The sequence below is a fragment of the Rutidosis leptorrhynchoides genome, chromosome 1 (genome assembly GCF_046630445.1).
Source record: "Rutidosis leptorrhynchoides isolate AG116_Rl617_1_P2 chromosome 1, CSIRO_AGI_Rlap_v1, whole genome shotgun sequence".
NCBI lineage: Eukaryota > Viridiplantae > Streptophyta > Magnoliopsida > Asterales > Asteraceae > Rutidosis > Rutidosis leptorrhynchoides.
Window position 1 is genome coordinate 14,788,344 of NC_092333.1, and position 72,089 is coordinate 14,860,432.

Genomic DNA, 72,089 nt, shown 5'->3' on the forward strand with positions numbered 1-72,089 from the left:
GAATGAGTAAAAAAAAAAAAAATCGATTAGCAAAAACTGTTTTGTCAAAAGGAGATCATGTCAGGTGGTGTATCTTTAATTGTTTGTCTAATTGTGTAACCACAGCCTGTACGCGTGCCTAAGTCTGTGTATCCCCATATTTCAGGTATGTACATGAAGAATACACCTCTTGTGGTTACATTTTTGAATCTTGTGCTTATTTACATACATGCATACATATAATAGTGTACACATAAATGCAAACACTTACACATGCAACAATGTGCACATATGTAACCTAGTGTGTGTGTGTGTGGTAGATATGACTCGAAAAACTGTATAATATGATGTGACCACTCTGTAAACAGATGGTCTCTTCAAGTATAACCATAAACGACAGTTACTCTTTGATAATTTAAGTTACTGTTCTTTGAATCCTCACTTTGTTGATGTTTTAATGCATTTAAAAAAACGACTGACCATTTTGGGGTTTTATTGAATTGGTCACCATCGGCGTTTAAAATGTCACGATGCTTAACAACCAGGTATGTGTATTGTTACTGAAGCATACTCAATATTTTTTAGGGCCTAATACACCAGTTTTTAGATATTAATGTACTAATGTGGGGTACATGTGTTTTTCAGGTATAGGGAGTTAGTAGGTGGTTATATGCTCTGCTTTGGTTCACTAACTCAACATCCATGAGATCAACGAGGTTATCATATAATTTACTAATATTATTATATAATTTCTGCTAATTCTGGTATTTCCATGTGCTCTGCTTCAGGAAAAGTATTATAGTTATTATATAGAAGTAATTTTTAGTATTAACTTGCTCTGTATTTCCAATATGCACGCAAAAGCTTGCCTTTTGGCAATACATCTTCAACGAGTTCCTTCGAGCTGATTCTCATCAATGTACATGTATAAATTTTGTGCCATTTTAATCTCTTTGTTGTTAATATTCTCATATATAGTACATTATTTAATTAATTTAATTTATAATTTATTAGTCCACTAATATGAGAATTCTGTGTTTTCAATACTTCACCAAATGGTCCATACAATTAATATTGAATACTAATGATATGTTTGTATCAGAAGGCATGGGATCTATGTCATCCAAATGCCGAGAACGTGTTCAAGGCTCTAAAAGAAGCTGGTTTAAAACTTGCAATTGTCTCAAATTTTGACACACGCTTAACACCTCTGTTGCGTGCTTTAAAATGTGATCATTGGTTTGATGCTTTGGATGTTTCATCTGAAGTAAGTGATTTGTTTACTTGATTTTTTTTAGACTTTTATATGAATATGAATGCAAGCTATTAGGTGTAGAACCTGAGGGTGCGGTTCATGTAGGTGATGATCGTAGAAACGATATATGGGGGATCCGAGATGCAGGTTGTGATGCTTGGCTATGGGGCAGTGACGTTCATTCTTTCAAAGAGGTACATATCTTAGTAGTGGCAATATGAGTGGGTCGGGCGCCTAAAATTAACCATCCAGTGAAACAGTTTGTCAAAAATCGCAGCAACTAGTCAATGTCAGGCAATTTAAGTGAAAAAGGTTATGTCTAAAGGATGAAGCCCGACACTTTCAATCTGCAACACCGGGGAACAACTGTGACCTCTACAGGTAGTTACCATGAGTTATTCTGGAGTGTGCTATGGACATGTTATCGGATGATGATTAGAAGCTACCTCTAGATGACAAAATCAAAGTATGGGAAGCGTATTCATGTTATATATATATATATATATATATATATATATATATATATATATATATATATATATATATATATATATATATACACACAGCAGTACAGTCAGTTTATATCATATATCAGAAATTATTATATAAATACATACATATAATATTAGAATAAGTAGAGAAATTATATCATATATCATATATACACAGCAGTACAGTCAATTTATATCATATATCGGTAATTATTATATAAATACATACATATATAAATACATACACATATATCGGTGTGTATATGTCACGGATCCATCAACAAAATAATTTATATATTCGCAGCTTTATACTCATTGAATACAGTAATTTTATATAAGCAGCTTTATGTACAGTACCTCCTATCTTCTCTTATTAACTCGACTGGTGTGCTGCTGTGAAGATCTTCATCAGCTAGGTTTTCATCAGCTATTCTGAAAAATAATCAAATTAATTCATGATTAGACTCCCAATCCAATGCGCATCAATCACTTTTTTAATTATTTAATCTGTACGATTATAGAATACTAGAATAAGTAGAGAATCATACTCCGTTATCTTCACCATAGTTGTGTGAGTCTTTGAATTTTTGGCGGTTTCTTCTTCCAAATTGAAACCCTAGATATTTAATTCTTTCTTTTTTTTTTTTTTTTGTATTCCGTGATATGTTATTGGTTTCTTACTTTTTACTTCTTTATATCCCTGAATTTTACATACTCCGTAACTTTTTTGTCCATACTTAACTTACATTTATCTATTATTTATTATTTATTATTGTAATAGCAACCTTAAATTTAAATGCAGTATATTTTAATTTTATGTTGATAACAATCTACACTCAAATCAACTTTAAAAACATAGGCACGCAACGAAATGCGGCAAACAGAAAACATTTAAACACCGTATAGTAAAAGACAATCGAAAGAGTGTGGTTAGTTGAACTTATTTGTCATTTGTAGACCACCCCCAACCCTTCGTTAGTTTTCATCGTCAGTCCTAGCTGGCATTTTTTGACGAAAACTGACGGCCGTTAACACAGCGTCAGTTTCCGTCACAAGGGGGGGTTAGTCGGGACTGCAACGGGAAAAAAAATCGTCAGTTTGTGTTGTCGCGGTTTGATTGGGCCACGTGGACTTTATATATATATATATATATATATATATCAAGGTTGGAGAACTCGGATCTCGGGGAGATCTCGTTTGGACATTTTTGGGGAGATCTTGGCATCTCGGAAAAATCTCGGGGAGATCTCGGAAGTTGACTTTTTATATTTTTTAGTATAAATTTATATATATAAATAAATATATGTTATTTATATACATTTTTATGAGATTTTACAAGAAATTTCAAGAATTGACTGAGAAAATTTGAGAAATTACGAGATTTTACGAGAAAATCCGGAAAATGATCAAAAAAATTCAAGAAATCGTGGCTTTGACCAAGTCTGACCCCGTTGACCGGATAATCTCAGGAGACGGACATCTCGTCTCGGTTGCCTTCTAAAAATGAGATCTCGGGAAGAAATAAGGAGATTTACAAATATATATATATATATATATATATATATATATATATATATATATATATATATATATATATATATATATATATATATATATATATATATATATATATATATATATATATATATATTTTTTTTTCTTTTACATTATAAATACTAACACATTCATTTCATTATTACACAAAAAAACAACAAATTTCTCTCAATAATTATACATTTTACTCAAAATAATTATGGCGTCATATTTACTAGCTTCCGATTCCGATGCGATGGATGTTCGTGTTATCCAACTTATTCAAGAATAAATAACTAACTCGTCATATTTACCAGTTCTTTGGAACCATTGTTCTTTTCGAATAAATAACTAACTCGTAATTGCCTTTGTCATATGCCGTAATGCAGAGAATATCAGACACTTTAATATTAAGATCGGTAATGATCTTTCTGAATCCTTCACTTAGAAAGTGAGATCGTGTATGCTGAAAGCGACTTCTGACTTATAGCCTTGTAAAGTGTGTAGCCAAAAGTTATGTGCAGGTAACGTTTCCTGATAATATTCGTGAAACCAAGATAATGGCAGAGGCTGTAACAAAATAGAGAGTTTTTGTATTAATAGCCAAGATTATAAGCAACTGACCAACAAAAAAAATAAGTATATTATACTTGTAAAGAGTAAACAATAACAATACCGCTAATATTTCATCTTGACGGGAAAATGTGTGGATGAAGGACGGTCGATGCATTTTGTTTTGCACTGTAGCAATTGAATCTGTAACATTTGATATTTGTATAAGTAGAAGCAATAATGAGTTGTACATTTATCGAATACAGAATTGTTGTATATAATTCAATTGATTTTCAAATGTTGTAGTAAGAGATATATATATCAAAAAACTAACTGATAATTTATAGATTATTATTGAATTTTTAAAATTGTAAAGTACTGTCATTTTTAATTGAAACAAACTATACACTTGTATCAGTTTATTATATTGTATAGGTATAGAAGTTTGACTCTATATTGTGATAAGTACTTTATAAATATGAATATTTCATTGATATAAAATCTTGAGTCATACTGATGCATATAGTTATTATGTAATCCGATTGATTGTAGTTCCAAATAATATGTACAAATTAGTTCTAGATATGATAGAGTTTGTAAAGTAGATATGAGTATTTGATGATGATAGTCGTATATATATGAGTCTAGAGATATAGAGATAGAGATGCAGTTACAAAAAATAGGGAAGTTATTTTTGAAATTGATAATGTGATTGACTATAATTTTGGAAGTGGTTGTTAACTTCCATAATTATTTTGATTTACAGCATAAAATTGAATTTTCTATAAAAATAAATGATTCCTTAAATATTTGAATAAATTTTTAACAAATTTATTTAAAAAACCTGTATTGAATTATCAAAAAAACTCGTATTTTATTAACCAAAAAAATAGGCAATTCTGTTTGCAGCATATCAAGCAGAGTGATTTATATGTTATTTTTCAAGTGTAGACTATCAAGTATCACCAATCAAGTATGAAGTATTTCTACTATCAAGCCATAAGGAGTGCAGTATTTTGTCTTATATTGTATAGGAACAAGGTTAAGGTAACGAGATCAAAGATACTTTTAAATTTTACATGATGAAAAAGACTATTCATTTCATGTCATTATTATATCAATTGTTAGGTTATCACTTACTTAATACAGTTTGTTATGGCACAATTGTATGGGGTTGAGGAAAACTGGCAGACGAACATTTGACGTTAAATGTAAGGAATTGAGATATAATGTGTCCCTCGAGCATTATCAAGTAACCGTGGAGGGCAAAGCAGCCATATAATGTGTTTGTTGATGTTGAAGTTTTTACTTGTGCACACTTGTGGAATCCCACATATTTGGAGGTACAAAGACTTAAGTAATTTTTACCAATTTTATTTATATACAGTTGTATTAGCCTTAATGATATATGAACAAATTCCGTGATTGATGGTTTATGATATTAAGGACTGGTTTAAAGTGATTTGGTATATTCTTATGACTTATGGGTTAAATCTAATGGAATACTAATTTATTCAGATTGTTAAAAATGCTGGTATGTTGACTTTCAAAAGTCAACAGATTTTGATATAGAAAGTGTGGATGAATTTAGTTGGCTCTGTTAATTTAAAGAAAATAATTATGGTTTATTATTTAATGAACAATAATAGGATACGGCTTAATCGATGAGGGTACATCAGAAAATATTTCAGGGATATAATGGGTGGTTTGACCTTTAAAAGTCAACTGTGGAAGATTAGATGCATTTTGCTGGGGTTGAAAACTGTAATGATTAATGGAAATATAAGGTGATTTGGTTTGTTTATGTGGTTCACTTTATATTTTTGTTAAAGATTCATCCGTTTTTTGTATGCCCCTATAAAAAGTGTTTTGTTTGATTCATGGAACTGACGTGTCAAGATTGCAAAAGTAGAAGATATGATGATGAAACTATTTTTTTGAATGCTCTTTTGTGTTTGTTTGGCCTCATGGCTCGCTTGGCTCTGAAAGCTTAGAGTGCTCTTTATATAATGATAAATAAGAGAAATCGTGGGGTTGGCTATACGATCGCTTGAAGGATAAACTTTTCTCATGGTCAAAATGGTTTTGCTTGACTCAAATTTATTGTGTGCCCGTTATCTAACTACTGACTAAGTTATGTTGTAGCTATGAAAAAAGTAGTCAAAGAGGTTGCAGGCAGGCATTTCAAAGATTTTGAGGTCAGTTTTACCCGTTATCCTGTTTTACATTTGACAAAATATCTAGGTTTAACCAACTTCTTCAGGCTATCCATTTGACCTCTTAGAGGTCAAATATAAAGAATCAACCATTTTTGACTAAATTTGGTGTATCATATATGGATATTACTAAAAGTGATGTATAACTTAGTAAAACATATATGTATTTTGGGCTTTATGTGGAATCCGCTGTCATGTTAGAGGTTACCCATTTGACATGCTAGGATGAATACAACCCTCATAAACCCTCCCTCAAGGTAATTCTCATTTTTTTTCCTTAACCTTAAAATTTTTAATTCCGTATTCCTAAATATATGTAAATATAATTCGTTTCACATGATTGAAAATACGTTAAATTCCATTACTTGAAAGTTCATGTGTAAATGTTGTTTTGCTTATGTTTTTGAATTAGGCCTATAATTGATCTCGTATTGTATTTTCTTAGAAGTTATGGATCTCACAAAAAAGAAGTGTTCCTATTGCTGACAAGCTCTTCAGAGGTTATTTTATTCAAAAGTTTAATAAAGTATGGGTTATTGATTTTGGTCAATGTGGCATGTAGGTCTCTTTTTGTTGATGCAATTGCTATTATGATGTACACGTAACCGCTATGTATTAATAATGTGAACATGTAGGTCGCTTTCTAGTGATGTTTTCCTAATTTTTAAAAGTCGACAATTTCATAGCGAAACGCGGAGATGTACATATATTGTTAATTTAAAATAACATTTAAATCTTCGATTTGCGCTTCAACGACATCATCGTTAGCCACGAAATAATTTTACAAACTAAACGCAATAAAATACATTGAAAACCGAACCCCCGGCGCGAAGCGAGGGTTCGAAAACTAGTTATTAACTACTTTGTATTAAAAACAGAATTACCCGAGTTAATTGGCTGACCCATAAATATTGTAGTTCCCTTTACCTTTATTCAAAATTCACGTGGATCCAAATCAAATTAGTTCACGATATTGGATCCAAATCAACTAATGTGCAACCAATTTTTATTTATTTATTTATTTTTTTTTTTTGCAAACGAGTCTATGAAGCCAGAAACATCACAAATATAAACTATTGTAAAACACAAATGTGTAATTTCATTAAAACAAGTGTTATTGATTACAAGTCATGTAACACTAATACTATAAATGAATCGGTCTATTATAAATGTAAGAGTTAATTATACAATTGGTCTCCGTGATTTACCCAAAATTATACCGATAGTCCTTTTCTTTTCAAAAATATACCGGTAGTCCCTATGATTTTTAAAATGCACATCAGTGGTCTTAAACCTAATGTCAATTAATTTGTTCTGTTAAGCAACTAATTGGCGTTAGGTCTAGGACCACCGTTGTACATTTTAAAAACTATAGGGACTACTCGTACACATCAACATTGCAACAGATCTGGGTATCAACAAATTTGTGTAGGATGGTTTCGATAAAGGTTTCGATAAATCAATGTTGGATGGTTGACTAAGTTGATGATTTCAACACATCAAAAATAATCTATTGACTTGTCCAAACATAGTGTGGACACCAAAGAAACAAATAATCAATCTGCTGTCACTAAAACCGAAGCAAGCACAAGTTGTAGTTCACTAAAGGTTTCTCGTTACACCAATCTTTGTTGACTAAAAGAACCATAAATCAGATTATGAGAAATAACATTATAAAATATGAAACTAAAATTTAGTTATATTAAAATATTAAAGTTGGCTTAGGTTGACTAGGGGTTGACTTTTGAGTTGACTTTTGAGTTGACTTTCGGTTAACTTAAGTTGACTTTCTAAATAAGAAAACTTTCCAAAAATAGAAACTTTCAAGAAATAGAAACTTTTTCTAAAAATGAAAACTTACTAAAAATAGAAAGTGTGTATACTACTTTAACCAAAATAACTATGTTGTCGCGTACTACTTCATCACATCAAGCACTAGGACTATCATATATGACCCGACCTAAGTTAGATATATTCTGACCTGCTTATTTTGTATTAGGTTGGAGTCGTGATCACTTTTGATCACTATTTTATCATTCGTGTACGTATTACTGTTCAAGTGCATTTACGTTGAGTTATAGTCCCACCTTTTAAACTTTTAAATATTTTGGGATGAAAATGCATGCTTTTTGTTTTACATATTAGACACAAGTGCTCAAAAGTTATAAATTATTCATTGTGAGTTGAACGAAAATATACTTTAATTTGGAACATTTAATTACTGGTTTTGCTGGTAAACGCGAATCCTATGGATAGATCTATCGGGCTTGACCGCCCCATTTCGTGCTAGTCGCGCTAGCAATTTATAACGGAATGTATAGTACTTCGAAGAAGATACACATGTTCAGTGTGTGTGTGTGTGTGTGTATATATGTATATATATATATATATATATATATATATATATATATATATATATATATACAAATGTATGTATTGGAAATAATAAAAGATAATTGATCATTAGAATTAAATATGTAAAACGCTCACAGAAGATATAAATTGAGGAATGTTATGTTGCCAAACGCTCACAGAAGATATAATAATCATTTTATACGTTTTTAAACATTAAATCTTGTGGTCTAAAAATTTATTCGGTTATTATTAAACTTATAATTCACTCAACATTTTTGTTGACTTTTACTCGCATGTTTTATTCTCAGGTACTTAATTGCTTTGGGCTTTCGCTGTTAGAGAGTCTGCATATGTGTCGCAGATTTCATTAAACATTATTTATATTACATTCAGATTTTATTACAATATTTAATGTGGATAGTTGTTGGCTTTTTGGTCAACTTTTGTCACGATTGGTTGTCTTTTATTTCAAACGTTTAAAGGTTTCCTTTTTGGGAAATCTCTTTTAATAAATGAATGCAATAGTTATTTAAAAATGTTCATATAGAGTTGTTGATCAAGTTATGGGAACGAAGTAAACGTTGGTCGTCATGGATTATTATGACAGGGCGTTTTATGATGATAAAACCTGAGAACAAGTTTCAAAGGCAGATGAAGAAGTAGATTAAAACGGCTGAAATTTGGGGACTTGGTGTCAATGATATCGTCATCATGCCAAACATTGTGAAGTAGATGTTACTCATCAACATATAAAAGTAGAACCACAAAACTTTTGCAGTTTTCCACTCGAATCCAATCATCAGATACAATATGAAAACATAGATACTAGTTAAAAACACAATATAGATCGACTCTATAGTCACCTGGACAATATCCAAAATTCACAAGGTTAGATTATATTCAATACTTTTTAGCACATTAGGTGTTAATTATATATATCATTTGTTTTGGGGTGACCTGAGAAAATGCATATGGTAAAGATGAATACATCCCTGAAGCCCTTTCCCGGTAGAAAACGGTTCTCTCAACAGCAACAATAGGTTGCATAGTATTATGATTGATTGCTTTAAGGAAGAAGACAGAAGCAAACATAGCTCCCAATATATTTTGCAGATCTTGATGTTTTTCCCTGATGATTATAAGATATCACACTTAACCTCCTCAAAGTGATACAAAAATGCAGATTCTATGTGCATTAGTAAATGTGACAATTTCAACCCACTCATGAGTGGGTCGGTCAATTGGGGTTATGTTTTATCTATAACAGCCAAGCCAACAGGTCAAGCGACAAGTCTTTTAACATAAAATCTCCTAAATCGTTTTTTTACCATATTAATTAGTTTTTAATGTGATTTAATCAGTCACTAACTATATGTTTAGAGTTTAAGAAATTAGTGTTTTGGGTCAATCAACTAAAGCCCGTTTCGACCTGTACCAAGAAGTAACCAATTTTTTTACCCGGATCTTTTAATCAAACCGCCCATGTAGACACCACTACAAATTAATGTCATACATCTTTTCTCCCTATTTATGGAAAACAGCGCCAAATATACTAGCAATAACGATGGAGGTGACAAATCGAGTGAGATTATACTGTGGGTTCATCCAATAGGACCAATGCTGTATCCACAAACAAGCTTTGCACTGTACAAGAAACGGTTGTGAAAACTCAGTTTGAAAGAAAAGGTCATTGGAATCACTTTAAGGAGTACAAAGATCTATAATAACTTCTTGATTTTCCCTGCAAATATTGTTTCAAGAAGATGCAAGAAAAAGCAGTACATACGTCACGGGTCGAAGAGAGCAACTTTTTACATTACTATTAAAAAGCTTAAAACTTACTGATAAAGAGATGAATTGAAAATATAAATCTGCATAATCAATGTTAAGACGAGCCTTAACTGCCGAAGAAGTCACCTGTGACGCCCATTTGGCAGGATTATAGCCATATATGATTTTTAGTACTCCTGAAATACCCTATAACATAAATGAATCTTTTATTATGTTTTATCTCCAATGGACATAAAGAATTAACTTTTCTTACAAGCCAAATGGGTCAAACGGGTCAAATATAGCAAAAGTGACACAAAGTGTATTTCTAATGCTTAGAACACCAAAACCATTATTTTTCATCTTTTAGAAATATAATAACTTTTTGTAATCATGTTATACAAAACTAGTTTCATATAAAAAAAAAAGTACAACTTTTCGACAGAACGAGTCCGAATAAACCCAACCCGTCCAACCCATTTTTTCTTAAACAAGTACTTTTTCAGCTTGACAGAATCCAATACCCAACCACTTGCCACATCTACTCTATATATCTCCAGATAAGATTTACAACTAACACTCACTTCAAAATAGTCTACTAGTTTGCAGGAATATTGTCCTAAAGGTCCAGCATAGATAATTTGTCTTCCAAACTTCATCAATATCATCTGCAAGTTTAGTGTAACAATAAGCTACCAATCATATACAACAAAATTAACTTTGTAACATGTTTTTGGGTCACACACCTCATCGATAGATTCAAATATGTCTATACTTGGTTGGTGAATTGTGCATACAACAGTTCTTCGTGTGTCCACCATGTTCCTTACGGTACGCATAACAATGGCTGCAGCTTTAGCATCAAGACTCGGTTCATCCAAAAAGATGATGGACAGATTCGCAACCAACTCTATGGCGACCGTTAGCCGCTTTCTCTGTTTAATCGAGAGACCATAGACTCCAGGTAGTCCCACTATAGCATCACTTATTGGATTAAGATCCATTAGTTCCATCAAATCCTCTACAAACATCTATAATCCAAACACAAAAAAATTGATAGAATTTAAACACAATATCTGCCAACATTATGTTATTTATTATTTTAAACATGTATAAGAGTGTGTTTAATAAGACAGAATGATTAAGCGTTAAATGATTCAAAATCATAATGATATAAAGTTTCAAATTGAATTTGGTTCTAAATGAAGCTAACCCTATGATACTCATTCTAATCTAAATGAACTTTATTAGTGATGTAAAAATCAATGTATTAACCTTTTAAATAAACATATAAAAGAATATAATTGTATGATAAGTGTTATGGATATGATTTATAAGAAATCACACTTAACCTCCTCAAAGTTATACAAAATGCAGATTTTATGTGCATTAGTAGATGTGACAATTTCAACCCACTCATGAGTGGGTCGGTCAATTGGGGTTAGGTTTTATCTATAACAGCCAAGCCAGCAGGTCAAGCGACAAGTCTTTTAACATAAAATCTCCTAAATCATTTTTTACCCTAATAATTAGTTTTTTTTAATGTGATTTAATCAGTCACTAACTATATGTAAAGAGTTTAAGAAATTAGTGTTTTGGGTCAATCAACTGAAGCCCGTTTCGACCTGTACCAAAATGTAACCAATTTTTTTACCCGGATCTTTTAATCAAACCGCACATGTAGACACAGATTACTCAAATGACTGATCAACTAAGATTTTGTTTTAAACATATAAGGTTCTCCTAAATGAGCAAACATTTTAGGATAAAAAAATTATCATGACCATGTATACACTGGAGTATGAATTTGCATAATGTCATACAAGTAAGTACTGTTGGTTCACTGCTGTAACGGCCCGGAAAATTTCGACTTATTTTAAACTTGAATCTTCACATGAATTGATATTTCCGACACGATAAGCAAAGTCTGTTATGTTGAGTCTCAAAAATTTTGAACTGTTGTTATACCTTCAATTAACCTTCGGCTATTCCCGACGATTCACGAACATTATTTGTAAATAGATATGTATATATGTATACATATGTGTGTATAATAAATTGAGAATCGTTAGTAAAACATTAAACGAGTTGATTGATATGAAAATAATTTATTAAGTAATGAAATCTATTATATATATATATATATATATATATATATATATATATATATATATATATATATGTATATATATATATAAGAATATGATTTAGAAACGTTAACAAATTATTAAACGTATAATGTTATACTTATCTGTTTCGATATTCATATCTAAGATAATTATCTTTGTAATAAAATGTGATAGTTTAAACGTGTATTTATGTAGACAGAGTATATTGAATATATATAAGTGGTTTCAAATATAATTAGTAAAATATAGTAACATTCGATTGTTAATAAGTAAGTTAATACAAACACATAGGAATTTAAAATAAACATAAGTTATAGTAATAGATTATGTGATTTGAATATAATTAGTTTTAGAAAACTAAAATTTATAATAATTAGTTGATTTAGTTTCAAACGTACGAAAACGTTTTCCGTTTAAAAGAACTTTGTTATTAAAACGTTTGATAATCTGAATAGGTATATAAAACCTAATTAAAGTCTTATGTTATAAATATTAAATTACAAGTACATATATATATATATTGTTTCAAAAATATAAAACGTTTTGAATATATAAAAGAAAACAATATTAATTTTTCTCGTAATATATATATAAGAATTTAAGTTAAATAATATAAATGTCGAGAAGTAGAAACTTATTATAAAATCGTAAGATTATTAAAGTTATTATCATTATCTTTTATTGTTATAAATCTTAGGAATTATATATAACTATTAGAGTGTCACGTCTTCTTTAAAACGAATATAACTTTTAAAAATATCTAGAACCACTTTTGACAATTTGTTACTGAGTCATTATAATAAGGATAAAAGTTTTAACATTATCTTAAACTTTAGAATCTTTCTAGAAACCTTTTGACAAATTTTTAATAATAATGGTCCGTGATTCAATTAAATATAAATATATAAATAAATTACGATAAAATAAAACGTATATTTAAAACGTGTTTATATATATTGAATATACATATAGTTGCAAATTATTTTGTAAACACTAGTAGTACTCGTTTGTTGATTCGATTGATATTTCAATAAGTTAAACTTATGAAACGCTGGTACATAAATGAATTATATTAATTTAAGTTTTAAAGTGTAAACATTATGTGATATAACAATTTCTAATATTTAAATGATTTTAAATTATAGATAATGAACTTTGAAATATAGTTAGTTTTGAAAAACTAAATATTATATTATTAAATAAGTATGTCAACTATATATAATATGTACAAATTAATATTTCTAAATGAAAACATTTATATTTTACAATGTAATAAAATATAATATTAAATTAGGTATAAAACGTTTGGATTTAAAATAATACTATTATATATATTAATAAATAACGAGGCGACGATTTATAGAAGCAAATGACCAAAACGCTCAAATGTATAAGTTACGCTTAGAATAATATAATTTATTGGCAAATAGGTCTAATTATTGATAAAGGTACATGTCGCGAAACGTAAAGTACAAGTTTTCTAAACATACGAAACGACTTTCGAAAAACCGGAACCGGGACATAAGTCGAGCGTAAACGTACAAGTCATCGGAACTAAATTTACAAGTTAACCTTGCACGTGAATATTATATAATATATATATAATTATATAAATTAAATATATATGTATATATATATATATATATTATATATTAAACCGTCGGCAGCCTTGAAATTATTGAGGGTGAGCTGGAAAACACAGCTCCGCGATCGCGGGCCAATTACATATAAACCCTCCGCGATCGCGGAGGGAGTGGGGACAGATCTGGCTTATAAAACCCAGTTTTTCCTCGGCCGAATTCATCATTCAATCCATCCATCTCTCTCGATATATATATATATTATTATTATTATTATTATTATTATTATTATAAAAGATTATTATTATTAATCTTATTATTATTATTATTAGTATTAGTATTGTTAATATTAGTATTATACATAAAATATTACGACGAGGTTACGTTTGAGTGATTTCAAAACGATTTTTCAAACGGGTTAAAGCTAAGGAAATTATGGGTTATAGCTAAGGAGGTTATGGGTATTGCTCAGGGGTTTTGTTTAAAGGTCAATCTAGGGTTTATCATTTCCGTTGCGTCTACATACTTTCCTGCAATATTGAATCACAATATTGATACGTGAGATTTCATATCTTGTCTTTTATATATTAAATAGTGTATCCATGTCTAGTGCTCGAGTATATATGTTTATGCATGCTTGTATGCTTAATTTCGTCGTTAGATAGTTTTATGATGAATCACGAATTTGATACATATGCTACTGAGATAAAGTATATGATATGCATGTTGTTGGAAAGCTGTCGAAAAATTAATAACTTTTCATTTAGAAATTGCGTGATTTCGATGAACGGATTAAAAGATATGGTCAACTGAATTATGTTTGACGTTAATTGAAATTGTTTTTGAATCTACAAGTAATATTTAAACAACTTGTCTATGAGATTGATAAATTGGATTTTTAGATATTACTAGTCGAGTAAATGAATTGTTATATAAGGCACGTCTCGTTTTATTGAACAATTGTCAAAGTTGACTGTTTTATCATATTTTAAAGCTTTATAAAACTATAGTCTGATTTTACAAAGTATTAATACCTTGGACTACATACAGTCGATAACCTGGTGTAGTTATTAACAAGTATTAATACCTTGTTACAGTTTAAATCCCTAACTAGTTGGAATATTTGACTTCGGGTATAAGGTTAATTTGATGAAGAGCACCTATTATAATTATAACCGATGAACTATTATGGACATAAAACCAGATGGGTATCAAATAATCCAGGCCAAAGGACAATTAACCCAGGGTAATAAAATACAATCAAAACGTCAAACATCATGATTACGGAAGTTTAAATAAGCATAATAGTTTTATTTTATATCTTATCGTAATTTTATTTACTGTCATTTTATTTATCGCACTTTAATTATTGTTATTTTAATTATCGTCATTTACTTTACGCTTAAAATATAAAATCGACAAACCGGTCATTAAACGGTAAAAACCCCCTTTTTATAATAATAATAATACTACTATTATACTTATATATATATATATATTATGTACAAATATATGTGTTTAAAAATATAGTGTAAACTTCGCTACCTCCCTGTGGAACGAACCGGACTTACCCAAAGCTAAACTACTCTACGATTAGGTACACTGCCTATAAGTGTTGTAGCAAGGTTTAGGTAATTTCCCATTTGTAAATAAATAATTAAAAATCTTGTGTAATTAGCACCGTATCCGTAATAAAAATAACACTATTTCATACACGCCCCGCTACACATCAAGTTTTTGGCGCCGCTGCCGGGGACAGCGAAACGCTATATTTTTAATCTATTTTTGTAAAAATATAACTATATAAATTTTAAATATAAAAACATAAAAAAAAATATATATATATATATATATTTATATCTATATATATATATATATATATAAGTGTTTAAAAAATATATATATATATATATTAAGAATTTTGTTTATAAAATTAAAAAGTGTTTTTATTTTAAGTTTTTAATATATAAGTTTATAAAATTTATCTATTTATTATTTTATAAAATTTAAAAATCAAATAAAAATAAATATTAAAATTAAAACTGGGCCGAACCTGTTTTTAGCCCAATACTAGTTCGGATACTGTTGAACTCCGCGATCGCGTAGAATAACAGAGTAAAACTAAGCGATCGCGTAGATGCTCTGACACAGAAACCTAGTACTCATTAATTGCAGAATTAGGGTTTTTAATTATTAATTATTATTATTAAAACCTAATTAGGGTTATATTTATTTAATTAGTTTATATTTTTAGTTTTAATATTTATTTTGTAATATTAAGTTTTAGTTAGTTTTTTTTTTTTTTTATAAAGAATAATATTTTTATAAAATAATAATATAAAAATAATATTTTATATAAAATTTTTATATCTTTTTATTAATTGTATCTTTTTAATTGTTTAGTTCATAGTTATAATTTTAGTTTCTTTTTGCCTTAGTTTAAGTTTAGTTTTTAAGTTTTTGCCGTAATTTTACCTTAAGATCTTTTTCTTAGAATTAGATTTTAGACGCTTTAGAATTTTATGACGCCGCTTTTCGCTTTAGTTTTTAATAGATTTTAGTGCCAATTAAGTAATTGCCGATTTCCGTTTAGAATTGCATTTAAGTTTTAATACCTTTAGATTTAAGACTTTAGTCGCAACTTTTAGTTTTAAGTTTTTAGACGCTAAGTTTTTAGACGTAAAACTATAGTTTTTAAGTTTTAGTTTATTTTTCGACGCTTGTTTATTTTCGACTTATCGTTTTTCGACGCTATTTTTTTTCTTTTTCTACGCGCTAGTTTTTAAGACATAGATTTTTTTTTTCTTCAAAATTTCGACGAAAAATTATTGAAAGCGGTTAAATCAATAGACACTCAAATTTTCTGGTTCGTAGTAATAGTTGGATTTGTTAGTGGCGAGTTGTGGATTTCCGATTTAAAGGATCCTGGCTACCTGCTGCATCTAGTGACTATTCGAAACGTGGGCAAAATCAGAAAAGTCTATTAATTTGATAACTTCAATAATTTTTACATTTATAACTAATACGATATTCAGTGAATGCACCGAGCGAAACGTTCACCACCTTTCATACGTTCACCACCTGTAACTCGATCAAGACATCTAGCCAATATTTTCGCCGTTGATTTTTCTTTAGAATCGTCATCTAGTCAAACAAGTACTCCAACTCAAATTTCCGATAATCCAATTTTTGAACCCGATTTCACAATTGAGAATCCGGAGGATATTCAAGGACAATTCGAAGGTCCTGAACCACTAATCATTCCTCCTGAACCACAAATTATTCAAACAGAAATTATCGAGGAAGAAACCGTTAAATCAGAATCTTCTAGTGATTCAGATTCAACAAATTTAAATATGGAAATAACATAACCTCAAAGTATGGAAGACCGAATGAGAGCCACACGCACGGGCCAAGGTCATGCCATTAGTCAACCAGATGTTAGAACACCAGATTTTGAAATCAAAGGACAAATCCTACACATGATCACTAATCAATGCCAATTTAGTGGTACAACAAAAGAAGATCCAAACGAACATCTTCGAACTTTTAATAGAATCTGTAATCTATTTAAAATCCGAGAAATCGAGGATGAAACGATCTATCTTATGTTGTTCCCCTGGACTTTAAAGGGAGAAGCCAAGGATTGGTTAGAATCGTTACCCGAAGGAGCGATTGATTCATTGGATGTTTTAGTTGAGAAATTTCTTCAAAGATTCTTTCCGGCATCTAAAGCCGTGAGACTTCAAGGAGAAATTGCCACGTTCGTGCAAAAGCCAAATGAAACGTTATATGAGGCATGGACAAGATTCGGAAAGATGTTGAGAGGATGTCCTCAACATGGTTTAGACACTTTTCAAATAGTTCAAATATTTTACAAAGGCGTCGACGTCGCTACACGAAAAGACATCGACACAGCCGCTGGTGGTTCCATTATGAAGAAAACCGCTACCGAAGCTCACAAAATCATTGATAACACAGCCTCCCACTCTCATGAGTGGCATCAAGAAAAAGATATTTTTCATTCATCTAAAGTGGCTAGAGCCGATTCTAGCCATGACTTTGATTCCGTTTCCACAAGAATAAATGCTTTTGAAAGACGAATGGAAAAGATGACTAAAGATATTCACACAATACGAATCAGTTGTGAGCAATGCGGTGGACCACACTTAACGAAAGATTGTCACATCGAGCAAACGATGGAACAACGTGAGAATGTTTCCTACATGAACCAAAGGCCGGGAAATAATTATCAAAATAATTATCAACAGCCAAGGCCAAACTTCAATCGAAATCAAAACATTCTTTACAATCCAAATGGACCCAACAATAACTCGTACAACCAAGAAGGTTCGAATAACCAACCAACTCAAAACAACACTTTCAGTCAACAAAGACCTAGCTTGTATAAGCCACCACAACAAACCGAAGAGAAAAAGTCAAATCTGGAAGAAATGGTAACAAAGCTAGTTGAATCTCAAACACAATTTCTTGAAACTCAAACCCAAACGAATGAGAGGTTTGATCAATCATTTAGAACTCAACAAGCTTCCATTTTGAATCTAGAAAAACAAGTAGGTAATCTAGCTAGCATAATGAGTGAAAGGGAACTAGGAAAGCTACCGAGTAATACTGAAGTAAACCCTCGGAATGAAAATATTAACATGGTTTCAACGAATTCTGAAAAACCAGCATCAGAAGATAGGAAGGTTTCAGATATGAGTGATGATGAAGAAGTCACACCACCGCCAAGTTTTGAAAAACCAATGTATGCACCATACAAACCACCCATCCCGTTCCCAATAAAAGGAGTTGAGTATGAGCAGGTAATAAGTTTATAGTTGGTGATACGAATGGAAAAAAAGGAAGAATAAGCAAGTGCAAGAAACCAAGACCGCAAAAATAAAACCGGTAAAGAAAGTTCCACCGAAACTTCCACCCAAGATAGGCGATCCGGGTGAATTTATTGTTTCTTGTCTACTTAGCGATTGTGTCATGTATAATGCACTAGCAGATTTAGGTGCGAGTGTGAGTATTATGCCTTTTTCATTATATAAGAGATTAGGTGTAGGTAAGTTAATTCCAACGGAAATGAGTGTTCGATTATTTGACCAAACCATTAGACACCCAGTTGGAATTGCTGACAACTTACCCATTCAAGTGGGTAATTTAACCTTTCTAGTCGAATTTGTTGTCATTGACATAGAAGAGGACTCAAACATTCCTCTGATTTTAGGTCGACAATTCTTAGCGTCCACCGGGGTGTTAATAGATGTAAAAGGAGGTAGATTGACCCTTAGTGATGGTGAAAAATCGGTTACCTTTGTGAATAAAAAGTCTAAATCTCCACCAACCAAAACCGTTGAACCAAAATCTCCAACGGTTGTGCTTAGTAATGATAAAATGCCTAAGTGTGGGAAAGATGAAGTAACACCAAATGATGACCTGATAACAAAGAACCCCGTTGTTGATACGAATTTAAATGACCCCGTTGTTAACAGTTCAATGAAGAAACTTTTTAAACGGGTTATAGATGCTAGAATTAAGGGGAACTTTAAGTTACATAACCGGTTAGTATCCAATCTGTCGCCTAAAGAAAAGGCGAAACTAGTTGAATTTGTGGATGTTACACATGAAGCCGGCCAATGGCTTAAAGCAAAAGTCACAGATATGCAAGTTGATTATGGTCCAAGAGAAATTGATGATGAAGTTAATCACAATTTCGACACCACAGCTACCTAAGTGTGGGGAGATTCAAATGTTCTAAAAAGAAAATGCTGTCTAGAGTTAGATGTTCTGTTTTCGTGTAGTTTCCGAGAAAGGAATCCGAACGGTCTTTCCCTAGCAGACACTAAAGAACTAGTTTTCTCTCCCCCATTCTGAATTTTTTTTTTTTGTTTTGTAGGTTTTATATGAAATTAATATGCATTTTAAATTTAAGTTTTGTGTGAATTTAAAAACAAAATTTACTTTATTTCATTAAGTTTAAAAAAATGATTTCTAAAATTCTTCGTGAGTTAAACACTAGGTCGTTGAACCGAAATTGCTTTACCCAAGGGAGGGGCGAAAAATTTTGTTATCATTATTTTAATTTTATTGATCTAAAGTATGCCAAAAAAATTATATGAATATGGGGTGATATACCCAACTTCAAAAATATGTATATATATTTGTTTGTAGTTTTTCTTATGTACAAAACAGGGTAAAAGACGCATTTTCAAAGATTAGTAAACAGTTCAGAAAAGCAACCATTTTTAAAGACAAACATGTGTGATAAAACAATAGAAGGAATGAACGATGAGGCGAACCATCTATCATTCGACGAGCTTAGTAACTACAAACTGGGTATTTTTAATCACTTTTCTACACTAATCACCCTCATGAATTTATAATTATAGTCTGATTTCATGCAAATGAGGGCATTGCATGATCTCAAGTGTGGGGAAGGGTTATAAATTCTCTCGGGTTTATACTTGGTTTATTTGCCAAATTTTGTAAAAATTTGAAAAATTTTCAACTAAATGAATTCAAAATCTTGTTTATACATATTTATGAACGATAAAACTAGGTGATAATACCGAAATTATTGTTACCTCGGAAAGGACATAAATTGAGAAACAACCTAAAACGCTTGAATTTATTAGAAATAAAAAGACGCATGAAAAAAGCCAAGTGTGGGGAGAATGTACCAAGTTATTCAATTAAAAACTGTCTATCACATGTTTCTTTGAAGTTTATTGCAGGTACTTTTGCTTTGGACTAAATTAACTGTTTTACCCGGTTTACTGTAATATAAATGAAAAGATGGATCTACACGATGAATCAATTCCATCATTAAAAGGAAGTAAAGTCTTCCGAAAAAGACACGCGCTTCTTGATTTAGGTCAAGAAGTTGTCATCCAGACCAGCTGTAGGTTGACGAAAAATCTAGAAAAGTCATCTCTAAAATCAGCAGGAAATCCACGGACCTCAGCATCAAACAGGGTCGCCAAGTGGTCAGACTTATCCTATCCATGAGAGGATCTGTCTCGTACAATGGGGGGGCACCATGTAAATTAGTCTATAGTACTAATAAATCAGATCCCCAGAAAGGATAATCTCCTTAAAGATTAAAAATCAGCTTTTAAACCTGATATTACTCAATCCTTGAGATTGACCTTAAAGATTGAGAATTACAAACTCATGGAATTCGATGATATCTAAACTCGAGCTTGAACTAGAAAATATTTTGATCAAAATTAAAACCGATTTGTTTTCTGAAAACCTATTTTCAATGCGTTCATTATCATTGAACGTAAAATCCTGAGAATTCATCAGAATTCATTAGGTCACCTGAACCAAATCGGGTGTCAACCGTAAGAACGGTGGTTGCATAGCATGGTCGAAGACAGGACCTTGTGCCAGACCGAAAAATTATAGGGTGATCTTTACTATTGCTCCTACAAAGGATAGTAACTGCATCCGACACGTTTTAGACCATGAACAGAAGCATGTCATTAGACATTGCCTTAACAGTTTCTTGTTCATCGCTTTCCTTTACAACCGGACGGTAGTTTGCCGAAAGGTAATATACGGAACAAGTAAACTGGATGTGTGCTTTCCAATACAGGGATAGCAGTGGATTACACGAACCTAAAAGTTTTTAGCCAAAATATTGATCCACAAATATATTTTGCAACACCGATGGTGGGTTAAATAAGAAAACTTGTCTAGGGTAAAATCTAGCTTGAATTTTCAAAAGATCAAATGTTTTCATAAAGATCCAATTTCCTTAAAGGATCTAAATTTTTATAGTCATGTGGGACTGTAAACCACATCGTTACTATCATTGTTTATACCGCCGTATCAAAATCACTGATGTATAAAGTGTGAAGAATAAAGAAGTGATTCGTGTGATTTAATTTCAAGTTCTATATTGCTTGAGGACAAGCAACGTTCAAGTGTGGGGATATTTGATAACTAAAACTAACCACACCACATTTGATAACTAAAAAAAAACTAACTAAAACTTAATATTACAAAATAAATATTAAAACTAAAAATATAAACTAATTAAATAAATATAACCCTAATTAGGTTTTAATAATAATAATTAATAATTAAAAACCCTAATTCTGCAATTAATGAGTACTAGGTTTCTGTGTCAGAGCATCTACGCGATCGCTTAGTTTTACTCTGTTATTCTACGCGATCGCGGAGTTCAACAGTATCCGAACTAGTATTGGGCTAAAAACAGGTTCGGCCCAGTTTTAATTTTAATATTTATTTTTATTTGATTTTTAAATTTTATAAAATAATAAATAGATAAATTTTATAAACTTATATATTAAAAACTTAAAATAAAAACACTTTTTAATTTTATAAACAAAATTCTTAATATATATATATATATATATATTTTTTAAACACTTATATATATATATATATAGATATAAATATATATATATATATATATAAATATTTTTTTTATGTTTTTATATTTAAAATTTATATAATTATATTTTTACAAAAATAGATTAAAAATATAGCGTTTCGCTGTCCCCGGCAGCGGCGCCAAAAACTTGATGTGTAGCGGGGCGTGTATGAAATAGTGTTATTTTTATTACGGATACGGTGATAATTACACAAGATTTTAATTATTTATTTGCAAATGGGAAATTACCTAAACCTTGCTACAACACTTATAGGCAGTGTACCTAATCGTAGAGTAGTTTAGCTTTGGGTAAGTCCGGTTCGTTCCACAGGGAGGTAGCGAAGTTTACACTATATTTTTAAACACATATATTTGTACATAATATATATATATATATATATATATATATATATATATATATATATATATATATATATATATATATATATATATATATATATATATATATATATATATATGATGTGCGTGATCGTGTCCTTTTATTTTGAACGGATTTAGATTGAATTTATTACACGAATTGGTTGTGATTATATGGCGTTTTTATGATTTCGGATTGATTTCACACATATAGGCAACTTTGTCCTATCCGTATAGTAATAGTTCGTTGGTAAATCCGGTTCGTTCCACAGGGAAATTGCGATTTCAAGGTTTTTAATTGCTAATAATTAAACTATTAAAAGGGGGTTTTAGATTAGGTTTTAATTTAACTAAACGGAATTTAAATTTAACTAAAACTAAAAGTGAAATTAACTAGATTAACGATATAAAATAAACTATCTATTTTAAAATGGTAAATAATAAAACTACTTATAAATATTAATAAATTTTAACTAATATTAAAACTATTAATTAAACTAATTAATTCATAAAATTATCAAATATGGTTTTTGATAAAGAAATGACAAAATGGTAAAATAGTAAAAAGTAATTAAAATTTACTACGTGGTAAAAAGTGAAATTGGTGAGATTTAAAATAAAGTAAAGTAGTGGCTACTAAAATATGTCCCCTCTGGATTAATGGATCGTTTTTAAGCCCGATTACGATGTTTTTATATATAACTTTATATTTTATCTTGTGATTTTTATAAAGTCTTAATTAACTAAAATTTAATCTAAGTTTCGTTAGATCTTGTTTTAGCGAATTAAATTATATCCCGACTATCCAAATTGAGATTTAACCCGGTATTAACTTTCGCTAATACCAAAATTATAACGGTCGCCCTTTTTATAATTACACGATTATATAAACTATAATATTACCCAAACCACCGGTTCACATTTCTAAATTGTTGTCAATAATTTGTCCATATGTCCGTCTAGATCACTAAAGTGTTGGAGCACAATTTATGTAAATTTAATTAACTTACGTTCATTAATTTAATAAATTATGTGATAGGGGTGAAAATATTAAATTATATAACAGTGGGTCGGTGATTAAACTCAATATTAAAAATAGTCAAAGTTACATCGTAATATTATAAATTATTTTTAGTCCATTTGTCCAGAGGTTCTACATTTTAGTAACCACTATGGGTATTTAGTTGGACATTACAACGGCGTAAAAATATAAATTATATAAAGTGGACATGAGTACGATAATAATAATAATAAAGGATAACAATAATAATAATTAATAACGATAATAACGACGCTAATAATAAATATAAATTACGATAACAATAATAATAATAACAAGGCGTAATAACGATACTTTAAAAAATAAAAAGGTGGAGACTTACAGCGAGTTGAAATGGTAAAAAGTGATATTAATAGCGTAGCGGTACACGGACAGAACTTCGTCTTAAAAACTCGTAAATTAAACGTTACAAAACCCAAACTAAATTTAACTTAAACTTAAATTAATATTATAATTATAATTATTTTTATTATTGCAGAAAGAAAAGAAAAGAAAGAAAAATATATATATCTATCGAGCTGAATTCGTGGCCTTTTATAGGCCTGGCCAGATTTTGGGAGCCATGCGATCACATGGTTTCCTTTGTAATTTCCATGCGATCGCATGGAGTGCTGAGACAGCTCACATTGCCTTGTTTTTTAGCTTGTCGACATAGATTTTAATTTTAATAAATATAATATATAAATAATTTATAATTATTTATATATTATATTATATTCTTGTGCATAGTTGACTCGTAATTTTCTCTCCGTTGTCTCGCTCGTTTACGCCCGGTTTATGTGTCAGTTCCGGTTTCTCGAACGCCTTTTTGTATAATTTAATATCTTGAACTTTGCGTTCCGCGACTTGCATTCTTGTCAATCTTTAGACATTATTCTTCGATAATTTAAACCACTTGGAATGTAACTTGTACGTTTGAGCATTTTGGTCGTTTTGGTCTTTCAAATCTTCGTTTTCATCTTTAAATCTTCATTTTCGAGCGATTTGCGTCTTTAGTCTTTGCACTTATTTATTAAACAATATCACTTGGAAATAGAACAATTGCAACTAAAAGCTTGTCTTTCTTGAAGGATAACGCTATGAAATATGTGTTCGTTTTTAGCGTTATCAAATATCCCCACACTTGAACGTTGCTTGTCCTCAAGCAATATAGAACTTGAAATAAAATCACACTTCACACGAATCACTTCTTTATTCTTCACACTATATACATCAGTGATTTTGAAACAGCGGTATGAACAATGATAGTAACGTTTGTGGTTTACAGTCCCATATGACTATGAAAATTTAGATCCTTAAGGAAATTGGATCTTTATGAAAACATTTGATCTTTTTGAAAATTCAAGCTAGATTTTACCCTAGACAAGTTTTCCGGAATAACCCTTCACCGGTGTTTGCAAAATGTTTTTGTGGGTTTTGTGGGTTTCAGATTTTAAAATTTTTGCTCAAAACTTGTGGTTTTGTGTCACCCACTTGCTAACCTTGTATTAGGAAAGCAACACATCCAGTTTACTTGTCCCGTATATTACTTTACGATAAACTACCGTCCGGTTGTAAAGGAAAGCGATGAACAAGCAACTGTTAAGGCTATGTCTAATGACATGCAGATAATCATGGTCTAAAAACGTGTCGGATGCAATTACTATCCTTTGTAGGAGAAATAGTAAAGATCACCCTATAATTTTTCGGTCTGGCACAAGGTCCTGTCTCCGACCATGCTATGCAACCACCGTTCTTACGGTTGACACCCGATTTGGTTCAGGTGACCTAATGAATTCTGATGAATTCTCAGGATTTTACGTTCAATGGTAATGAACGCATTAAAAATAGGTTTTCAGAAAACAAATCGGTTTTAATTTGATCAAAATATTTTCTCGTTCAAGCTCGAGTTTAGATATCATCGAATTCCATGAGTTTGTAATTCTCAATCTTTAAAGTCAATCTCAAGGATTGAGTAATATCAGGCTTAAATGCTGATTTTTAATCTTTAAGGAGATTATCCTTTCTGGGGATCTGATTTATTAGTATTATAGACTAATTTGCATGGTGTCCCCCCCATTGTACAAGACAGATCCTCTCATGGTTAGGATAAGTCTGACCACTTGGCGACCCTGTTTGATGCTGAGGTCCGTGGATTTCCAGCTGATTTTCGAGAAAACTTTTCAAGGTTTTTCGTAGACTCTACAACTGGTCTGGACGACAACTTCCTGACCTAAATCAAGAAGCGCGTTTCTTTTTATGAAGACTTTACTTCATTTTAATGATGGAATTGATTCATCGTGTAGATCCATCTTTTCTTTCATATTTTACAATTTAATGGGTAAAACAAATTTATACAGCCCAAAGCAAAAGTACCTGAAATAAACTTCGCACAAACATGTGATAACAGTTCATATATATTGACAAATCTCCCCACACTTGGCTTTTTTTTCATGTGTCTTTTTATTTCTAATAAATAAATTCAAGCGTTTTAGTTGTTTCTCAATTTATGTCCTTATTTTAGGGTAACAATAATTTCGGTATTAACACCTAGTTTTATCGTTCATAAACATATTAAACAAGATTTGAATTCATTTAGGAAAAAAATTTTAAATTTTTCACAAAATTTAGAAAGTAAACCAAGTGTATAAACCCGAGAGAATTTATAACCCCTCCCCACACTTGAGATCATGCAATGTCCTCATTGTAATGAAATCGGACTAAATTAAATTCACGAGGGCAATAAGAATAGAAAGGAAGTTAAAACCTCTGTAGCTAAAAAGCCGTAACTTGCGGGTTTTGTTTATTCTGTTGATGTTGATTTGTTCGTCATCTTTTAACATGCTTCGTCAAAAATTGGTTGCTTTTACTGAACTGAATTTCATTCTTTGAAAATGCTTCTTTTACCCTGCCTTATTTGCACATAATACACACTAGAGAAAAATATTAACAAACAGGTTTAAAATGGGGCGATGTTTCCCCACTCCAAATATATAAATATACTTTAAATTAATAACCTTAAAATAATAAAAACAAAATTTTCGCCCCATCCTCGGGTAGAGTAATTTCGGTTCTATGACCTAGTTTTCACCCGCGACAAATTTTAGTAATTATCATTTCAAGTTGTTAATAAAAAGTAAATTTTTTAATCTACAATTTTAATGATACAAAAGAATGGAGGGAGAAGACTAGTTTATATTACGCCTTGTTATTATTATTATTGTTATTATTATTATTATTGTTATCGTAATTTATATTTATTATTAGCGTCGTTATTATCGTTATTAATTATTATTATTGTTATCCTTTATTATTATTATTATCGTACTCATGTCCACTTTATATAATTTATATTTTTACGCCGTTGTAATGTCCAACTAAATACCCATAGTGGTTACTAAAATGTAGAACTCTACGTATCCGGATGGAAATGCGTGTTTTACTTCATACGGTCTAGTCCATCGGGACTTAAGTTTCCCAGGTGAAAACTTAAAACGTGATTGAAAAACTAGAACTTTGTCACCTGGTTCAAATGCTTTCTTCTCTTTTAAGCGAGCATCGTGCCATTTCTTAGTTTTCTCTTTGTAAGATTTTGAGTTTTCGTATGCTTGAAGTCTTAGCTCGTCTAATTCATGTAATTGTAAGAATCGATTTTCTCCGGCTTCCACAAGGTCTGTATTACATTCTTTTAGTGCCCAATATGCCTTATGTTCAACTTCGACAGGTAGATGACACGCCTTACCATATATTAATCGGAAAGGAGTAGTACCAATGGGTGTTTTGAATGCGGTTCTAAAAGCCCACAGCGCATCATCTAGCTTTCGATGCCAGATTTTTGGATTATTATTAACTGTTCTTTCTAAAATTCGTTTAAGACCTCGATTTGTGTTTTCAACTTGGCCACTCGTTTGAGGGTGGTAAGAAGTTGAGAAACGATGATTAACTCCATACTTTTTAAGCACTTTTTCGAGTAATTGATTTGTAAAATGAGTTCCACGATCACTGATTAATGCTTTTGGAATTCCGAAACATGCGAAAAGGTTTTTAAGAAAGCTGACAACAACTCGAGCATCGTTAGTGGGTAGAGCTTTTGCTTCAGCCCATTTAGAAACATAATCGACTGCTACGAGAATGTATTTGCATTTGTTAGAGGCGGGGAATGGACCCATGAAGTCAATACCCCAAATGTCAAATACTTCACAAACTAGTATGCCTTTCTGGGGCATTTCGTCTCTTTTAGAAATGTTTCCAGATCTTTGACAAGCGTCACAGGTTTTTACCATGTTGTAAGAATCTTTAAAAATAGTTGGCCAGTAAAAACCTGAGTCAAAGACCTTCTTAGCTGTATAGCTTGGTCCGAAATGTCCACCAGCCGGTCCTTCATGACAGTGCTCTAGAATTTGTTTCGCTTCTTTACCGTATACACATCGACGAATAACTTGATCTGCTCCTATACGAAAGAGATTCGGGCTTTCCCAGAAGTAAAACTTCAGATCAGCGAAGAATTTCTTCTTTTGCTGATAAGTTTGATTTTTAACAAGAATTCCTGCGGCTAGATAATTGGCAAAGTCCGCAAACCATGGAATTTCTTCTTTCGTTTCAATTTTCATAAGGAACTCGTCTGGAAACGTATCGTGAATAACAGATTCGTCGAGTGTTTCTAAGTTAGGATTTTAAAGACGGGACAAGTGATCTGCAGCGAGATTTTCAGCACCCTTTTTGTCCTTGATTTCAATGTCAAATTCTTGTAGGAGAAGAATCCAACGAATCAGTCTAGGTTTAGCATCTTGCTTTTTGAATAAGTACTTAAGGGCTGAATGATCGGTATAAACAATCGTTTTAGATAACACCAGGTAAGATCTAAACTTATCGAAAGCAAAAACTACTGCAAGAAGCTCCTTCTCAGTAGTTGTATAATTCAACTGAGCTCTTGTAAGTGTTTTACTTGCGTAGTAGATTGGTTGAAATTTGTTATATTGACGTTGACCTAAAACAGCTCCCAGCGCGAAATCACTAGCGTCACACATTAGCTCGAAAGGTTTTGACCAGTCGGGTGATACCATGATGGGTGCATTCGTAAGTTTCTTTTTTAGAATGGAGAAAGCATTTAGACACTCGTCGTTGAAATCGAACGTACAGTCTTTCTCAAGAAGTTTAGTCATGGGTCGAGCGATTTTGGAAAAGTCCTTTATGAATCGCCGATAGAATCCCGCATGACCAAGGAAACTACGAATTCCTTTAACATTAGTTGGAGGTGGAAGTTTTGAAATAACGTCGATCTTAGCTTTGTCTACTTCCATTCCAGCTCGAGAAATCTTGTGTCCTAAAACAATGCCTTCCTTCACCATGAAGTGGCATTTCTCCCAGTTTAAAACAAGATTTGATTCTTCACACCGAATTAGCATTCGTTCAAGGTTTGAGAGACATGAGTTGAAGGAGTCTCCAAAAACAGAGAAATCGTCCATAAAGACTTCTATACTTTCTTCAATCATGTCATGAAAAATTGCCATCATACACCTTTGGAAGGTGCCTGGAGCGTTGCATAATCCGAATGGCATTCGTCGATAGGCAAAAGTACCAAATGGACAAGTAAATGTGGTATTGTCTTGGTCTTTTGGATCAATTGGAATTTGAAAATAACCGGAGAATCCATCAAGGAAACAGTAGTAATCTTTTCCCGCCAAACGTTCTAGCATTTGGTCGATAAAAGGAAGCGGGAAATGATCTTTCCTTGTGGCGTCGTTTAGACGACGATAGTCTATACAGACTCTCCATCCAGTGACAGTTCTTGTAGGAACGAGTTCGTTTTTATCATTCAGAATAACAGTCGTACCTCCTTTCTTGGGTACTACTTGCACAGGACTAACCCACGGGCTATCGGATATAGGGTAAATTAACCCGGCATCAAGTAATTTGATAACCTCCTTTTTGACAACTTCTTTCATGTTAGGGTTTAACCTCCTTTGCCTTTGTACCACGGGTTTAAAATCTTCTTCCATTAGGATCTTGTGAGTACAATAAGCAGGGTTAATCCCTGGAATATCAGTTGTTTTCCAGGCAATTGCCTTTTTGTGGGTTTTTAAAACAGACATTAACCTACCCTTTTCGTCATCGGAAAGTTTTGATGAAATTATTAAGGGTAATTGTGACGTTCCTTGGAGATAAGCATACTCCAAATGTTCCGGGAGTTCTTTAAGTTCCAAGGTGGGTGGTTCTTCCAAGGAAGATTTTATCCGGAACCTATTACCATCGGTAATTTCTTCAAAAGGTTCATCTTCCCCGGGAATTTCTTCTTCTATGTATTCTTCATCAGTGACTACCTTTAACAGCTCGTCTAACTCTTTATCGACATCAAAATCTTCACCTTCACCCATTGGGGTGAACTCTGAGGTGTCGACATTTAATAATTCTTGTAGTTCTTCCTCAATACAACAATCAACAATGTCTATTTGAAAACATTCTTCATCAGGAGACATAGGGTGTTTCATAGCTTTATCTATGTTCAATATAATTCTATCCTCCCCTATACCTAAGCTGAGTTTTTTCTCTTTTACGCGTACAATTGCATCTGCAGTATTTAGAAAGGGACGCCCTAGAATTAGGGGAACCTTACTGTCTTCTTCCATTTCAAGAACAGCGAAATCAGCAGGAAAGATTAAGTGATTTACTTTAACTGGCAGGTTTTCAGCAATGCCAATAGGATAATTGTAAGTTCTATCAGCTAATCGTATGCACATCCTGGTTGGTTTTAAATCACCTAAGTTCAATTTTAAGTACAAGGAGTGAGGCATAAGATTAATGCTCGCTCCTAAATCAGCTAATGCATCGTACATTACTGAATCTCCCATCAGACAAGGAATGATGAAACTTCCAGGATCTCCAAGTTTTGGTGGCATATTTTGCTTTTGTAAAATTGCCGAGCATTCCTCATTAAGGAATGTGGTTGAAACTTCTGCATATTTTCCTTTGTCGGCAATGAGATCTTTGATAAACCTTCCATAATTCGGCATACCCGCAAGAACATCTACAAGCGATACATTTATACAAATTTGCTTAATCATGTCAGCAAACTTGTTGTATTGTGCTTGTAATTTATCTTTCTTCAAACGTTGCGGATATGGAATTGGAGTTTTGTATACCTTCAATGGTGGTTGATTTTGAGTTTTAGGTGCACTTGTGGTTGGCATGTTATTTTCTTCCACCAAAGATTCGTTTTCTTGTGAAACATGAATAGGAGTGAGAGGCTTTGAAATCTCTGGGTTAATGGTTAACCCAGTTCGCGTAGTGATGGAATTAACTTGCGAAATATTACTTGAATTTTGAGTTTCTTTACCCTTAGGGTTTGGTTGTGTGTTGGATGGTAAAGTTCCCGATTGCCTTTCAGCAAGCAATTGGGATATTCTTCCCATATCTCTTTCAAGGTTTTGAATTGATGCTTGATGATTCCTTTGCACTTGCTCGTTTCCCGTTTGGACTTGATGTATTTGTCTCTTCATTTGTTCATTCGTTTCTGATTGACTTTTGACAAAATTCATCATAACTTCTTCAAAGTTAGATTTCTTCTCTACTGGCTGTGTGTTTTGATTTTGTTATTGATATGGCAATTGAAGTAACGGTTGTTGTTGGAAATTTTGTTGAGGTGGAAATGGAGGTTGGTTTCTATTGTAAAAACCAGGTGGTCCATTTCTTTGAAAAGCAAAATTTTTCGGGTTTTGATATCCAGGATTTTGATATCCAGGGTTTGCAGGTTGATAACCAGAACTTCCTCCTTGAAAATTTCCTTGTCTTTGATTGGCAATAAAATTAACTTGTGCTATTGAGTTCATTGGCCGATCATTGATATCACAGTCTTTCGTGAGATGTGGCTGTCCACAGATTTCACAGCCTACTTGTAATGCTAAGACTGTTGAATTTAGCTTCTCTATTTCTCTTCCAAACTTTTTGAATTGGTTTGACAGTGAAGCTATGGTTGTATTGTTGTCTTCATTTTCATCAAGGCTTGCCACCGTCCTTCTAGGTTGTTGATCTCTAGACGGTGTCCATTCAAAAGTATGAACTGACATGTCTTCTAACATGTCGTACGCTTGATTTGGTGATTTGTACATAAACACTCCTCCAGCGGAGGAATCTAATATACCACGAGTATGTTCATCAATACCACGATAAAAAGTTTGTACTATTTGCCCTTTTTGCAATCCGTGTTGCGGACAATTTCGTAACATTCTTTTTAATCTTTCCCAGGCATCATAAAGAGTTTCATCCGACTTTTGTTTAAAAGTGGTGATTTCAGTTCTAAGCCTTTCAGCTTTTACAGGTGGGAAAAATCTGGTAATGAATTTTTATCTTAATTCGTTGAAAGTTGTTATAGAATCAGGTTTTGATGCTTTCAACCATGCTTTTGCGTCTCCGATTAACGAGTATGGAAAAGTTCTTAACTTAAATGCATCGGAAGAAACATCTTTGGTTTTATATAGTTCACATAAATCTTCAAAAGCTTCTAAATGTTCTATCGGATTGTTATTAAGTCTTCCGTCGAATTGGTTTTCACGAACCATGTGCATAAACTGCCCCTTGACTTCCCAGTTATCAGCCTGAATTTCAGGTTTTCTTATAGATGAAAGAGCGAGAGGGGGAGTAGTTTGTCTGGTATTCCACATTGGTAGGTCATTTGGATCACGTGTTTCGTCAGTCATTTCTTCTTTAATGACGATGGTTTCAGTTTCAATTTTGATTTCCGGTTGACCACTAGTGTTTCCTACTTGTTTATCTTTTTTGTTGTTTTTCGGCGTTTTCGGTTGACTAGTACTACCTAATTTTTTTAGTTTTTCTTGTTTTAATCTTTTGTTCAAGTCTCTTTCAGGTTCTGGATTAGGTGTAACGAGTTTAGGATTTCCTGAACGGGTCATACAATTGAAAAATTGTATGTAATCTTGAAGGATTTATTTTTTAAGTATATAAACATTGAACTTTCTTGAAAATGAATTTTTACGAAAGGATCGAATAACTAAAAACAAATAAAAATCTTTAAACAAATAGACTTTATTCCTGTTTCGAATAGCCAAAAGATGTAGCAGGGAGCCATGATCCTTTAAATCGGAAAATCCACAACTCAGCCACTAACAAATCCAACTATTACTACGAATAAGAAAATCGTCTATTCCGTTTAAACTGCCAACTTCCCCGGCAGCGGCGCCAAAAAGTTTGATGTGCGTGATCGTGTCCTTTTATTTTGAACGGATTTAGATTGAATTTATTACACGAATTGGTTGTGATTATATGGCGTTTTTATGATTTCGGATTGATTTCACACATATAGGCAACTTTGTCTTATCCGTATAGTAATAGTTCGTTGGTAAATCCGGTTCGTTCCACAGGGAAATTGCGATTTCAAGATTTTTAATTGCTAATAATTAAACTATTAAAAGGGGGTTTTAGATTAGGTTTTAATTTAACTAAACGGAATTTAAATTTAACTAAAACTAAAAGTGAAATTAACTAGATTAACGATATAAAATAAACTATCTATTTTAAAATGGTAAATAATAAAACTACTTATAAATATTAATAAATTTTAACTAATATTAAAACTATTAATTAAACTAATTAATTCATAAAATTATCAAATAAGGTTTTTGATAAAGAAATGACAAAATGGTAAAATAGTAAAAAGTAATTAAAATTTACTACGTGGTAAAAAGTGAAATTGGTGAGATTTAAAATAAAGTAAAGTAGTGGCTACTAAAATATGTCCCCTCTGGATTAATGGATCGTTTTTAAGCCCGATTACGATGTTTTTATATATAACTTTATATTTTATCTTGTGATTTTTATAAAGTCTTAATTAACTAAAATTTAATCTAAGTTTCGTTAGATCTTGTTTTAGCGAATTAAATTATATCCCGACTATCCAAATTGAGATTTAACCCGGTATTAACTTTCGCTAATACCAAAATTATAACGGTCGCCCTTTTTATAATTACACGATTATATAAACTATAATATTACCCAAACCACCGGATCACATTTCTAAATTGTTGTCAATAATTTGTCCATATGTCCGTCTAGATCACTAAAGTGTTGGAGCACAATTTATGTAAATTTAATTAACTTACGTTCATTAATTTAATAAATTATGTGATAGGGGTGAAAATATTAAATTATATAACAGTGGGTCGGTGATTAAACTCAATATTAAAAATAGTCAAAGTTACATCGTAATATTATAAATTATTTTTAGTCCATTTGTCCAGAGGTTCTACATTTTAGTAACCACTATGGGTATTTAGTTGGACATTACAACGGCGTAAAAATATAAATTATATAAAGTGGACATGAGTACGATAATAATAATAATAAAGGATAACAATAATAATAATTAATAACGATAATAACGACGCTAATAATAAATATAAATTACGATAACAATAATAACAATAACAATAATAATAATAACAAGGCGTAATAACGATACTTTAAAAAATAAAAAGGTGGAGACTTACAGCGAGTTGAAATGGTAAAAAGTGATATTAATAGCATAGCGGTACACGGACAGAACTTCGTCTTAAAAACCCGTAAATTAAACGTTACAAAACCCAAACTAAATTTAACTTAAACTTAAATTAATATTATAATTATAATTATTTTTATTATTGCAGAAAGAAAAGAAAAGAAAGAAAAATATATATATCTATCGAGCTGAATTCGTGGCCTTTTATAGGCCTGGCCAGATTTTGGGAGCCATGCGATCGCATGGTTTCCTTTGTACTTTCCATGCGATCGCATGGAGTGCTGAGACAGCTCACATTGCCTTGTTTTTTAGCTTGTCGACATAGATTTTAATTTTAATAAATATAATATATAAATAATTTATAATTATTTATATATTATATTATATTCTTGTGCATAGTTGACTCGTAATTTTCGCTCCGTTGTCTCGCTCGTTTACGCCCGGTTTATGTGTCAGTTCCGGTTTCTCGAACGCCTTTTCGTATAATTTAATATCTTGAACTTTGCGTTCCGCGACTTGCATTCTTGTCAATCTTTAGACATTATTCTTCGATAATTTAAACCACTTGGAATGTAACTTGTACGTTTGAGCATTTTGGTCGTTTTGGTCTTTCAAATCTTCGTTTTCGTCTTTAAATCTTCATTTTCGAGCGATTTGCGTCTTTAGTCTTTGCACTTATTTATTAAACAATATCACTTGGAAATAGAACAATTGCAACTAAAAGCTTGTCTTTCTTGAAGGATAACGCTATGAAATATGTGTTCGTTTTTAGCGTTATCAATATATATATATATATATATATATATATATATATATATATATATATATATATATATATATATATATATATATATATATATATATATATATATATATATATATATAAGTATAATAGTAGTATTATTATTATTATAAAAAGGGGGTTTTTACCGTTTAATGACCGGTTTGTCGATTTTATATTTTAAGCGTAAAGTAAATGACGATAATTAAAATAACAATAATTAAAGTGCGATAAATAAAATGACAGTAAATAAAATTACGATAAGATATAAAATAAAACTATTATGCTTATTTAAACTTCCGTAATCATGATGTTTGACGTTTTGATTGTATTTTATTACCCTGGGTTAATTGTCCTTTGGCCTGGATTATTTGATACCCATATGGTTTTATGTCCATAATAGTTCATCGGTTATAATTATAATAGGTGCTCTTCATCAAATTAACCTTATACCCGAAGTCAAATATTCCAACTAGTTAGGGATTTAAACTGTAACAAGGTATTAATACTTGTTAATAACTACACCAGGTTATCGACTGTATGTAGTCCAAGGTATTAATACTTTATTAACAATTCCACCAGTTATCATTGTGTGAAATCCACCCCTATTTTAATTAGTCCATAATGTATTAATTCATCCATTTGGTCAGAATGAATAATCAATTACCCAACCTAATTGATTAATTAAATGATTGTAAAAGATTCCGTATAAATGTCACTAAATAGGACATTTACAATCATTAACAATTATTAGATTAAATAATTTGAAGATAGGTTCGACAGGCTCTAATGAGTTGTCAATTCAAATAGACAATACCCCCCATCTATTAATAGTTAATAGTCCAATTTCCACAAGTGTCGGTCTTTTGTCCAAACCCTAATTATGGTCCAAAGCCCAATAACCCCGTCTTAATATTTAGTCCAACATCACGATTACTTCGGCTCAAATAAGCATAATAATAACTTAGTTACGAGACATTAATATGAAAAGGTTGAACATAACTTACAGTGATTAAAAATCGCGTAGCGGTACACGGACAGAGTTTCGACTTACAAAACCTTTAAAACATTTCTTACAATAACCTAATTATTATTAAACTTAAATTAAAATTAATATTATAATTATAATTATATGTTTACAGAAGAAAAATAAAAGAAAGAAAAAGAGAAAAGGGGTGAGGGTTTCGGCAGAAGAGGCTGGCTTTTATAGGCCCACTTGTGACACTGTACACTCCGCGATCGCGTAGGCTTTTGCCTTCACAGCTCCGTGATCGCGGAGCTCATGTTTCCAGCTCACCCTTGATTGGTTGCTAGCTTGTCGACATAATATTTTTATATATATATATATAAATATATATAATATATATATAATTTATATAATTAATTATATATTATATTATATTCTTGTGCATTGTTGACTTGTAATTTTAGCTCCGTTGAGTTGTACGTTGTTTCTTGATTTAAGTCCCGGTTCCGGGTTTTCGAACGTCTTTTTGTACGCTGAGATATCGTGTACTTTACGTTCCGCGACTCGTACTCTTGTCAATATTTAGACGTTATTCATCAATAAATTGAACCACTTGGATTGTAACTTGTACGTTTGAGCATTTTGGTCATTTGCATCTTCAAATCTTCATTTGCGTCTTCAGTCTTCGCACTTATTTATTTAAACGAATATCACTTGGAAATAGAACAATTGCAACTGAAATCTTGTCTTTCTGGAAGGATATTGCTATGAAATATATGTTCCTTTTTAGCGTTATCACCGATTGTCAAACGAAGTTACACTGATTTCACTAAAAATTACCGAATTTGACAGTTTAGTCATTTATATAATGTTTTGAGTTTGGTAAACTATAAATTCGTTCAACTATCAAGACTTATACTATAGGAACATAATTATATAATAAACATGTATAGATTTTAAAAGTCATTTTGGGTCAGGTTGACTTTTTGAGATAACTTTTGTTGACTTTTGCATGTCGGTCTCGAGCATTAGGATTGTGAGACCCTATGACCTGACCTAGCTTGTTAGACAGTTATTGACCAACATATACTTAATATAGGTGCGTGAATCCGAGGCCAACCTTGCACTTGTTCAGTGCCGTCATTTGCATAATTGCTACGAAATACAGTATTGTGAGTTTCATTACTCCCTTTTTATATATATGTTTGGGCTGAGAATACATTCGCTGCTTTTATAACTGTTTTACGAAATAGACACAAGTAATTGAAACTACATTCTATGGCTGGATTACGAATACCGAATATCACCCATTTAGCTTGATAACCTAAGAATTAGGGAACTGGCCCCTAATTGACGCGAATCCTAAAGGTAGATCTACGGGCACTAACACCCCCCATTCTGGAAAATGGAATGCTTTAGTACTTCGACTTTTATTATACAGACAGAATGATTCTGTTTTGGGGATATTCTATATGCATCTTGTTAATGTCGGTTACCAGGTGTTCACCATATGAATGATTTTTATACAGATAGCTATATGCCTGTTTCACGATTACGAAAAACGAAATCTTGTGGTCTATTGAAATTACGGAAATGATTGTTTATAATAAACTAATGAACTCACCAACCTTTTGGTTGACAATTTTAAGCATGTTTATTCTCAGGTATGAAAGAAATCTTCCGCTGTGCATTTGCTCATTTTAAAGATATTATTTGGAGTCATTCATGGCATATTTTAAAAGACGTTGCATTCAAGTCATTCGAGTTCAAAAAGATTGTTATTGAGTAAATGACAGATTAGTCATTTATATATTGAGAAACGTAATTATATCGTTGGTATAGAATGGATGTATTTTGAAATGGTATGCATACCTGTTAACTTTCGTTGAAATGAAAGTTTGTCTTTTAAAAATGAATGCAATGTTTACAAAACGTATCATATAGAGGTCAATATCTCGCAATGAAATCAATTAATATGAAACGTTTATAATCGATATGAACGGGTCATTTTAACTGCTCGATTTGCTCTACCATCCTACACTCTATATTGAGTTAGGACCTCATATTTAATTGTCAATTGAAACCTTAATATGGAAGTTAAATTTAAAAAATTCCAAATGCTCATCATATACAGAGAAAAATGCAAGCTTTTAAACAACTTTTCATTAATTGTCACCTATATAACTCTGAAGATAAAAAAAAATTAATAATAATAATAATTAGTGGGTCAACAATAAAATCAGAAGTATCACCACCCTTGATGAGAAAGGTGCAAACCATGTGGACCCTTAGCCCATTGAACTTTTAAAGTTCACGTTCTGCCACTCACTAAATGGGTATAGTGATACTGACCACGTTAACTCGTATATTCCTAAACAATAAAATATGACATCCGAGCCTCTTAAATGACACTAAAATTGTGCCTAATACGATTATAAGGGTAATTGTGTGGGATAAGGTATAGGTCAACTCGACCTAATACAACTCGTTATACATGTACTAAAAGGTATTGTTCTATAAGACTCGAAACATGTCTGTGGGCCAACACACACAAAGAGACCAACCCAATTTACAACCTCTAATACTCTTAATTTAAATTTAAATCAATAAGTAGCTAATTTATATTTTTGTTTCAATAGTCATCCTGGGTTCAATACTTGAATTCAAAACAGTTGATTTTATGACTCGATTAAGACCACACATAAACAAGTTGCTAACACTTAAAACGAAGAACAGAGAACACGATTATCCAAATCATACATACATGGAGATATGATGCAAACATCGTATAAAAAAAATGCCTGCATTTCGAATATGATAAGAGTTACAAATTCAGTGAACAACCCACATAAAGGTTTCAACAAACCAAAAATGTGTGCATAATGGACTGTAAAATTTAATATTGTCTAGAATCAGTTTTTTATGCCACTCAAACGTAACTTTAACTGGTGACTGGGCTCATAACATAAAGAAAATAGTTTTGTTTATTCTATTTCATAGTTAATATGAATTCAAGTACAACACATAATTTAAAAGGCTTCGTCTTTGCATTAGTAATCAGAACCACAATTGGATCTGATCTACCTTTGTAACCTGTCAAAACGTCAGACATAATTTGTGCGTGATCAGGCCACAAATAACATTTTAGGCACTTTGGACTATGAGATGTGTAAAAAATGTGAATCAACAAATATACCATGAAAAAATATTAGCAATTTATACGAATATATTAGTCTGCTCTAAATATATGATCTCTTACTTGACATCTTAGAGTACAAATTCAATGCTAATTGTATCTTTGTCATATTCACGTTTAACCTATAACGGTTCAACGAACACAAGAAGTCCAACAACATCTACGTATAAAAATAATCTTATTAGTATGAAAGTTGGAATATATGATATACAATCCTTATCCTTAATTATTACTCCGTATTATAGAGAAGACTCACCAATAGCAACATTTTATGCAACTCTAAGATTGAGGATATCATCAAACGATACCGGCTGGTAAATGTATTGTGCAATATCAAAAGTCGGGCATGTGTTCACCTAGGTTGATTTGTAAAAGTTAATCTTCAAGCTGTGGTTGCACAATGAATGATTAGACTTATATGCCACTGCTTTAAGATTCCTAATAATTACATATAGCTACCCTCCAACAATAACTGTTCACAGTTTGTCACCATATACTTCTTTACACAAGCACAAATTTTGGTACCCTGCATATAAAATCATTCAATCAATTTATACATAAGTGATGGCTGTTTGACTTCTAATATTCAAACCTCAATTTTATTTAGTATAATTTTTCAATCACAGTAATAATTATCTGATACAGATAACAATGTTGGCATAATAATGAATCATGAGTTAATAAGAACCTGATTATAGCACAAACTTCACAACAAACATCATGTTAAAATTAGAGACATGCCAACAAAATACACAATCGAAACTTCACAAAAAATATGACAAATCAACAATAATAACTACATCATAATCATATTAAATATTCTGAAATTAGTATATTATATACCTGACCGTCCACAAGAATCATCTCTAGTGACGACACTTGAGAAGGGGTTTTTATGTAGGTTTGTTTGTTTTCATAGCAGAAACACTTGCACACTTATTATCACATTGTCAACATCACCGGTGATCATAGTTAAAGGAGTGAACCCGCCATCATTAGCCATCGATAGAAAAATGATCGAAATTAGAAAATTTTTGAAGATACTGATCATGTGAAAGGTTTGTGCTATATTTATAGGTCAAATAGGCACGAATCCAATTCATAGTCAAATTAGGGCTTAAGAAATCGAATGAAAAGGAATTGGGAATTGCAGTTCGTTTAGGAAAAGAAAAAGGAACCGTAAGGAGATATATTGGGTTCATATTCATTTTTATGATAAACTGTAATTTTCAAGTTTTTTACCTTTTGATAGAGAGGTTAAGTGAAATGGAAAAAAACTCAAATTTGGGACTCGAACTCAGGTCCATCCGAACAACAGCACCACCCAATAACCACTCAAGCTAGATATATCAACTACACTTTTTAATCACTACATTAATAAAATATCATTTAAAACCATATCATTAATGTCTTTTATTGATAAATTAAATATATATAACAGCAACGTCTTGGTGAACAGTAATTTTCGAGTGTTTACCTTTTGATCTAAAGGTTAATATATTGTCAAAAATAATTTGTTCTTACTTATTTTTACATTTAATATTTTTGGATGATATGATCAAACAATTTTTCAAAAGTACAAACCCCATGACATATTTTCTTTAGCAATGTAATTGCTATATTCTAGGACTTTGTATGTAAAACTTTAACGGTCCACTATGTATTCTATGGAACAATTTTCAGTTCATGGTATCTGCTTGTATACTAGTTGAGATACAATAGGTTTTAGAAAAAAAACACACTCATCGTCACATGAAATAACACTACGCGTTCTTTATCATTTTTTTTTATTGCATCCCTCGTTTACGTGGTATCAATCTATTTCAATTAAATACCCACGTAAAAAAGGATTATACTAGCAAAATGTTATCATTATTAATAGCTAGTTGGGTGGTTGTGGGCGCATGTTATCTTCTAACGGGTCTCCAGTTTGACCATTGGCCAAGTTTTTTTTTTTTCTTAAAAAAAAACTGTAATTTGCGACAAATTATAGGAGGTTTCTGAATAGATAAATACAAGTAAGTGCAGAGCATAACACAAACGCGCAGTCAACTGTGTGGTTTTGGGCGCGTGTTGTCTTCCATGAAGTCTCCAGTTCAAGCCTTGGCTAAGTTTTTATTTTTTCTAAGAAAGAAAAAACAATTATGTTGTCGCAAACGCGCGACTAATCTAAACCTTGTTTGTGTCAAAAAAAGAAAATACTATTTATTTTCGAATTTAAGTTCTCCGTTCTTTTATTTGAACCGCTAGCAGAACAAGTACATATAAAAGGTCCTTTAGAAATTTTGGGCGGTGTGTGATGGCTTATCTTACACGTGACGTCACTCTATAAGTAAGATGGTTAGTTATAAAATGTTTTGGGGGTGTAATATAAAAAAAGAAAAAGGGGGGGACGACTATAGAGAAATCTGGTGGGCTGGGGTAGAAAGAAAAAAGAAAACAAGGGCTAAAATATCTTTTTAAATCTTATATTCTTATTTTCTTATTGTTACTCGTATTTTCTTATTCGTTTTCAAGATCTGGATGCGTGGGCGTGTGTGTCGATTTCGAGAGGGAGTATCAAGAAAATTCACAATCTTTCACACGCAATTGAATTATTGTGTTTAATCATCTTTTCTATTCATTTAAAACTCCTAATTTCATCACCATTATTCTACTTCAATGAATTTATGGGGCTTAAAAAAACCCTAGACACCATCTTTCGTTCTGTATCTTTCGTTCTGTGTGGTTGGGTTATGAAAAGGTACAATCTTTTAACTGTATTGTTGTTTAATTGTTGTTAGGTTTGTAAAAGTAACAATTTTTTTTAAGAATCCATAACGGTTTGTTGTTGACCTAGTTCTTTATTGTTGTTAGGGTCTGTAAAAGTAACAATTGTTGTAAGAATCCATAATGGTTTGTTGTTGACCTAGTTCTTTATTGTTGTTAGGTGTGTAAAAATAACAAATTTTTTTTTTTTTTTTTTTAAAGAATCCATAATCGTTTGTTGTTGACCTAGTTTTTGATAAGGATAAACATAAACACAAAAGTGAGTATATAGCTGTAACTTGTATATCGACTCTATTGTATAGGAAGTTTAGGTTCATCTATTCCTATGTTTCTGTGTGTATCGGATGTAAACATGAGTATATAAATTGTACTTGTAACATTTAGTAATAAACTTGAACAATTTAATTCATCTTCTCTCTATATGGTATCTGCAGGAACACGGTGACCAAATAGCATTCACAACTATGTCCGCGCATACCATTCCCAAGGATATTGATCCCAAATCCCCAATTATTATCGTCACAATCACTATAATATCATCAAACTTACCTCTACGAATTACAATTCGTGGAAACTGAAAATTCAAGCAACACTTGCAGGATATGGACTCTTGAAATACCTTGATGGTTCATTCCCAGCGACCTCTTCATCCGAACCAAATCCTGCGTATCTCACTTGGATCCGTCAGGATCAGCTGCTGTTCGGGGTGCCCTAATCGGAACCCTCGATCAACAAGTCGTACCACTGGTTATCTCTAACCACAACGAAAAAGGAGATGTGGGACACCCTCGCTACCACGTTTGCGAGTTCATCTCGTGGACACATTAAACGACTAAAACAACGATTGAAAGGCATCACAAAAGGTCCGCTATCCATAACAGAATATATGCATTTATTATATCTTTATTTATTTCAATGGATATCCAAACAGGAGAATCAAAAATCATTATCAACATGGCGAATCAAATCATTACAGCAAAAGTTTATATGTATAAGAATGACCGCGATCTATCTTATTTGTGGGTCACCCAGAAGGAGAGGATCATACAGTTTAGGAATACAATAACAACCCCGGTGATTAAAATTGCTAGCCACGCCTTCCAATCATTCTCACGTGTCATCGACGCCAGTACATTTTCCCACGTAAGGTACAGAGAAAGGTAGTCAAGTCCAAAGACACATGCGGATGCAACGCAACACGTGACTATCCTTTCTGTACCATGTTTCTTGTCAGCTACGAGCCCCGGCACAGTTTGTGACATGGATATTAATGATGCAATTAACGCGAGTGCACCAAACTTATCGCTGCAGAGATAGTAATCCATGTTAGTATATTTTTAATGCTGGTACTTTTAATTTAAATAAATCCTAAAACTTTACAGCTATACTTACAAGTAACAGGCAGTTCTTCTTTTCTTATTTCTTCTAGCTTCTTTCCTCATGTTTGCACGTGTTACTACTGGAGCACTATGGTCGTTTCTGATCCTCCTGAATCTTGGCGTTGATATAATCACACGGGAGTCTTGGCTTACTGGTATGAGTGCTCGAACCTGATGTTGTCTCCTTGATCTAAGAATGCGTGGTCTGGATGAGTAATGAGGTAGCCTTGACATGATGTAGTTTGGAACAACCCACACATAGTTCAGAATAATGCGTCGGCTGGATGAGTAATCAGGTATCCTTGATGTTATAAAGTTCGGAACAACCCACACATAGTATAAAAGAATAATGCGTCGGCTGGATGAGTAATCAGGTATCCTTGATGTTATAAAGTTCGGAACAACCCACACATAGTATAAAAGCTGGGGTCTGTAAAAGAAATTTTTTATATTTATTAGGGGTATAATAGCTGAGTAAAAGAAATATATATATTTATAACAAAACATTGAATTTTGACCAACCTATATCTTCTTGGCCTTGACATGATGAAGTTTGGAACAACCCACACATAGCTCAGAATAATGCGTGGGCTGGATGAGTAATCAAGTATCCTTGATGTTATAAAGCTCGGAACAACCCACACATAGTATAAAAGCTGGGGTCTGTAAAAGAATTTTTTATATATTTATTAGGGGTATAATAGCTGAGTAAAAGAAATATATATATATTTATTACAAAACAACTGAATTTTGACCAACCTATATCTTCTTGGCTGCATCTGGAGTGATTCTGGATCCTGTTGATATCCTGACTGGTCAGGTTTCCAAAAAGGAACCAACGTCAACAATGCCCAGAAATAGTTGCTAATTGCTGACCTGAATGAGTAAAAAAAAAAAAAAATCGATTAGCAAAAACTGTTTTGTCAAAAGGAGATCATGTCAGGTGGTGTATCTTTAATTGTTTGTCTAATTGTGTAACCACAGCCTGTACGCGTGCCTAAGTCTGTGTATCCCCATATTTCAGGTATGTACATGAAGAATACACCTCTTGTGGTTACATTTTTGAATCTTGTGCTTATTTACATACATGCATACATATAATAGTGTACACATAAATGCAAACACTTACACATGCAACAATGTGCACATATGTAACCTAGTGTGTGTGTGTGTGGTAGATATGACTCGAAAAACTGTATAATATGATGTGACCACTCTGTAAACAGATGGTCTCTTCAAGTATAACCATAAACTACAGTTACTCTTCAATAATTTAAGTTACTGTTCTTTGAATCCTCACTTTGTTGATGTTTTAATGCATTTAAAAAAACGACTGACCATTTTGGGGTTTTATTGAATTGGTCACCATCGGCGTTTAAAATGTCACGATGCTTAACAACCAGGTATGTGTATTGTTACTGAAGCATACTCAATATTTTTTAGGGCCTAATACACCAGTTTTTAGATACTAATGTGGGGTACATGTGTTTTTCAGGTATAGGGAGTTGGTAGGTGGTTATATGCTCTGCTTTGGTTCACTAACTCAACATCCATGAGATCAACGAGGTTATCATATAATTTACTAATATTATTATATAATTTCTGCTAATTCTGGTATTTCCATGTGCTCTGCTTCAGGAAAAGTATTATAGTTATTATATAGAAGTAATTTTTAGTATTAACTTGCTCTGTATTTCCAATATGCACGCAAAAGCTTGCCTTTTGGCAATACATCTTCAACGAGTTCCTTCGAGCTGATTCTCATCAATGTACATGTATAAATTTTGTGCCATTTTAATCTCTTTGTTGTTAATATTCTCATATATAGTACATTATTTAATTAATTTAATTTATAATTTATTAGTCCACTAATATGAGAATTCTGTGTTTTCAATACTTCACCAAATGGTCCATACAATTAATATTGAATACTAATGATATGTTTGTATCAGAAGGCATGGGATCTATGTCATCCAAATGCCGAGAACGTGTTCAAGGCTCTAAAAGAAGCTGGTTTAAAACTTGCAATTGTCTCAAATTTTGACACACGCTTAACACCTCTGTTGCGTGCTTTAAAATGTGATCATTGGTTTGATGCTTTGGATGTTTCATCTGAAGTAAGTGATTTGTTTACTTGATTTTTTTTAGACTTTTATATGAATATGAATGCAAGCTATTAGGTGTAGAACCTGAGGGTGCGTGATAAGGAATAACCCAATGATCCCCAGCCCAAGTAAGATGACTTACAGCCCACTAGGCCCAGGATCTAGAAGCTTCACAAAAGGGTTTATAAAGGGTAGTATGGTGTAATAGGATAGTAGGTTTTAGATTATTTGTTATGTGTTATTCGGCTACTAGAGTAGCTTGGGCAGTAAGATTGCACATCTGTGCTTCTTAACTGAATTGAGGCAGGAAGATTCCTTTATGGTTCTTCTCTGATTTGTTTTTTCTACTTTCATATTGAATTAAAGTACAAGCTTCATTCTATCCTTTATTACATATTTACATTCTATCTTCATCATATAATCTGCTACTGTAATTGTTTTCTATCAATTGGTTCCATTGCCTCTTACCTTCATTCTCCACCATGGCTGAACCAGAGCACCTTTCAAACCAACAAATAGATATCTTAGAATCTAGACTCGATGTTCATGATCAAAAACTAGAGAAGCTTTCAAACCAAATATCAGATCTGAGTTCTATTGTGAATTCCATAAAAGATTTACTAACTAGGTTACCAGAATCCATCGAAACAATGATTGCAAACTCCATTTCCAAACCGAATGATCTTCCATTAAAGTCTTTGCATCAAACTGGAGATATAGATGAATACATAGAAGAATTCAAAGCAATTTCAACTCTCATACCAGATGAATCCGAAGAAGAATTAATTCGTATGTTCATACGTGGATTACAGACTGAGATCCGGAATTGGTTACTTATGCTGAATCCACAATCGTGTGACAAAGCAATTGATATTGCTCGTCATGTAGCCATCGCCACCGGTCATGGGGTAAAACATAATAACGCTAAATCTATTGATACCAAGGCAGACCAGAGAAGAGATATTGAAGAAGAGGAAATTGAAGCCCTTTCCACTAACACCCCCAATCAATCAGAGGAACATATAATCAACAGGTTTTTACAAGGGCAGGAAGAAATTCAAGTAATTGATTTCTCCCGTAAGGTTTCAATTGCCGCTTCTGCTGCTACTGCTACAATCGAACGTTCCAGAAGTAAGCTGTATTATCAGAATTATGCTAGGTTAAAAATCAATTCACGCTTCTTTAAGTCAGCTCCACTAACATATTGTTTTGCAAAATTAAATGAGCCCATTACACAATTAGGCCCAACATCAGGTCAGGCCCAAAGTCACACTTATCACCCACAGGAGCATCTTAATTCTAATCAACCCACTGCACGACATTTGATTAAGCATAAATGGAAAGACCGATGTCGACATGCGTTATGTTTCAATTGCGAGCTTCAATACACACCTCAAAAGTATTTAGAAGGTCAATTACGAGTCGTATTGATTGTTAATGGGAAAGAATTGACTGATGAAGAAGATATACGTTTCATTGAATCCGAAGAAGCTAAGGTAACAGAAGGTGAATGTCAATTTTTGAAACTTTGTGTTTCCTCATCTAATTTTACATCCTCAGTCCTGAAAGCTTTAAATTTATTTGGAGTAATAATTGGTTTCTTAGCTTTAATTCCTATTGATAGTGGATCATCCCACAATTTTTTGGGAGAAAAATTGCTTATCAGTTCAAGATCTTTACATGAAAAGGTTGTCAATTTATCTGAGACAGTGGTAACAACTCTTCATCAGGAAGTAACTACTTCTAAATATTTTATTGAATCTGAAAAGCAAGCGATTGTTCGGTTAGAGTCCCCTGGTAAACAAAAAGAGACTGAAAATGTAATGATACGTAAATTTATGTCGATTCTATATGAAGCTTGCGAGAATTTAGTTCTAGAAATTGAGAAAAGTGAGGGTCACACAGTAGCAAATGGTTATTCGGTTCAAGATATTTTCAGTGTAGAAAGTGCAATGGAAGAGCATATTATGAGTATGGTGAAGAGATTATTGTCACTTGTGAAGGATTTCCACAGTTTTGAGAATGAGAATATGGAAGCCAACTTGAAGAAAATGATGGCTACAATCTTTAGTGTCCAAAGAGAACTCGCAGTAAAGAATGTTCAGAAAGATAGATTGTGTGTGCATCTTGTGGGTCAGAAAAAGCGGGCTGCAACAGTTGCTATGAGCTACTTGCAAGAACTTGCACCTGCAATGGCTCGGATAAATAAGCAATCCCGCTTTGTAACGCGTACAATCTTGCAAGATGAGCAACAAGTTCGACAATGGCTTATTGCTTGGCACTCTCGTTCTATGTATGACACAACTTGGGAAGACTCCTTCAATATCCAAAGCCAACATCCAGATTACCGGCTTGAGGACAAGCCTATTCTTCATGACGTCGGTATTGATAAGGAATAACCCAATGATCCCCAGCCCAAGTAAGATGACTTACAGCCCACTAGGCCCAGGATCTAGAAGCTTCACAAAAGGGTTTATAAAGGGTAGTATGGTGTAATAGGATAGTAGGTTTTAGATTATTTGTTATGTGTTATTCGGCTACTAGAGTAGCTTGGGCAGTAAGATTGCACATCTGTGCTTCTTAACTGAATTGAGGCAGGAAGATTCCTTTATGGTTCTTCTCTGATTTGTTTTTTCTACTTTCATATTGAATTAAAGTACAAGCTTCATTCTATCCTTTATTACATATTTACATTCTATCTTCATCATATAATCTGCTACTGTAATTGTTTTCTATCAGTGCGGTTCATGTAGGTGATGATCGTAGAAACGATATATGGGGGATCCGAGATGCAGGTTGTGATGCTTGGCTATGGGGCAGTGACGTTCATTCTTTCAAAGAGGTACATATCTTAGTAGTGGCAATATGAGTGGGTCGGGCGCCTAAAATTAACCATCCAGTGAAACAGTTTGTCAAAAATCGCAGCAACTAGTCAATGTCAGGCAATTTAAGTGAAAAAGGTTATGTCTAAAGGATGAAGCCCGACACTTTCAATCTGCAACACCGGGGAACAACTGTGACCTCTACAGGTAGTTACCATGAGTTATTCTTTTGCCTATCAGTAGTTACCCCTGAGTTAAAGATGGTCAAGATGATTATTCAACGTCAGTATGACCCGAGCCGGTTATAATTTTTAGTTTCAGCAAAAGGGAATGTGAATTTCTTGCTATGCAGGTACACATTGTTTGCTTTTATATGTTTGCAATTACGTTCACGATGGTAGTTATGGTAGCTTTGACCCAATCATACATGAAAGGGCCGATTCAGATTATGTATCCCTAACGTGTCAAAAGTTTTCTAACAATTGTTTATAGTGAATACATCCTCTCAGTATCTTAAACATTGAGTTCTATGATCTATATGCATATGCATGTGTGTTTATAATATGGACTATACCCTTACTTTCCTATCTTGCAAATCATGTAGTTGGCAAAAAAAAGGATCTAAATGATGAGGATGATGAGAAAGTGAACATCGAGCACATTTTCTGGAGTGTGCTATGGACATGTTATCGGATGATGATTAGAAGCTACCTCTAGATGACAAAATCAAAGTATGGGAAGCGTATTCATGTTATATATATATATATATATATATATATATATATATATATATATATATATATATATATATATATATATATATACACAGCAGTACAGTCAATTTATATCATATATCAGAAATTATTATATAAATACATACATATAATATTAGAATAAGTAGAGAAATTATATCATATATCATATATACACAGCAGTACAGTCAATTTATATCATATATCGGTAATTATTATATAAATACATACATATATAAATACATACACATATATCGGTGTGTATATGTCACGGATCCATCAACAAAATAATTTATATATTCGCAGCTTTATACTCATTGAATACAGTAATTTTATATAAGCAGCTTTATGTACAGTACCTCCTATCTTCTCTTATTAACTCGACTGGTGTGCTGCTGTGAAGATCTTCATCAGCTAGGTTTTCATCAGCTATTCTGAAAAATAATCAAATTAATTCATGATTAGACTCCCAATCCAATGCGCATCAATCACTTTTTTAATTATTTAATCTGTACGATTATAGAATACTAGAATAAGTAGAGAATCATACTCCGTTATCTTCACCATAGTTGTGTGAGTCTTTGAATTTTTGGCGGTTTCTTCTTCCAAATTGAAACCCTAGATATTTAATTCTTTTTTTTTTTTTTTTTTTGTGTATTCCGTGATATGTTATTGGTTTCTTACTTTTTACTTCTTTATATCCCTGAATTTTACATACTCCGTAACTTTTTTGTCCATACTTAACTTACATTTATCTATTATTTATTATTTATTATTGTAATAGCAACCTTAAATTTAAATGCAGTATATTTTAATTTTATGTTGATAACAATCTACACTCAAATCAACTTTAAAAACATAGGCACGCAACGAAATGCGGCAAACAGAAAACATTTAAACACCGTATAGTAAAAGACAATCGAAAGAGTGTGGTTAGTTGAACTTATTTGTCATTTGTAGACCACCCCCAACCCTTCGTTAGTTTTCATCGTCAGTCCTAGCTGGCATTTTTTGACGAAAACTGACGGTCGTTAACACAGCGTCAGTTTTCGTCACAAGGGGGGGTTAGTCGGGACTGCAACGGAAAAAAAAAATCGTCAGTTTGTGTTGTCGCGGTTTGATTGGGCCACGTGGACTTTATATATATATATATCAAGGTTGGAGAACTCGGATCTCGGGGAGATCTCGTTTGGACATTTTTGGGGAGATCTTGGCATCTCGGAAAAATCTCGGAGAGATCTCGGAAGTTGACTTTTTATATTTTTTAGTATAAATTTATATATATAAATAAATATATGTTATTTATATACATTTTTATGAGATTTTACAAGAAATTTCAAGAAATGGCTGAGAAAATTTGAGAAATTACGAGATTTTACGAGAAAATCCGGAAAATGATCAAAAAAATCCAAGAAATCGTGGCTTTGATCAAGTCTGACCCCGTTGACCGGATAATCTCGGGAGACGGACATCTCGTCTCGGTTGCCTTCTAAAAATGAGATCTCGGGAAGAAATAAGGAGATTTACAAATATATATATATATATATATATATATATATATATATATATATATATATATATATATATATATTCTTTTACATTATAAATACTAACACATTCATTTCATTATTACACAAAAAAACACAACAAATTTCTCTCAATAATTATACATTTTACTCAAAATAATTATGGCGTCATATTTACTAGCTTCCGATTCCGATGCGGTGAATGTTCGTGTTATCCAACTTATTCAAGAATAAATAACTAACTCGTCATATTTACTAGTTCTTTGGAACCATTGTTCTTTTCGAATAAATAACTAACTCGTAATTGCCTTTGTCATATGCCGTAATGCAGAGAATATCAGACACTTTAATATTAAGATCGGTAATGATCTTTCTGAATCCTTCACTTAGAAAGAAAGTGAGATCGTGTATGCTGAAAGCGACTTCTGACTTATAGCCTTGTAAAGTGTGTAGCCAAAAGTTTGAAACGACCCGTCCAAATCCATATGGACGAATACATCAACATCTGGTCCCAGTGCGAGGTATTGACGAACGACTCCAAGTAAAGTCTTTAAAATGAGCAAATGCACAGCGGAAGATTTCTATCATACCTGAGAATAAACATGCTTAAAAGTGTCAACCAAAAGGTTGGTGAGTTCATTAGGTTTATCATAAACAATCATTTCAATAAATTTTAATAGACCACAAGATTTCATTTTTCGTAACAAGGTGCAGGTCTGCTCACTGCTATAAAATCCATTCATATGATGAACACCTGGTAACCGACATTAACAAAATGCATCTAGCATATCCCCATACAGGAACCTCATCTGTATATATATAAACCTCGAAGTACTAAAGCAGTTCAAATTCTCTGACTGGGGCTTGTCAAGGCCCATAGATCTATCTTTAGGATTCGCGTCAATTAGTGGCGTTCACTAATTCTTAGGTTACCAGACTAAAACGGGAAATACGCGGTATAATAATTCAATCATAGAATGTAGTTTCAAGTACTTGTGTCTATTTCGTAAAACATTTATAAAACAACGCATGTATTCTCAGCCCAAAAATATATATTGCAAAAGCAATTAAAAAGGGAGTAATGAAACTCACTATTCTGTATTTTGTAGTAAAAATACATATGACGACATTGAACAAGAGTAGGGTTAGCCTTGGATTCACGAACCTATATCATTTGTATATATATTAAAACATATATTCGTAATCGAACAACTTTATATTTATTTTGTTATGTATTCAGATTAATATTCTTATATATATTTTATTAATACTTATAATATGTTATTATGCTTATTTGATATATAATTCCATTAACGTTATACTATTGTATTAGTTAAAACATAGTTTTATGTAATATTAGTATAATTATGTAATAAATATATTTAATGTGCAAAATATTTATTTGTTAGAATGATAGTTTTGAAAATATTGATTTACTAATATTAACAATAATGATAATAATATTAATTGTATGAATGATACTAATAATTATATTTTTAATATTTGTAATAATAATAATAATTATTATAATAATAATGATAATAATAATAATAATAATAATAATAATAATAATAATAATAATAAGTAATAAGTAAACTACCTTAAAGGAGTAGTCCTAAAAAAAAATGCCAATGCCCAAGCTCGAACCCAAGACCTCTCGCTTAAAGACAAACACTCCAAACCATCCCTCTAGTTGTTCATTTCTGATTTATATCACAGCTTAAATCTATTTAACCATATATTTCGTTTCCATCATCATTATTTATTCAAGTTTTCGGCCCAACTGAAGAGCTAGGTTGTAACGACCCGGATTTTTTCCGATAATATATAGAAGATTAATATTTACATAATTAATGTTTCCAACATGTTAAGCAATCAAACTCATTAAGAGTTGGTTATTTGAAATGAATTTTATACAAATGTTTGACCACCCAGTTTGACCGATGATTCACGAACGTATGAACTTTTATATGACATAATTAAATATATATGGTTATATATATATATATATATATATATATATATATATATATATGTTTAATAGCTTATAATGATAATCAACTATCTCATTAAGTATATTAACAATGAACTATATACATAAAATGAGACTACTAACTTAAGGGTTTCGAAACAATATATATATATAACGGTTATCGATGTAATAACGTCTTAATACTTATGAATCATACTAAGATATATTAATACACTATGTTAACATGATAAAATGATAATTCATTATCTCATTAAGTATAATAACAATGAATTAATTACATTTAACAAGATCGTTAACTTAAAGGTTTCAAAACAACACGTTCATGTAATGACTAACGATGATTTAACGACTCAGTTAAAATGTATATATATGTAGTGTATTAAGATGTATTAATACACTTTTGAAGGACTTCAAGACATATATCAAAACACTCATACTTAACAAAAATGGTTACAATTACATTCCCATTCATTTTCATCAACAATTCTACTCGTATTCGTTCGGTATTTGTACCCGTACAATACCCAGCTTCTAGATGTATTTACTATTGGTATATACACTTCAATAATCAGATCTTACCAACCCTTAATGAGTCATCAAACATGTGGGAACCATCATTTGGCAACTAGTATCAAATAATTAGCTAAATTACAAACTAATGGAACCTTATAATCACATGCACATTCATGAAATCAATCATACACACAAACACTTTCATTTTTCAACTTTCTTGCATCAAACACATCTCTCTAAAGTTCTCTCATCTTGTTCTAAGTGTTCTTCATCATCTTCATCAAAATCTACATCAATCTAGCTCATAAATTCAACCTTTAATCATCCTACAAAACAACTACTCAAGAACACATCAAGAACACTTTCAAGTTTGCTAGCTTACTTTCAACCTTGCAAATCCATTTCAAGTGATCATCCAATCTTAAGAAATCTTTGTTATTTCCAGTAAGATATCTTTCTAATTCAAGGTAAGAATCATATACAAACTTTGGTTCAATTTCTATAACTATAACAATCTTATTTCAAGTGATGATCTTACTCGAACTTGTTTTCGTGTCATGATTTTGCTTCAAGAACTTTCAAGCCATCCAAGGATCCTTTGAAGCTAGATCTATTTTTCTCTTTTCCAGTAGGTTCATCCACAAAACTTGAGGTAGTAATCATGTTCATAACATCATTCGATTCTTACATATAAAGCTATCTTATTCGAAGGTTTAAACTGGTAATCACTAGAACATAGTTTAGTTAATTCTAAACTTGTTCGCAAACAAAAGTTAATCCTTCTAACTTGACTTTTAAAATCAACTAAACACATGTTCTATATCTATATGATATGCTAACTAAATGATTTAAAACTTGGAAACACGAAGAACACCGTAAAACCGGATATACGCCGTCGTAGTAACACCGCGGGCTGTTTTGGGTTGGATAATTAAAACCTGTCTTAACCTTTGAATTAGAATCTTGTTTTCTGGGAAAATGATTTTTCATATGAACATGATAACGTGTCCAAAAATCATAGCTAAACTCAAAGTGAAAGTATGTTTTTTTTTTAAAATGGTCATCAAGATGTCGTTCTTTCGACGGAAATGACTACCTATTTCAAATCCGACTTGTAACCTGTAAATCCGACTATAAACCACCACTTTTTCAGTTTAGTTTCACAAAATTTAGTTCGTTCCAAAAGCATAGCAATTTGAATCACTCAAAACGGAGTTGTAACGAAGAAATTATGGGCAAAACAATATTGGTTAGAATTCTACATTTTGAATTCGGGATTTTTGAACAAAAATCTATACTAACCTTATCCTAGCTAACTTTTCTTGTATTATACATGTATTCATACATATTTCCTTGTACCATAATAGTCTTGGTTAATCGTAAGACACATGTACACAATACGTCGAGATAACTTCAAAGACAATAGTTGTACAGTGGGTCGTGATTAAACCTTAGACAATATATATACAATACGTCAGATAAATCGTAAGACACATGTACACAATACGTCGAGATAACTTCAAAGACAATAGTTGTACAGTGGGTCGTGATTGAGTCTTAGACATTATATATACAATTCGTCGGATAAATCGAAAGACACCACATACACAATACATCGAGATGACTTCAAAGACAATAGCTGTATTGTGGGTCATGATTGATTCTTATACAATACGTGTATACTATGTGTTGAACTATATATGTACTACTAATTGTGAACTACTAACGTTGGACTGCTAACTTGACAACTTAAATCGTTAAAACGTAAATAAAAATATAATATGAATATAATTCTATCATATTTTGATATATACATATATTTGTTATAGGTTTGTGAATCGACCAGTGGCCAAGTTTTACTTCCCGACGAAGTAAAAATCTGTGAAAGTGAGTTATAGTCCCATTTTTACTATCTAAATTATTTTGGGATGAGAATACATGCAAATTTATAAATGTTTTACAAGATAAGCACAAGTTCATGAAACTACATTCTACGACTGTTTTGTTATACCGGATATCTGTACTTATTATTATTATGCTTGGTAACCTAAGAATTAGTGAGAAACACTAATTGACGCGAATCCTAAAGGTAGATCTACGGGCACCAACCACCCCCATTTTCGAATAGTGGAAATGCTTTAGTACTTCGAAGGGTTCTTGTCATACATTTGAATAGTGGAATGTATGATGCCAGATATCTTAAGCGCTATATGTTAAGGTCGGTTACCAGGCGACTCATCGTATGAATGATTTTTGCAGTTGTAATGATCTTGCGCATTTAATTAAATGAAATCTTGTGGCTTATTAAATATTATGATTATTATATAGACATTAAACCTATGACTCACCAACATTTTTGTTGACGTTTTAAGCATGTTTATTCTCAGGTGAATATTAAAAACGCTTCCGCTGTCGTATGCCAACCCAAGGTCAAGATTTGGAGTCGGCATAATTGTTTATATTGTTTAAACTTGCATTCGGAGTGTTTGTTGTAATATATTTGATCATGTTATAATGGGTTGTGTAAAAACTTATTTATTTGAGGAGATTGTCTTTGATAGACAATCTAAAGTATGTCATTAAGACCTTTATTCAATAATAAAGGTTATGGTTGTTTTTAAAAACGAATGCAAGATTTGAAAAACGTCTCATATAGAGGTCAAAACCTCGCAAAGAAACCAATTAATATGAAACGTTTATAATTAATATGAACGGGGCATTTCAGTTGGTATCCGAGCGTTGGTCTTAGAGAACCAGAAAATTTTTCATTAGTGTGTCTAACTGATTTTTGATGCATTAGTGAGTCTGGACTTCGACCGTAATTATTTTAAAAATGATTGCTTAATATAATTGTTGGAAACATAAGATTATTAACATATAAATATTATAAGATATATCATTCTCTTAACGTGCCTGCTAATATGTGATAGATGACTTCATCCGATCATATAAGCATCTCTAGTGATTCAGATTTCATTTACTTATCAAGTGATTCGGAGGCTGAGTCAAAGCATACGACTTATAAACCAACGGAAAAGTTAACTTTTGGTGCTACCATTAAAGTGGAAAATTGTTGGGAAAATTGGGAAGATTCACAATTGCCAGTAGAGGATCCAGAAGAAGATCCCGAAGAGGAACCCGAAGAAGAGGATCCAGAAGAAGATCCCGAAGAGGAACCCAAAGAAGAGGATCCTGAAAAAGTTGTGGAAATTACCGAACCACAACGTGATTTGGGAAAATCTTTGGCTGTTATACCCGATCCCAAACCCGATGAACCTATTATGACCCAAAATGTTTGTGATCATCCACCTGAACCATCTAAGAAACCAGTTTTTAAAATGACCGCTCGTATAACGACTGGTGGTTTTGTTCCCAAACAATTAGCCGAAAGAACCAATTGGGAGGAATTGGAAAAAGAACTATCCAAACGAAAATCCAAACGTTTGGCCGAGAAAGAAACAACGTCAACATCTAAAAAATCTCGCCGTTCTTGAACCATCGGCAGCTATCCTGTATTCCATGCATTGTGAAATATGTATCATATTGTATGTTTAAGTTTGTATGAAAGTTTGCGATGTAATTTTTCCTTATGATTGTATAATAATAAGAATAAGCATGGAAGGTTTATTATTATTATTACAACTTATTATTACGTAGTAACGTAATAACGTACCATAGTTTTTCATATTAGAATTTTAGTAGCTAATTTGTGTGTTAGCTGCTAAGTATGAACATTATTACAGTTATAAAACGCTAATATGAAGAAAAGGCTTTTATAATAATAAGTTCATATTAAGCTACAAAATACTTTTTGGCTACTTCTAAAAATTCTATGTGATTAACTCATTCGGTTATTTTTGAAGGAAATGGCTCCTCCAGTTACTAGACAACAACAATTGAGCACAGAAGAACTTCAAGCGTTCGCTGCAAATATGGCTGCAGTGATGAATGCAATGAACAACAATAACCAATCGGGTTCCAGCAGTGGAGGAAACAATGGCAACCGGATTGGATGTTCCTACAAAGCTTTTATGGCCTGCAAACCCAATGAGTTTGAAGGAACCGAAGGACCCGTTGGACTAAAGCGGTGGACAGAGAAGGTTGAAGCCGTGTTCGCAATCAGCAACTGCGTAGAAGAGGATAAAGTTAAGTATGCCACACATACTTTCAGGGGTACTGCTTTGACATGGTGGAATACCTACATGGACTACGTAGGACAGAATACCGCCTACGCACTTCCATGGTCCGCCTTCAAGCACATGATGAAGGAAGAGTACCGTCCCAGAACCGAAATCAACAAGCTCAAGGCAGAGCTTAAAGCACTAACAACCCAAGGGTTAGATGTTACTACCTACAAGAGGCGTTTCAATGAACTGGCTTTAATGTGTCCTGGAGTATTTGAGGATGAAGAGGCAAAAATTGAAGCGTTCATAAAAGGGTTGCCGGAACGAATCCAAGAGCATGTAGGTGCTAACGACCCTGCAACAATGCAGAAAGCGAGCCGTATAGCTCATAAATTGATAGGCCAAATTACAGGAAGGATAAAGAAAGAAGCGGCCGAGGAGGCCATAATGAAACAGGGAAAGAGAAAGTGGGAGGAAAGCAGTGATCAGGGTCACCAGTCCAACAACAACCATCAAAACAACAACTACAACAACAATCGCAACCACCCCAATAACAACAATAATCGCAACAACAACCGCAACAATAACCGCAACAACCATTCCAATAATAATAACAACAACCGCAACCAAAACTACAACAACCCCAATCCCAACAATAACAACAACAAACGACTCAACAACAATAACCCTAACAACAACAACAACACCAACAACGGCAACAAAAGGCAAAGAACTATATGCCCCAGGTGTGATAAGTTTCATCCGGAATGGTTTTGTAAAGAATTATGTACCAAGTGTAATAGGAATGGCCATATTGCGGCAAAGTGTGAAGTCTACGGACCAAATAGAAACAAAGGAGTAAATAATGTCGGAACAAATAATAACGGCGTTGTTTGCTATGGATGTGGAAAACCGGGCCATACCATAAACCAGTGCCGGAATGGAAATACGCAAGGCCGTGGGAGAGCCTTCAACATTAATGGGGAGAAAGCACAGGAAGACCCGGAGCTTGTTACGGGTACGTTTCTTATCAACAATACACCTGCTTATGTTTTATTTGATTCGGGTGCCGATAGAAGTTATATGAGTAGAGAATTTTGTGCCAAATTAAATTGCCCGTTAACGCCTTTGGATAAAAAGTGTATAGTTGAAGTAGCAAACGGTAAACTAATTAAGGTTGATAAAATTTGCCGAAATCAGAAAATTAGCTTAGTTAGCGAAATGTTTGCAATTGATTTAATACCGGTGGAATTGGGAAGCTTCGACATAATTATTGGAATGGACTGGATGTCCAAGGTGAAAGCCGAAGTTGTTTGTCATGAGAAGGCGATTCGCATTCCGAGAGAAGACGGATTACCCTTAATGGTGTACGGAGAAAAGGGTAATGCCAAATTAAATCTTATTAGTAGTTTGAAGGCGCGCAAACTAATAAGAAAAGGTTGCTATGCCGTACTAGCACACATTGAGAAGGCTGAAAAAGAAGAAAAGAAAATCGATGACGTTCCCATTGCAAGAGAATTTCCTGAGGTGTTTCCGGACGAATTACCGGGACTACCTCCACACCGATCCGTTGAATTCCAAATAGATCTTGTACCAGGAGCTGCACCAATAGCTCGTGCTCCATATAGACTTGCGCCCACCGAAATGAAAGAATTACAAAGTCAGCTACAAGAATTATTAGAACGTGGTTTTATCCGACCGAGTACGTCACCATGGGGAGCTCCAATTTTGTTCGTTAAAAAGAAAGATGGGTCTTTTCGCATGTGTATCGATTACCGTGAGTTGAACAAAGTCACCATTAAAAACCGATACCCTTTACCCCGAATCGATGACCTATTCGATCAACTCCAAGGTTCGAGCGTATACTCCAAAATCGACCTAAGGTCGGGTTATCATCAACTAAGGGTTAAAGAAGCCGATATACCGAAAACAGCTTTCAGAACTCGTTATGGCCATTACGAATTCATGGTTATGCCATTCGGTCTAACCAATGCACCCGCAGTTTTCATGGATCTCATGCACCGAGTATGTAGTCCATATTTAGATAAGTTTGTTATTGTCTTTATTGATGACATCCTTATCTATTCGAAGAATAACCAAGAACACGAACAACACTTGAGACTTGTGTTAGAGTTGTTAAGAAAAGAACAACTTTATGCAAAATTCTCTAAGTGCGCTTTCTGGTTAAATGAAGTACAATTTCTTGGCCACGTAGTCAGTAGTAATGGGATCAAAGTTGATCCCGCCAAGATCGAAGCCATCAAAAATTGGGAAACCCCGAAAACTCCAACGCAAATACGTCAATTTTTGGGTTTAGCCGGTTATTATAGGAGATTTATTCAAGATTTCTCCCGAGTAGCCAAACCTTTAACCGCATTGACACATAAGGGGAAGAAGTATGAATGGACTTCCGAACAAGAGGGTGCCTTCCAATTGTTGAAAAAGAAGTTGACTACGGCACCTATTTTATCGTTACCTGACGGAATGGAAGATTTTGTTATCTACTGCGACGCATCAAGAATGGGTTTTGGGTGTGTTCTTATGCAACGGAAGAAGGTGATTGCATATGCTTCTCGACAACTCAAAATTCATGAACAAAACTACACCACACATGATCTGGAATTGGGCGCCGTTGTTTTTGCATTAAAGATGTGGAGACATTATCTATATGGGGTCAAGTTTATCGTATACACCGACCACAAAAGTCTCCAACATATTTTAAATCAAAAGCAACTAAATATGAGGCAGCGTAGGTGGGTTGAGCTGCTAAATGATTATGATTGTGAAATCCGTTACCACCCGGGGAAAGCGAATGTGGTAGCCGATGCCTTGAGTCGAAAGGAAAGAGAACCTATTCGAGTAAAAGCTATGAACATGATTATTCATACTAATCTTACTACTCGAATAAAAGAGGCACAACAGGAGGTTTTGAAGGAAGGAATTTTTGGAAGGGAAATACCCAAAGGATTAGAAAAACAGCTTAATACTCGGGAAGACGGAACCAGGTATTTAGCTGAAAGAATTTGGGTACCAAGGAATGGGGATTTGAGGAAAGTGGTACTAGATGAAGCACATAAAACCAGATATTCAATACATCCCGGAGCGGGGAAAATGTACCAAGACCTCAAGAGAAACTTTTGGTGGCCAGGAATGAAGGCTGATATAGCCACATATGTAGGAGCATGTTTGACTTGTTCTAAAGTCAAAGCTGAACATCAGAAACCATCGGGTCTACTCCAACAACCTGAAATCCCAGAATGGAAATGGGAAAATATTACCATGGATTTCATTGCTAAGTTACCGAGAACCGCAGGTGGTTATGATATGATTTGGGTAATAGTCGATCGTCTTACTAAGTCAGCACACTTTCTGCCAATAAAAGAAGAGGATGGTATAGAGAAATTAGCACGATTATACCTGAAAGAAGTTGTTTCTAGACATGGTATACCAATCTCTATTATCTCTGATCGTGATAGCAGATTTACTTCTAGATTCTGGCAGGCATTACACGAAGCGTTGGGAACTCGTCTAGATTTAAGTACTGCCTATCATCCACAAACTGATGGGCAGAGTGAAAGGACGATTCAGACACTCGAAGACATGCTACGAGCATGTGTTATTGATTTTGGAAGTAGTTGGGATCGACATCTACCGTTAGCTGAGTTTTCCTACAACAACAGCTATCATTCTAGTATTGAGGCGGCACCATTCGAGGCACTTTATGGTAGAAAGTGCAGGTCTCCGATTTGTTGGAGTGATGTGGGGGAAAAACAGATTACAGGTCCGGAAATTATCCAGGAAACTACCGACAAGGTCATTCAGATTCAGCAACGATTGAAAATAGCCCGGAGTCGGCAAAAGAGCTACGCGGATGTTAGAAGGAAACCTTTAGAGTTTGAGGAAGGTGATATGGTTATGCTTAAGGTATCACCTTGGAAAGGTGTTATTCGTTTTGGAAAGCGAGGGAAATTGAGCCCAAGATACATTGGGCCATTCAAGATTGAAAAACGCATTGGGCCGGTGGCCTATCGACTTGAGCTACCTCCACAATTAGAAAAGATTCACAACACCTTTCATGTTTCAAACCTGAAGAAATGCCTAGCTACCAAAGATCTCATTATTCCTTTAGACGAGATTAAAATTGACGAGAAACTAAATTTCGTCGAAGAACCCGTCGAAATTATGGATCGTGAGGTCAAACGACTCAAACAAAGTAAGATACCAATCGTTAAGGTTCGATGGAATGCTCGTAGAGGACCTGAATTCACTTGGGAACGAGAAGACCAAATGAAGCTGAAGTACCCACGTTTGTTTTCCGATATCGCACGTTAACTAGGTACTATTCTAAATTTCGGGACGAAATTTAATTTAACGGGTGTGTAATGTAACGACCCGGATTTTTCCGATAATATATAGAAGATTAATATTTACATAATTAATGTTTCCAACATGTTAAGCAATCAAACTCATTAAGAGTTGGTTATTTGAAATGAATTTTATACAAATGTTTGACCACCCAGTTTGACCGATGATTCACGAACGTATGAACTTTTATATGACATAATTAAATATATATGGTTATATATATATATATATATATATATGTTTAATAGCTTATAATGATAATCAACTATCTCATTAAGTATATTAACAATGAACTATATACATAAAATGAGACTACTAACTTAAGGGTTTCGAAACAATATATATATAACGGTTATCGATGTAATAACGTCTTAATACTTATGAATCATACTAAGATATATTAATACACTATGTTAACATGATAAAATGATAATTCATTATCTCATTAAGTATAATAACAATGAATTAATTACATTTAACAAGATCGTTAACTTAAAGGTTTCAAAACAACACGTTCATGTAATGACTAACGATGATTTAACGACTCAGTTAAAATGTATATATATGTAGTGTATTAAGATGTATTAATACACTTTTGAAGGACTTCAAGACATATATCAAAACACTCATACTTAACAAAAATGGTTACAATTACATTCCCATTCATTTTCATCAACAATTCTACTCGTATTCGTTCGGTATTTGTACCCGTACAATACCCAGCTTCTAGATGTATTTACTATTGGTATATACACTTCAATAATCAGATCTTACCAACCCTTAATGAGTCATCAAACATGTGGGAACCATCATTTGGCAACTAGCATCAAATAATTAGCTAAATTACAAACTAATGGAACCTTATAATCACATGCACATTCATGAAATCAATCATACACACAAACACTTTCATTTTTCAACTTTCTTGCATCAAACACATCTCTCTAAAGTTCTCTCATCTTGTTCTAAGTGTTCTTCATCATCTTCATCAAAATCTACATCAATCTAGCTCATAAATTCAACCTTTAATCATCCTACAAAACAACTACTCAAGAACACATCAAGAACACTTTCAAGTTTGCTAGCTTACTTTCAACCTTGCAAATCCATTTCAAGTGATCATCCAATCTTAAGAAATCTTTGTTATTTCCAGTAAGATATCTTTCTAATTCAAGGTAAGAATCATATACAAACTTTGGTTCAATTTCTATAACTATAACAATCTTATTTCAAGTGATGATCTTACTCGAACTTGTTTTCGTGTCATGATTTTGCTTCAAGAACTTTCAAGCCATCCAAGGATCCTTTGAAGCTAGATCTATTTTTCTCTTTTCCAGTAGGTTCATCCACAAAACTTGAGGTAGTAATCATGTTCATAACATCATTCGATTCTTACATATAAAGCTATCTTATTCGAAGGTTTAAACTGGTAATCACTAGAACATAGTTTAGTTAATTCTAAACTTGTTCGCAAACAAAAGTTAATCCTTCTAACTTGACTTTTAAAATCAACTAAACACATGTTCTATATCTATATTATATGCTAACTAAATGATTTAAAACTTGGAAACACGAAGAACACCGTAAAACCGGATATACGCCGTCGTAGTAACACCGCGGGCTGTTTTGGGTTGGATAATTAAAACCTGTCTTAACCTTTGAATTAGAATCTTGTTTTCTGGGAAAATGATTTTTCATATGAACATGATAACGTGTCCAAAAATCATAGCTAAACTCAAAGTGAAAGTATGTTTTTTTTTTTAAAATGGTCATCAAGATGTCGTTCTTTCGACGGAAATGACTACCTATTTCAAATCCGACTTGTAACCTGTAAATCCGACTATAAACCACCACTTTTTCAGTTTAGTTTCACAAAATTTAGTTCGTTCCAAAAGCATAGCAATTTGAATCACTCAAAACGGAGTTGTAACGAAGAAATTATGGGCAAAACAATATTGGTTAGAATTCTACATTTTGAATTCGGGATTTTTGAACAAAAATCTATACTAACCTTATCCTAGCTAACTTTTCTTGTATTATACATGTATTCATACATATTTCCTTGTACCATAATAGTCTTGGTTAATCGTAAGACACATTGTGACGACCCGGAAATTTTCGACCAAAATTTAAACTTAATCTTTACATGATAACATTATTCCGACATGATAAGCAATAAATTTTGACAAGTTTTAAAACTTTTGAAATGAGTTTCATACAAACAATTGACCAACCATTTGTTCGACGATTCACGAACGTCATAACTTGTATTAAAAATATACTTATGTATATATATGGATATATGGATTATATCTAACTTGAATATATGATAGTTAAGTATCTCATTAAGTATATTAATAATGGGTTTTATATATAAATTGAGACTACTAACTTAAGGGTTTCGAAACAATATATATATGTAACATTTAACGACGTAATAACCCTTATGTTAAAATGAATATATATGTATTGTATTAAGATGTATTAATACACTTTTGAAAGACTTAAATACATATGTTAACATACTTATACTCAACAAAGATAGCTATACTCATATTCCCATTCAATTTCATCAAGAATTCCACTCGTATTCATACGGTATTCATACCCGTGTTATACACAGCTTCTAGATGTATTTATTATTGGTATATACTAATAGGAAAACATCATTTTCAACTTTTTAAATGATTAGAAAACATGTTTAAACATATTTTGTAAGCTAGTATCAATTATTACACAAAAATACAAAACTAATTTTGTTTTTATTACTTATATCATTTATATACTTATATATATTACATACTTACACACATAAACCCATATTTTTTCATTATTATTCCTCCCTCCTTCATAAACCACGACCAAGAACTCTTAAATCTTCATCTTTTTGATCAAAAATCCAATCTATAATCATCTTATAAGAATCATTCAAGAACACTTCATGAAGATCATCCATTTCAAGTTTATACTTTCAATCTTTTGAATCCATTCCAATAACTCTTTGAAGATCAAGAAACCTTCATTTATTTCAGTAGTTTTTCACTTATTAATCAAGGTAATAAACATATTCAAGATTTGGTTCAATTCATATAATCATAACTATCTTAAATCAAGATAGAATTCTTACTTGAAACTTTTGTTGATTCCAAGCTTCTACATCAAGAATTCTAAGCTATAGAGGACATCATCTACTCAAAGATCCTTTTCTTATTTTTCCAGTAACATCACTCTTTAAACTTGAGGTAGTAACCTTATTCAAAATCTCGTTCGATTCATATTCATATAGCTATCTTATTTTGAGTTTATAATTTACAACAACTAGAACATAGTTTAGTTAATTCTGAACTTGTTCGCAAACAAACTTAATCCTTCTAACTTGACTTTTAAAATCAACTAAACACATGTTCTATATCTATATGATGTGCTAACTTAATGATTTAAAACTTGGAAACACGAAAAACAACGTAAAACTGATTATACGCCGTCGTAGTGAAACTGGGGGCTGTTTTGGGTTGGATAATTAAAACCTATCTTAAACTTTGAATTAGAAGCTTGTATTCTGGGAAAATGATTTTTCATATGAACATGATAACGTGTCTAAAAATCATAGCTAAACTCAAAGTGAAAGTATGTTTTTAAAAATGGTCATCAAGATGTCGTTCTTTCGACGGAAATGACTACCTATTTCAAATCCGACTTGTAACCTGTAAATCCGACTATAAACCACCACTTTTTCAGTTTAGTTTCACAAAATTTAGTTCGTTCCGTAACCATAGCAATTTGAATCACTCAAAACGGAGTTGTAACGAAGAAATTATGGGCAAAACAATATTGGTTAGAATTCTACATTTTGAATACGGGATTTTTGTAAAAAAATCTATACTAACCATATCCTAGCTAACTTTGCTTGTATTATACATGTATTCATACATATTTTCTTGTACCATACTAGTCTTGGTTAATCGTAAGACACATGTACACAATACGTCGAGATAACTTCAAAGACAATAGTTGTACAGGGGGTCGTGATTAAACCTTAGACAATATATACAATACGTCAGATAAATCGTAAGACACATGTACACAATACGTCGAGATAACTTCAAAGACAATAGTTGTACAGTGGGTCGTGATTGAGTCTTAGACAATATATATACAATTCGTCGGATAAATCGAAAGACACCACATACACAATACATCGAGATGACTTCAAAGACAATAGTTGTATCGTGGGTCATGATTGATTCTTATACAATACGTGTACACTATGTTTTGAACTATATATGTACTACTAATTGTGAACTACTAACGTTGGACTGCTAACTTGACAACTTAAATCGTTAACACGTAAATAAAAATATGATATGAATATAATTCTATCACATTTTGATATATATATATATATATATATATATATATATATATATATATATATATATATATATATATATATATATATTTGTTATAGGTTTGTGAATCGTCCTGTGACCAAGTCTGATTTTCGACGAATTGAAAATCTGTGAAGGTGAGTTATAGTCCCATTTTTACTATCTAAATTATTTTGGGATGAGAATACATGCAAATTTATAAATGTTTTACAAGATAAGCACAAGTTCATGAAACTACATTCTACGACTGTTTTGTTATACCGGATATCTGTACTTATTATTATTATGCTTGGTAACCTAAGAATTAGTGAAAAACACTAATTGACGCGAATCCTAAAGGTAGATCTACGGGCACCAACCACCCCCATTTTCGAATAGTGGAAATGCTTTAGTACTTCGAAGGGTTCTTGTCATACATTTGAATAGTGGAATGTATGATGCCAGATATCTTAAGCGCTCTATGTTAAGGTCGGTTACCAGGCGACTCATCGTATGAATGATTTTTGCAGTTGTAATGATCCTGCGCATTTAATTAAATGAAATCTTGTGGCCTATTAAAATGATTGAAATGATATTTATGACAAACCTATGAACTCACCAACCTTTTGGTTGACACTTTAAAGCATGTTTATTCTCAGGTATTAAAGAAATTTTCCGCTGTGCATTTGCTCATTTTAAAGACTTTACTTGGAGTCGTTCGTCAGTACCTCGCACTGGGACCAGATGTAATGAAATCGTCCATATGGATTTGGACGGGTCGTTTCAGTTGGTATCAGAGCGGTGGTCTTAGCGAACCAGGTCTTGTCTTAGTATGCCTAACTGATAGTTGATAGGATGCTTTAGCAAGTCTGGACTTCGACCTTAGTTGTCTATTATAAGTTTTGCTTATCAGTTCTTGTCGGAAATTACATGCTTATCATTTCTTAGTCTAGACACGCCTTACTGCCTTAGTTGCATAGATAGTGTATAGACAAAATCATATCTTAGCGTATCTGTTACTGTACACTTTTCCGGGCATATTCCATAAATTCCTCCGTAATCTACGGGATCTTTTGTACTATATATATATATATATATATATATTCTATGTAATTAGAATATCATCTGATTTCCGAAAAATCATTTCATATCGAAAAATCCTTTATTCAATCGTACGAAATGGAACCCTCCGCTAGTTCAAGTTCATCGGATTCCTACAGCTATTCCGATATGGATGTTCACCCGAGCTCCGAAAGCAGTGTGACCGGAATGAATCAACCGATTAGTCATCACCAATTCTGGATGAATTGGGGATGGGTTCGTGATCGACTTAATCAATGGAGACAAGAAGAAGGCGATCCCTTCCACCAACCGAATTCACCTCTCAGCGAAGAACCTGAAGCACTTACCGGCGAACCTGTCCGAAACACTATCTTCACCCTCATTGCCAGAATATCTCGCAATGATTATATGATATCCAAAATTCTAAACCTTATTCATCCGCTCGTTCCAACCACCAATCATCCCGGAGTAATAGAAGAAATCAACGAGCTTCGCGCTCGAGTTGTGGCTTTAGAAAGTATGATGCACAACTTACAAGCATCAGCAGCATCACCGGCACCAACAGTACCACCAACATCAGTGCCGATAGCACCAGTACCATCAACAACAACATCAATATCACACGCCTCAACATCCCAATCTATACCTCGATCATAATCTTCGCTCTACATATCGTTCTACATCTTGTTCTACATCGATTATATTCGTACTACGTATCGTTTTAAATCAAAGAATCCTTTTTACAAATTGTTAATGGTGAAAATATTTTAACGGGTAGGTAATACCCGAGGAATATTTAGTTTTCACATTAGTAAGTTACACTGTACATTCTTCCAATCTGATTCAACAGTCATTTACAATCCTACTTACATCCATAGGTATACGAATCCGTTCACCACCGAGTAATCATTTTTCATTCAATTTCATAATTGGATTTTGACTTATCAGAATACAACAAGTGGCATAATGAAGAAAACATTGGACAAAATAAAATTTGTTAGAAACAAACAAATTTAACTATGAGAAGAATTTTGTTAAGAATTCACGCTAACTGTTCCTAGCTAACTGATTACATTTTGTTTATCGCAATTTATTTATCGCAATTTATATTCTCCCAATTTTATTTATTGTCGTTTAATATCTGTTATTTATTTTACGCGCTTTAAATATCGGGACACATATACAAGGTTTTGACATATCATATCGACGCATCTATATATATTATTTGGAATAACCGTAAGTCACTCTATATGCGGTAATGCTCGAGTTAGCATATAAAGGGTCGGGGTTGATTCTAAAATAATATATATACTTTGAGTTGTGATCGAGTCTGAGACATGTATATAATGGGTCACGATACGTATTAATTAATTCGAATATTATATATTAAACTACATATGAATTATTGAATTACTAACCGTGGACTACTAATGGTGGACTACTGACTTTGGACAATTAAAAGCGTATTAAAATATTGATTATAATATATGAAACAAAACATTTCTTCAAGTTTGCCACTTGATTGGATCTTAAACATCCTTTGTAACTTGATTGCATCTTAAACCTCATTTGTATTTTGACGATTATAATCGGCGTTCAAACCTTTCATAATTCTTGAAAACACCTCAATCGAGAGGATGAACCAACCGCACTTCATCTACAGAAGGAAAAAGATTTATGCGTATGGTTATGCACTTGGAAAACTCTCAGAAACTGAGTAAACGTTTAACATGTATCTGTGCTAGTTCCTTTAGCGTTATTATTACTGAAAATAACTTTGCAACTCCTGTTCGAGGTAGCCAATTTTGTCACAGCTCCAGCAAGTCAACTTTGACTTTTCGTTCGAAACAACCTTATTATAACCGTGATATATGTGCTTGCTCTTTTATCGTTACTGGGAATCTTTTATATTCCACCATAGTATCATCAGCGTTTAATCATCTAAAAACGCAATTCTTTTGAAACCACCACGGATTGTTAACCGATGATTCAGATATCGTAGCATTAAATGCAGAGGAAACAGAAAAATTGTAGATGGTTTGAACGGCCAAAAGTTTGATGATAAAAGAAGGAGTGTTAGGAACGCTCTATAGAAAATTTGGTACTGAAAAACGGATTGAACAAACCATGAAGGAGATCAAGGACAAATACAAGGACCAAACCCTGTATATAAAGAATTCAGGTGATTCCGTATCTGACGAAATCTTTAGCGAATACTCTGCTCACTATCACCGTGAATGAATTTCTTCATCACATGTTGATTCTAGAATTCTAAGATATCATCGTATCATTCATTATCAATATCCTCAATGTTTCTGAAGAAATATTCATAACAATTCTGATCCGATATTAATCATCTCTCCGCGCTACCTGTGTTACATTATAAAAGAAACTGTTTTAGTTTTTAAATTTCTGAAAATCCGAGTTTGAATTATGAATGACTTTTGAAGTAGTGTTGGAAATTGATGCATGAGTTAGTATAATATAATGACGCCTGATCAACGTGATTATATTACAGTAAGTCATGCTGAGTTTCTAATGGAACGTGATGATTCACAGTACCGTCATCATGTGTCATATTACACAACTCTTTCATTCTAATTAACTTATGAACGTATCAAAAAAATATATTCTTGATAGTTCCATCCTCTGTGATTCTGGTATTATAACAGATCAAATCGTGCTATTACGTATCTTTCTGCTTAGAATGTTAGGATAATTCGAAACTTCATACTTACTAATCCGAGACGTGATCGCTTTATTTAAGGTAAAGCAGAGAAAACAAAAACATGAAACTTCGAAATAGAGATCGGAGTATAAATCACGGCAAACAAGAAAGATCATAAACCGTGTATATCTATGCGAATAGCAAGATAAAGACACGGGAGGATCAGGAATACAATAATCACGAGGGCATAATAGAAGTAAACGGATTCTTCTGGTGGTAGTTGGAAAAGAAGAATGATGGTTACAATGACCAAAATAATATTCAGAACTAGAACTGGATTGAGCATTTTCACGATCTTCGAAAGAATGATTTAAGGAAGAAATTATAGGAGTGATGAAAATAAAGGAAACGGAAGAGGTTATTTTATAGTGAAATATCCGACATAGCAATCGAGGCGGATGATCGCATTTAATTATAGAGATCCTAATTTCCGTAATTTCCGAAGAATCGAATCTTATATATATTACAAAAATTTTCTTTAAATCCCTTGAATTCCGGAATTCAACCCTGGTCACGTCAAACATCAAGACAAATCTTTATTGTTCTCGTTTCACTCTTTTGTGATAGCTTCACTCGTATTCTTCACAAAATCAAATTGATTTATCTATATTACCCAATGATGATAAAACTCTAATTTTCAGCTCTTATGCGTCATGAAAACATACTTATTGTCAGCCATGACGATCTCAATCAAATTTCGGGACGAAATTTCTTTAACGGGTAGGTACTGTGACGACCCGGAAATTTTCGACCAAAATTTAAACTTAATCTTTACATGATAACATTATTCCGACATGATAAGCAATAAATTTTGACAAGTTTTAAAACTTTTGAAATGAGTTTCATACAAACAATTGACCAACCATTTGTTCGACGATTCACGAACGTCATAACTTGTATTAAAAATATACTTATGTATATATATGGATATATGGATTATATCTAACTTGAATATATGATAGTTAAGTATCTCATTAAGTATATTAATAATGGGTTTTATATATAAATTGAGACTACTAACTTAAGGGTTTCGAAACAATATATATATGTAACATTTAACGACGTAATAACCCTTATGTTAAAATGAATATATATGTATTGTATTAAGATGTATTAATACACTTTTGAAAGACTTAAATACATATGTTAACATACTTATACTCAACAAAGATAGCTATACTCATATTCCCATTCAATTTCATCAAGAATTCCACTCGTATTCATACGGTATTCATACCCGTGTTATACACAGCTTCTAGATGTATTTATTATTGGTATATACTAATAGGAAAACATCATTTTCAACTTTTTAAATGATTAGAAAACATGTTTAAACATATTTTGTAAGCTAGTATCAATTATTACACAAAAATACAAAACTAATTTTGTTTTTATTACTTATATCATTTATATACTTATATATATTACATACTTACACACATAAACCCATATTTTTTCATTATTATTCCTCCCTCCTTCATAAACCACGACCAAGAACTCTTAAATCTTCATCTTTTTGATCAAAAATCCAATCTATAATCATCTTATAAGAATCATTCAAGAACACTTCATGAAGATCATCCATTTCAAGTTTATACTTTCAATCTTTTGAATCCATTCCAATAACTCTTTGAAGATCAAGAAACCTTCATTTATTTCAGTAGTTTTTCACTTATTAATCAAGGTAATAAACATATTCAAGATTTGGTTCAATTCATATAATCATAACTATCTTAAATCAAGATAGAATTCTTACTTGAAACTTTTGTTGATTCCAAGCTTCTACATCAAGAATTCTAAGCTATAGAGGACATCATCTACTCAAAGATCCTTTTCTTATTTTTCCAGTAACATCACTCTTTAAACTTGAGGTAGTAACCTTATTCAAAATCTCGTTCGATTCATATTCATATAGCTATCTTATTTTGAGTTTATAATTTACAACAACTAGAACATAGTTTAGTTAATTCTGAACTTGTTCGCAAACAAACTTAATCCTTCTAACTTGACTTTTAAAATCAACTAAACACATGTTCTATATCTATATGATGTGCTAACTTAATGATTTAAAACTTGGAAACACGAAAAACAACGTAAAACTGATTATACGCCGTCGTAGTGAAATTGGGGGCTGTTTTGGGTTGGATAATTAAAACCTATCTTAAACTTTGAATTAGAAGCTTGTATTCTGGGAAAATGATTTTTCATATGAACATGATAACGTGTCTAAAAATCATAGCTAAACTCAAAGTGAAAGTATGTTTTTAAAAATGGTCATCAAGATGTCGTTCTTTCGACGGAAATGACTACCTATTTCAAATCCGACTTGTAACCTGTAAATCCGACTATAAACCACCACTTTTTCAGTTTAGTTTCACAAAATTTAGTTCGTTCCGTAACCATAGCAATTTGAATCACTCAAAACGGAGTTGTAACGAAGAAA

At 32.5% G+C, this 72,089-nt stretch overlaps 2 non-coding genes across 2 annotated transcripts; one reads left to right on the forward strand and one right to left on the reverse strand.

Annotated features, from left to right (window-relative positions):
• Positions 1 to 17,600: 17,600 nt before the first annotated feature.
• LOC139886809 (small nucleolar RNA R71) lies at positions 17,601 to 17,707 on the reverse strand. Its single transcript, XR_011772672.1, has one exon. It is a non-coding gene; the product is annotated as a small nucleolar RNA R71 (small nucleolar RNA).
• A 14,176-nt stretch (positions 17,708 to 31,883) lies between these two features.
• LOC139886697 (small nucleolar RNA R71) lies at positions 31,884 to 31,990 on the forward strand. Its single transcript, XR_011772570.1, has one exon. It is a non-coding gene; the product is annotated as a small nucleolar RNA R71 (small nucleolar RNA).
• Positions 31,991 to 72,089: the final 40,099 nt, after the last annotated feature.